We start from the raw sequence: 72,089 nt of genomic DNA on the forward strand, positions 1-72,089 counted from the left end.
CTCAGTTTATAGCATCTTGCTCAAAAGACAGCACCCCCAACAGTGCAGCTGTTGTACTGCACTGGAGTGTCAACCTTGGCATTTATGCTCAAGTTCTGAGAATTTTGAACCCACAACCTTCTGATTCAAAGGTAAGAATGCTACCACTGAACCACAGCTGACTTAACATTTTAAATTGCTGTCAGAAGAACCAGTGTATTATTGGTACCAAATCATTTAGACAACATCATTTACTATAAAATAAATTTGTTTGTCATGCAGATTTTTTTTCACATAACTGCAGTTGACATTGTACCAGTCACTGCACTGATACATTGAAGCACTCAGAGGCATTTAGAAGTGAAAGTGCAAGTCATATTATTAACAATGCTGCAGTATTCAGCAGTGTGACAGCAGCCCAACCTGTTCTGTTCTGTTCTCTGAATCGCTCTGAGAAGAACAATGTTTGTGTATACTTTCTGGAACATCCCACAGAGCTCCGATTGCTCAGAGCGGTTAAACATTCCTTCTTTGTACATGAGTCCTGTATTAAAGGGCTTCCAATTTGCAACCCGACAGAATACTTTTGGCTCCTTTTCTTTCTTTTTATATTTTTTGAATAAAATGGTCATCTTGAAATTTTGCTAACTAGTGTGTGTGCGTATTGTACCTGTCCCTAGTGATCAAAGTGAAAAGTGAATATAATTGTTCTGCCTTTTTTATATCAGTGGAACCAGACTAACGATGTCTAGGCCACAAGTACTTAAAACCGTCCAGTCTTCTCGTGCTTAGGGTAAGTTAGTGTGCAGAAAAAGGAATAAACAGCTTACAACAATCTAAGAAGCAGATATAAATGACATAAATAATCTTAGGCAAAGGCATGGCAGAGTAGATTGTGGACTGAACTACAGTATGTGGGAAGCTGTGAACAGCATGACTCTCCCATCTGCAGATGACATCTCCATCTCGAATCTCTCCGGCTCAGTTATTGAACTGGAGTGCAATTTGGACACACTCTGATATATAAAGGATGGTGATGGGAATCTGGACAGTTTGCTCCAGACCTTGGTCACACCCTGTAGAGAGGTGCAAGTTCAGAGAGGGATTGATGTGACCAGTAGTATGCAGAGTAAGGTGAAGCCAGATCAGATAGAAAATGACTATCAACAGAAACTGATTTTTATCCAACAGGTATCTAGCACTTGTTATCCGTGAGGATGAGAATAAAGACTGTCGAAAGAACAGTCACAATGTGGACCATGAAACCTTGAAGCCGGTGACTGTCCAAAACGGGGAGGAGGAAGAGGAGAATTGTAATGTGATATTTGCAGCGGATTCAATAATTAGGGAGATGGGCAATATCTTTTGTAAGCAGGATCACCAGTCCCACAGGGTATGTTGCCTACCTAATGCCAGGGTGTGAGGGACATCTCAAACCAACTTTGAAAGGATATTGGAGAGGTAAGGGGAGGATCCAGTCATTGTGATCTATATTGGGAGCAACAACACAGCGAAGAGTAGGCGAAAGGTTCTATTTGTAGGATACCAAAAACTAGGAGCTACATTAAAAAACAGGACCTTAAGACTTGTAATTTCTGGATTATTACCTAAACCACATGTAAACTGGTATAGCAATAAGCAGATCAGAGATGTGAACATGTGACTGAAGGAGCGGTAGGGAAAAGATATAGCACACTGGCACCCAGTACAGGGACAGGAAGGAACTGTACCTTTGAGACAGGCTGCACCTGAACCAGACTATGACTAGGGTCCTAGCGGAAATGACAAACAGGATGATCATGAGGACTTTAAGCTAGTGCAGGAGGGAGGGGGAGTACTCCGGTGGAAAAGGTGGTATAAATCATAGTTCAAAATAAACATAAGGGAAAAGAGTAGAATAACAATCAGAAAGTGTGCTTTAGGCACTACAGGTAAAGGGAAAACTAAAATATCTAAAATAATTACAAGAGGAGAGAGAAATAAGAAACCAGTGAGTAAATCATTACAGCAGAAGGACAGTTTATGGTGTGTGGCTCAGGTAAATACATTTTATGCAAATGCATGGTGTAGAAGGAATAAATTGAATGAATTCCAGGTGGAAATCCAGCTTGGAAGGTATAACATTACTGAGGCATGGCTGCAAGACGGCCGAGACTGGGAGGTAAATATACCATGTTATAAGGTCTAGAAGAAATATAAGGAAAATGGTCGAGGGAGTGAAGTGCCTTAGTGTTTAAGAATGAAACCACTTCAATGATAAATGAGAATGTAATGAGAAATGTGCAGGCAGTGGAGATTTTATGGGCAGAAATTAGAAATAGAAAAGGATTTAAGACTGTAGTAGGAATTTAGTATAGGCCCTTGATAGCAGATGCGATTGGATAAATGCAGAGATTAGACAAGCATGTGGCAAAGTCAGAGTGGCTTTCATGGGAGGTTTTAACTTCCCAATAGATTGGGTAAATAAAATAGCACATAGCAGAAAGGTAGGGCAGTATTTTCCCAGAATTGCACTAATAGCAGGCGGGTAAAATGGGGTCCTACCTGCTGACGAAAATGATGCGTTTTCACGTCTTATCACCCTGAGCCCACCTCATTATTTATTCACTCAGGCGAAACATGCCATTTCCATGGCGAGCATGCTCTCATTCGCCTGCCCGCCATCACCCCACAGGGCCCTCACTCACTGCCAGTACAAGGGACATCACCATTCACTCTTCCACACACACCGTTATTATCCTCATCCCGTCCATGGGACCACTCACCACCCATACAGGCCAGGCATACTTATCATCTGGCCCGGCAGGCATCCTGATACACTCTCCCCATCTCTATCCATGCAGGACAAACTGGCTAACAACAGGAGGGGAAGGTCACAGGCAGGTGGAGGGATGCTGGAGATCAAAGTTCTGACAGAATTCGAAAACAGAGCCATCCAGCTGGCCGGCAATCGCCGGGACTGGTCCTGTGCAGACGGTGAGGTCGGCACTGCTCTACCAAGTGAGGATTCAGCAGTGCAACATCTAACAGACAACCATGCTGTGAGTGATGTTTCCTCTTTCACAGACCACTGCCATGCACTAATTATCTCTCCTTGCTTTCGCAGGCACATCTGCCAAACAGCCGACAGAGTCCATGACCCAGGGCCTCCAATCAAGCTCCGAAGAAACCCCTGAAGAGGAATCTGAAGGTACCCTCCCTGAGGTCCCATCACAGCGCTCACCCACACTCTCCACCTGTGCAGAGACACACACCTCGGTGGGACGGAGCTTTAGAGTAGCCTCGGGATCACAATCTGGTGAGCACATCGCACTTTCTGATCCACAGCAGGCAGCAGCAGGGACTGCCCAGATCCCCAGCACTTGGAGGATTGCTGGAGGCCAGAATGTTGCTGAGTGCGAGTCAGATGATGAGTCTCTGACTCGGTCATGTCACAATTGCTGGAGCTGCAAAGGCAAGCTAGGGAACAACAGGAAGGGATGTCTGCCACAATCCTCAGATTGCGAGGCACGATGGAGGAGTCCGTCCATCTTCAGGCTGAGGTGATAGCGCCGGCATTGCAATGCACTGAGGTCAACACTGGCAGGGTGGCGGCCTCCATGGAGACCTTGGTCCAGGACGTCACTCCTGCAATGCTGCGCGAACTTAACTCCATCGCTGATGCCACAGTTGGCCTCCAACAGTGTGTACATGAGAGGGGGGTTGGGCAGCTCGATCTCACTCCAGCTACCCTTTCCACTCACGGAGTCAGCCAGGGGCCCTCGGGCACCCATAGGGAGTAGGATTAGCAGGTACACGCTCGGGGGCCATCCACCCAGGTGACTCTGGGAGTATCCGGCCCATCTGACTCCCCTCTTCCTGTGACCTCCGCAGCTCCAGCTTCACAGGCAAAGGAGGGGGCCACTGCCTCACAGCAGGACCCTAAAAGCAGGCCGGGGCCCTCCAAGTCTCGGCCATCCAGAGGACACCCGCCAAAGTATTCACAGACAGGGCGTCACAGTCAGCTGGCTGCCTCCACCTTCGCTGCGGAGTCTGGGGAGCAACAAGACGTGGTGGCAGGGTTAGGAAAGTTAGGGTAAAAGTAGTTGCATAGCCTGGCCATGGGTGTTAATCACTTGTACATACTGTTCACTATTGTCAATAAGCTCCTAAGAATGTCTCCCTGCCTGTGACTCCTTGTTCTGATGAGCAGTGTTCTTGTCACTCAGATGTGAAACCTTTCTGCACAAGAGAAAAGGCAAGTGTCTCAGTCCAGGGCCTCTTCCCTGTGCTCTGTGCAGCCTCCAGACCACGGTGATGGTCCAGCCTCACACTCTCCAGAAGCGTTACTGATGCCTGCACCTCGGTGGTGCTGGTCATTGCTGCCAGCATGTAGTGGGTAGACGCCACAGAGTTCTCTCATTCTCTCTGTGTGCTCTCAGCATCTTTAAGGTGGGGCTGGCCCCCATCACACCAGCATCTGTGACCAGTGATGCTGTGCACCAGCTCCTGAAGGGCTGAGGTGCTGAAGGTGGACACAGCATCAGATGCGTCTAAAGTTTCATGGCTGCGTCTCTGAGATGGTCCTGACCACGGAGTGCAAGTGAGCTGCCCTCAGCCAGACAGGAGTCAGACATTCTCAGAGGCCATGTGAAGATCTATGGAGTGTCCTCACTGCATGTTGTCACCATCCTCCTGCAATCGAGCAACTTTTAGGGCCTCCACTGCATCTCCATGACAGGAGCATTCTCACAGAGGGTATTTTTGCTGAGATAAGCCAGACTAGAGTCAAACATTCACAGCTGCGATGTGAGGATCTACGGGGACACCTCACTGCATGCCGTCATCATTCACCACAAATCTGGCAGCTATGAGGGCCTCCCAAGCACGCCTGCCTCATCTAGCCAGTGCGAGGGCCTCATCTCCGTCGTCGTCACCACCGAGGACCCCCTCACCCTCGTCCCTGTCAGCGTCCTCCTCATTGGAGGAGACATCAGCTCCTCCATCTCCTCCTCAGCCAGCTCCTCTCCCGGTTGCAGCGCCAGATTGTAAAGGGCGCAGCAGATGACGATGCGTGACTCTCTGTGGACTGTATTGCAGGGCTCCAACAGACCGGTCCAGGTACCGGAAGCGCATCTTCAGCATCCCAATGGTTTGCTCCACCAAGTTGGGAGCTGCAGCATGAGCCTCATTATACCATCGCTCTGCTGCAGTCTGAGGCCACCGCATGGGTGTCATCAGCCACGACCTCTGCGGGTAGCCCTTGTCCCCGAGGAGCCAACCCTGCAGCCTATGTGGACCCTGGAAGACTCCAGGGATCTGTGAGCGACTCAGGATGTAGGAGTTGTGCACACTCCCTGGAAACCATGTGTACACCTGCAGGATGTGTTTCTGGTGGTCACATACCAGCTGCAAGTTCAGTGAGTGGAAGCCCTTGTGGTTGATGAAGTCCACTGAGTGTAGCGATGGAGACCTGAGCGCCACATGAGTGCAGTAATCGCACCCTGCACCTGTAAGAATCCCGAGATCAGGGCGAGTCCAATGGCCTTTGCATCCTGGCTGTCCCGGTCCCTGGAGAAATGCACAAAGTTGTTGCCATGGAGAAGATGGTATCCGTGACCTCATGGATGCGTTTGTGGGTGGCGGATTGTGAAATCCCACAGAGGTCACCTGTGGAGCCCTGAAAGGAACCACTGGCATAGAAATTGAGCGCCACGGTCACTTTCACAGCCACTGGCAGTGGAGCCCTCCATGTCCCCTTGGTGCCAAGTCCTGCAGTAAGTGGCAGATGTGAGCCACCAGGTCCCTAAACATGAGCAGTCATTGGCGACACTGGTTCTCAGTCATCTGCAGGAAAGGCAGGCGGCGTCTATAGACTCTGGGTGTCGCTAGGCGCTGACCAGCCACACTCACTGTCACTCCTGGGCAGCGTGTTCCGGAGCCCTTCCTGCCACTTCTTCATGAGGTTGCTGCTCCTGCCTTTGCACAGCCAGGAGCCTCAGTCACTCTCTCCTCCATCTTCTGCAGTCTCTGTAAGCCATCAGGCATACAGCTAGGTCACCAGGAGCCATGATCCTGATGTGGTCCTCCTGCAGCATGAAAGAGAGAGCCGTGGTTATCATGGGAGTACTTAGCACCTTTCCTGGCCTGTGTGACCGCCCCTTAATGCTTCCTGGTGAGTGCTGGTCACCTCTCGGATGGCCAGAGATGAGTGCGCTGCATGGCTGCCCTGTCAACCTGTGACATGGGGGACACTGGTCCAAACCAGGATGCTGAGATTGCAAAGGGCTGTGAGCACCTCCAGCAGTGACTGCTACATGGCCAGCGTTGGCGAGGAGATTGTACAACGTGTGCAGTCCAACTGCTCCGCGGTCCAATAAAGTGGTTGTGGACTCGAAGTCTGTGGCGGGGAGAGTGGGACTGGTTGGGGGGGGTAAGATATGGAGCATTCGGTGGCTCTTTGGTGCCTCCACGATGCTTGCATGGATGGGCAGGCTAGGAGCCTGATCCCAATCATATCATTGTGACTGCACCTGATCTGTCTTAGTTGCAAAGGCATGGTTAGTTTATACAGGTGTCCCTAATGCGTAGCCATTTTCCTCACTTACCCTCACCCCCACCTCGATTGCCCTTGTGCGGGATGCAATGCCAGGGCAGCCCTTGACCCAACCCCTCCCCTCAGCAGTCACCACCGAGGCTGGCCACCACTTGCCCCCAGGCACCCGCCACACCTCAGCAGTCGCCTGCGGGGCCAGGCATCAGTTTTCCTGTCCCCCGGTGCTCCTGAGGCCTGTAAACAGTGGGTGAGCGGTGGAGAACACTGCTGCTCACTCACCTCAGCTCCCCCAAAGGCTGCTAAGTGCTTGTTGCTTGCGTGCTGCTCTGAAACACGTCGGCGTGCTTTCCTGCTGACATGGATGGATGATACAGCATGGTTCCAAGAGTCTGCCGGGATGGCCTTTTAATTATATGTTGATGTATTACAATTAGCTCCCTGCTGACCAATGGTGGTAATGTGACCCGCCATCGGCGGGCTGAGCGGAAGATAGCGACCTGCCTTCACCCATCGTTAAGTGGGTCCCATCATATTTTCCACGCACTCCACCTATCATTCCCACCGCCAGTGGGCTCGGAAGATTCTGCCCAGTGGATTGATGATCTTTCATCAGAACTGCCAATTGTGAGTTAACCCTCTGATGAGTGTGCTTCCTAGACTGTCCTATCCCCTCCCATTATTCCTTCACATTAGTGCTGGGAATATCTCCATGTCCAGGGCCTTCCAAATTACTCTCTGAACAGCAATCTCTGAGCAGCTATATGCAAGTTTTTATTTTATATTCCTTTGGGGGAATGTGGGCATTGCTGGAAAGGCCTGCGTCATTGCTCATCCCTGATGGCACATGAGGGCAGTTATGAATCAACCACTTTGCTGTGGGTCTGGAGTCACATGCTAGCCAGACCATGCAAGGATAGTAGATTTCCTTCCCTAAAGAACATTAGTGAACCAGATGGGATTTTACAATGAGCTATGGTAGTTTCATAGTCACCATTACTAATAATCACTTTCGATTCTGTTTTTTTTTAATGAGCGGCCTGTCCCCAGAGCATTAGCCTTGGCCTCTGGATTACTCCACTGACATTACCACTACACCGCCATATTACTGCAAAGAAACCTCACATCCAAGCGAGGAACCAAAAACAATTCACCTGCTCCTGGAATTCTTTCATTGCCAGGCTTTGAAATACAAAAAAAAAATCTGTTCTTTCAGCTTTAATAGTTAGATGCTGCAATGTAGGGTAGATGTGTTTTTAGCGCAGTGATTGTCCTGCAAAAGTAAATTGACCATTACATTCACCAGAATTGGGTAAGTGATAAGATGCATATTAGTGCTGTTCTAATTAGGAAATATGCCATTATACATTCACAATGGAAGAAAACACTGCTTGGCAACTCTAAGACCTTGATTTTCGCCAGGTCAGGATGACTTGGGTGCCCTTTTAAAATGGCGGGAATACCTAATTCTGGGATTCTTGTCCCATTCCTGTTTCCAGCAATTTTTACCAGCATGGGATAAGGGTGCAGGCAGTTTGTATGCATGCAGCCCTTCCACACTTGCCAACTCCATTGCGGGGGTGGCCAGTTTAAATTATCCCATGCAATTTTAGTGGAGCTTTTCTTCAAACCTGAAGAAAGCGCTGCTTGGGATCTATAGTATAACAATCTGAAGTGATTTCAATGCCCAGAGTCATTTTAAAATGAAAAATCCTTCAGCAGCTTTCACTTCGAAAAAAAAACCATGCACCTGGACTGATTTGATTGACAGGACATCTGATGTAGCTTAGAAAAATAGGTCACCATGCTAAATGGGATAGATTTCAAACAGATCAGGCAACTCAAAACTAGACAACCATGAGGCACTGTGGGCCATCAGCAGCAGCAGAATTGTAACCTGTAATCTGTAACCTCATGGCCTGGCATATCGCCCACTCTACAATTACCTCCAAGCCAGGGGATCAACCCTGGTTCAATGGAGAGTGCAGGAGGGCATGCCAGGAGCAGCACCAGGCACATCTAAAAATGAGGTGGCAATCTGGTGAACCAAAACACAGGGCTACTTGTGTGCCAAACAGCATAAGCAGCAAGTGATAGAGCTATGCGATTCCATGCAGCATTTGGACATGAACTGCTTCAAAACAGATTGACCACTTCAGGGAATTTAATTTTTTTTGAATGGAGTTATGAATGACAGTCTTTTCAGTATGAAGTGTATTTGAGTAAGAGATCTGTTGGATAGTTACACATTTATTTTTTTACTGCCCATTTCGAAGACTTAGCTCCTGAGATCTGCCCATCGTAGCTATTGGGTGAGTGTCTATGAAGGATACATTGATGCATGGGGGATATAAGGGGTCATGAAGAGGACTTGGGGAATATGAGGGGCATGTGGAATATGAGAATGCATGAAGCAGCCATGAATGATATAAGGGGAAATGCAGAGAATGTGGTGTGGGTGGGAGGTGTGGGTATGAAGGCCTGACATTCATCACTACAACTGGACCAATGACCCAGTAAATGGAGAGGTTGTTCTATCCTGCCAGCCTGGTGATCCACCCTGTCTCCGTAGCTGCCTCGGGTCTGCCTCCAAAGATGGCAAGCCCAACTCCATCACACCCCCCCCCCCCCCCCCCCCCCCCCCCCCACCCCCACCCCCACCTCCCAGGAGCGAAAATATGGTGGGTGGAGGCCTTTGTAAAGGAGGCAGGTCTGCCAGGTCAGGAAGATTCCAAACTTGACCTTCCCGCTGCCTCAACAAAAACCTGGAAAAGATATTGACCTTTGTGTGGAGATTAGTCTATGAATACATTTTTACACAAAACTCTTTGTTTGCTACAAAAATGTTAATTTTCCAATACAAAATAACAGGTATGAACTCAATAGCACCATTTGGGTTACTGACTAATTTATTAACATCATATTGTGTAATTTCAATGCCAAGCTGATTTCTTTTCAAAATTAATTTCCGTAAGTACCTGTGCATTGTGTCCAGCCTTACCTATCCCTTAATATATTTTGGCAGGTGCATGTAAAGGTTCAATTTTAGTGGAATGCAATATCTTCAAAATGCTTTGTGGTATTAGGTATAATTGGCATAGAAGCTGATGTGTGGATTATCTGCAGAAGGTTTTCAATGTTTCCTGCCACAATTCAGAGCTTCAGGAGAAACTCTGGAGAAACAACGGAATCAGCAGTAGAGTTGAAGGAGTCTTCAGAAACTCTTCTCCCAATGAACTAGAATGAGGAAAATGATTTAAGAGTAAAGTAATCCAAAATGATTTCCAAAAGAGCACAAGAAAGCCTGGGTCAGGAGAAGACTTCTTCTCTACCTGCCCAGCTTATCCCCAAATCACTTCTCTCCCCAAGAACATGTCTAGCTGGCTCTTGAACCCAACTAAATTAAATAGTTCTATTGCTTTTTGTGATACCAATAATTCTTTCTATGGAAAACATTCTAATTGACTTCCCTTCTTATTTGTAGCTTTCTTATTTTAATCTCTATCCCTGATATTTAAACATTTTGAGTGACAACACAGATTGAGTGCATAATATCATTTCAAGTGAACAAATCGAATATCAAAAAAAATTGTATTAATTTAGATAAAAACAAAAAGCTAAAAGCTACTGCGGATGCTGGAAATCCAAAACAAAAACAGAGTTACCTGGAAAAACTCAGCAGGTATGGCAGCATCGGTGGAGAAGAAATCAGTTAACGTTTCGAGTCTTCATGACCCTTCGGCAGAACTGAGTATAGTTAGGAGAAAAGTGAAATATAATTCACTTTTCTCCTAACTATACGCAGTTCTGCCGAAGGGCCATGAAGACTCGAAACGTTAACTGATTTCTTCTCCACCGATGCTGCCATACCTGCTGAGTTTTTCCAGGTAATTCTGTTTTTGTATTAATTTAGATGTTTTGCATCCATTAAACCTACCCATTGTTACATGTGTTTCACTGAAATAAAACACCTCTGCAGGGGAAGCTTTGCAAGTGAGGAGTTACATTTAACAACATTTTGTTGAGACTTCTGTAAAATAAGTGTGAGAATCAAAAATTGCCTATAATCTTTGGAAACTGGGGAGCTATTTGGGTCATTAGGAACCAGAGAAAAAGATAAATCCTATTGGTGTATGAATTATGCATCGGATGAGAGTTTATTAGCAAAGAACGAATGTGTTATATGTGGGAATTAAAGGCATAAACTATGGGCAGACCATACCAGATTTGCACTAAGCGTGGTAATGGGTGGGAAAAAGAACATTTTGCCCACCAGCCGCAATGGCAGCTTTTCACGCTGTATCATCCTGATTCTGCCTCATTAATCATGCATTCCCGGGAAACACGCCGTTTTGCTGGAGGTGGGCCTCGGATTCACCCGCCACGCCGTCATCTCTCCACTTCCTCACGCTGGATGCCATATTTAAACTGTAGCTGCGCACATACCTCCCAGTGCTTCCAGCCCAGGACGCTGCACAAAAGACAAGAAGACTGCAGCCCCCCAGTTCAGTGACACATCCCTGGGTCACCTTCTGGACACTGGTGGAACCCGCTTCGATGTCCTCTACCCCTGCTCTGGCTGCAGGAGGCCCATCAGCGTCACCACTCTGGCTTGAGAGGTGGTCAGTGCCAACGCTGTACAGAAGAAGCCGGCCATCCAATGCAGAAAGAGGATAAACGATCTCATCTGTGCTGCCAGGATAAGTGAACCATCTTATCACTTTGAACTCACACACTCACAAAGCCATTACATGTTCACTGGCATCTCACTCACTGCCAGCTCAAGGGACATCACCACTCACTCTCTCACACAAAGCCTCACATCTCCTTCTGGCCTCATCTCCTCTGGAGACTGCCTCCTCAGCCCTCACCATCTTGAGGCCACTTGCACAGATCAACATGTGTCCCCACACACACCCTGGGATACCCCTCCCCCCCCCTTCCCCAGTACAGCCCTCACCCTGCAGCCTCTTTCCTTTACTGAGGCCAATTCTCCCCCTTCCCCAAGCAAAGCCCTAGCCCTGCAGCCATTGAAAATCCACCCCCACCTTACGGCTGATCTGGTAGTTACAGATCTGCCCGTGAGCCCCCCCCTTAAAGTGATGTGGCGCTGCCTGCAAAGCCTGGTGCTGCTGACCACGAGTGCTGCCCGAAGCAAGATAGGCAAACAAACCTCAAAGTCCCGAGCAAAGTGCAGCTCGCCAGGTGCATTTAGCTTACGTACAGTTCTGAAACACAACGCTGTGCAATCACACTGACATGCTCGGATGTTCTAGTATGGGAGGGATGATTCCGGCGAGCTGGGTGTATAATGATATGCAGATGTATTGCAATGAAGTTCCCGATGCAGGGCGGCGGGAAACGCGGTCCGCCATTGACAGGCAGAGCGGACGATTGCAAACTAGTTTCACAATGTCGTGAAACCGATTTTTGGCCTTCTCGCCATATTGTCCGCTCAGCTGCCAAATATGCCCAATGTGAACAGACATGGAAAATTCTGCCCTATGTGTTTCTGTCGTGGGAGGTTACAGAAAAACAGCTAGTTAGGTAGCCCTTTGTGAAAAGGAGTTATTGCAAGAGCTCATATTCTCAGTGCAATCATCTCGACTCTCTTCTTCCTTCTACAGTGCAATGAAGAGTCCTGTTATGTGGAGCTCAATCCACACATGTTATTCTTTAGCCTTAGATTGCTCAAACCAATCAGCAATGTAATTTAAATCTATGTGGTTAGAAAGTAATATCTGCATTTAAGAATTGAGTAGATTATCTAAGGCTAAAATTGATCTATAAATTGAAAGCCATTGGGTAACCTGGAGGGGAATTCACCTTTAACTGACACTACCATGCATCAGTTATTACAGCTGGTAGCAATCACTAATGGAGTCTGGCTTTGAAGAAAGGGTTACTGTAGCTGAAGAATTGCATACCACAGTACTGTGGAGTCCGAACTACCAGCTGTGTGGAGATAACTTATTTAGAAGAGGAAATGCATTAATTGCCATGGTTTATAGCAGGATGCTTGGTGGGACGTAGCATGGCAATTTAATTCAAAGACTGCAAAGCTAACAGAGATAGGCTAATTGAAGGCATTTTGCTGCCAAATACTGATATTGAGGTTTAGAAGAGAGGGCTTCTTGAAAATCTTTTTGACAAAAATGACCTGTGTTTTAACTTCTTATGCAGTGGGGCACTTGGTATAAAAGGTAGCTTTTGCTTGCTATAGCCTAGCCTTATAGCACATGGCTGACATTTATTTCGCTCTCAGCAATTTATTTTCTGTGCAGAACTGTCCACACCGTCCACAATTTTTTTTCTGTGCAGAACCTGACCTGCTCTGGACAAACATAATTACTATGTGACATTTCATATAGCATTTGATTGACACACAAGCTATCCATTTTTATCAAATGTATTTCAATTTTGTTTCCACTGAGAGGATGGATTTAATTTTATTCAGTAGAGTATTTTCCAAACTGCACCCAGAGATAACATCATGCATTCAAGGAATAGACTGTAAAACATTTTATTTATTTAATTTGCAAATTATACAAAGCCTCCAAACTCATAGAGTTACTTGTTAGAGTTTCCCTTGGAGATTGACACAGGCTCTAGTACTGAGATGATGATGTTTAGCTAAATAAGAGGTGGAAGTACTGATCTCGTAGATAATATACTGGTAATTATGAAGTAGCAATCACTAAGGGTTAGTGAAGATTAGAGAGAGTGCACCACTTTACTCAGGTTTTATTGGTTAGGGTAAATTTTTACCTCAGAAATTATGGAGCTGAAAATGTATAGCATTGCATCATGGCTCCTGTGTGAAATCTCCAATGCTAATCCTGCAAAGCCCATGGAGTCAGGGAGAGATGCTTTCATTTAAATATCACTGTGGCACACTATGCTGATACTGAAGGGAGTGAATTCTCCCTCAGGAACATCTTTATTTTGCCTTCTTGACATTCTTTGTAAAGGCAGGAGGGAGGTGATATTTTGATAATATTACTTGATTTTCAGGGCTTCAGGAGGGACCTCAAGCTTTCATCTCCTAGTAGCCCATTTCAAGCAAAAAAGTGTAAGAAGTTCTTTGAATTATTATCAAAAGTAATTTCAAATTCTGGGGAAAATCTTCTCCTAAGTCTCACCTTAATGACAGGTCTAAAAGCTCTGAATTAATATACAGGGGTAAAAGTGAATTCAATATACATGCCACTTGTGATTCATGTTAACATAGAGTAGACAGTGGTTTTATACCATAGAGGGTTGAATAGAATCCCCAACGTAAGGACAAGATGCAGCGTGTCTGGATCCTGGTCTAATTTGCAATGACCCAGGCACAAACCAGCCTATGGAATTCTGACCAATGTCCGCTTTTCTGATCCTCAATTTATTCCTCCTGTTGTGAAGATGATGATATATGCTTGATGTGATTCTCCAAGCACCATTCGTGCAATCATCACTTTACCCAAGCAGCAATTATTCATACATGAGCCAGGCAATGTGTATTTGTTGAGAAAGAAAATAAGTAGTTGGTGAAGCACATTATCAGATTCTCAAGATATCCAAAAGTGCTGTTTAGCAAGATCCCATAAATAATAAAAATAAAAGTAATATTTTTTTTGAATGACCAGGTTATCTTGTTTTGATTGTGTTGTCTAGGGAATAATATTGACAAGAGTTCCCTGCTCATTGAATTTTGCCATGGACACTTTAATGTCCAAATGAGGTAGCAGCAGGACCCCAGTTTAGCATCACAACCAAAAGATGGAAGCTTCAACCAAACAGCACTCCCTCAGAAGGGTCCTAGGTTATGTGCTCAAGTTTATAGTGGGGATGAACCCACATTTTTTCTGATTCTGGTTTTTAGATTAATGGCAGTTTTCACACCACTGCCACTTAAAATTAAAACTAATGGTGCTGGTGTCCTGAGAGTAGCATGGTTTATTGACTTAAAATGTATTCTCTGCTTGCACTTAGATGAGGTGCTAATGTGTTTGCTGATTGCGACTTGTTGCAAAAAATCAATTGCATTGTCATTTTGTTAAAAACTTACTATTAAAATTTTTATTTTGACTATGGGCGGAATCGTTCCAGATTTGCGATAATGAGGGTGAAAAAAGAGGTTTTACCCATCAGCCACAAAGGTGGGTTTTCACACCATAAAGTCCCCTTCCCAGCGTGTCCCACCTCATTAATAATGTATTCACGGGAAACATGCCGGTTCGCTGGCAGACAGGATCCGACCTGCCTGCCACACGCAGCTACCTCAGTGCTTCTTCACTCCAAGCACCATATTTAAAGTGCACCAGAGAGCAGCCTACTTCATATCTATAGACCAGGACTGCTCCAGGTGTCAGGTCGCCCTGAAAGCAAAGAAGAAGGCAGGCCCAAATTTTCGTGACGCATCTCCAGGGTGCCTGCTGGACGGGGTGGAAGGCTGCCGCGATGTCCTCTAGCCCCCGCTCTGGCCAAAGGAGCTCCACAAGATTCACCAATCCGGCCTGGGAGGTGGTGACAGCGGTAGTCAGCACCATCGGAGCACAGAGGAGGTCAGCCAGAAGAGGATGAATGCTCTCATCCGTTCTGCCAGGGTAAGTCAACTATCTCATCGCTCTCAACTCACACACTCACAAACCCATCACACATCCACAGGGATCTCACACCTCAAGGGACAACACCACTAACTCTCACACACACCCTCACATCTCCATCAGGCTCATATGCTCTGGAGATCACGTCCCCATCCCATTCATGGCTCTGCTCAAAATACAAACATTCCATGCAGTGCCATGTGTCCTGCTCACACTCTCTCCATCTGTTTTCATGCAGGAGAAGCTGGCTCACAACAGCAGGAAACGATCCCAGACACTTGATGGAGTGGCCCACATTAGGCCCCTCACTCACTTTGAGGAGCATGCCATCGCGCTGACTGGTGAGGACATGGACCAAGCCTGTGCCGACGAGGTCCGCGTGAAGACCCGTGTGAAGATCCTGCACCATCAACCCTCTCTCAACGCAACTGTGAGCGCTCTCCTGCTTTTGACTCTGCTGCCATGCCGTAATTATCTCTACTTTAGTTCACAGGGAGCTCTGCCAAGCGACCGATGCTCCCAGCCATCCAGTCCCTCAGCTCCATCCAAGTCCTCACCTCCAGCAAAGAGGACACCATCTCCATTGAAGAACTGGAAATAAGCAGCCTGGAAGACCCATCACGGTGCTTACCCACACCCTACACCAGTGCAGAGATGTACACCTTGGTGGGACCTAGATCTAGAGCAGGCTCAGGTTCACAATCTGGTGGTCACTGTGTGGACAGGTATCCGCAGCAGGAGGAGCAGGTTCAGAGGACTGCTGGGGGAGAGGCATCTGTAAGGTCCGAGTAAAATGATGAGCCTCTGGATTCGGCCTTCTAACTCATCATGGAGAATCAGCAGAAGGCAGAGGACATCATGCAGAGCCATTGGAAGCCCTCAACAGAGTGGCTCACGAGTCTGAGGAGTGCGTCCACCTGCTTTCTACTGAAGTGGTGCCCACATGTGCACATTTTTTTTTATATATTCGCTCATGGAATGTGGGCATCATTGGCTAGGCAAGCATTTATTGCCCACCCCTAATTTCCCTTGTTCAGGGAATGATGGCGGATGCCATAGAGACCCTGAGATGGTGATAGTGGGGAGGTGGAAAGTGATGCCGGGGGGTCGACAGTGATGGGGGAAAGGGCATGGGTGACTGGGGGAGGGGAAAGGAAGGGGGAGCTGACAAGATATTTGACCACGATCATGGATGAGCAAAGGTGCTGCCTGGGAGTGTGATCAGTGGGTGGGTGGAGATGCAGATCAGCTCAGATGGACAGCTGAAAGAGAACCCAGCAGGCAGCATTGAAAATCCCCGGGACATTGAGATGAGCGTGATGGAGAAGGCGCTGCGTGGTGGGAGAGTGCTTGCTGAGGCTCCATCGGATGATTCTGCTGTGATTGCACGTCAGTACGAAAACAATTTTTGCCTCTCACACCAAATAGTTGCCCCCCACCCACCCCCACAATGATGCCCGCTGCCAATGGGACCAGACAATTCTGCCCCTATTCCTGTTTAAGTATTGATTGTGGCTATTGAGAGAATCATTAATTGTTTTGAAAGAGTGGCATAAACGCCAGCAAAGATAAACTGGACTGGAGGCTGCAGCAAAAGTGTTACAAAGAATATTCATCTCTAAGGTCACAAAGTTGAAGGACTCTTAGAAGTGTTCCAGCTCTTCCCATAAAATTTAGATTTAAGTATTCTTAATGGACCTGAGAGACTCCTGCTGCTATTTCAAGCAGTTAATCCCTGCACCCTATAAAGGTGAAATGCTTTGCATTATAGTATTTGCTGAATCGCTGGGCAAAAATGGCCTCCAAACTCACTGCAACACAGTCTAGTTAAAAATGCAAGAAATTAAGGAGGAGGCTAATGTCAGTGAGATCACCAGGAAGCAGCTAAACTTACAGTGTAAATCACCAATCTCGCCTTTGCAGCAAAAACTGGGCCGCCACAGTTATCTTATTTGACATTTAGGCCTGCTGTATGTTTCATGCTGCCAGTATGTCATGGATTTTGAAGTTGACTGAATAGCCTCAATGTTCTTTAGTGCAAATTTAAGGGAATAGTGAAAGATACAAGGATTGTCAATGCAGAGGCACATTGTGCGAATTTATTGTGGCAGGGGAATGAGCTGGTCACCAAGTTGCTGAGTACCCTTTTTATAGGTGGCAGTCAGTTCAAAATCCTGGGGCCGAATTTTGCCCTTGCCGGGCTGGTGCGGCAGGCTGGCCCGGGAGCGGCCGCCACCCACAGTCGGGCCCCGACATGGATTTCACATTGGCTGGCCAACTAACGGCCAGCCAGCATGAAACGCGCACCGCAGTGCTGAGCGCTGTCGGGCTGGGGGCGGGAGTGCGCAAGCGCGGAAGTGTATGCATGGTATGCGCAGTAAAAGCTCCCTGAGGCACAGAGCTACCTCAGGGAGCTGAAGAATTTTGAAAATGAAAACATAAAGAATTTTACAATGTTAAATAACATGTCCCCTGACTCTGACATGTCCCCTGTGACTCGGTCACATGAGCAGGGACATGTTAGAAATCAGTTTGAAATGTTTAAATTTTTTTTAAATCGCTGAACAAAACCTCATCCCGCCCGTGGATGAGGTTTTGCAAAAAATCCAAAGGCCGCTTGCATGCCAACCGTAAGGTTGGAGGGGCAGCGAAAATTTCATTTAATTAGAACTTTAATGGCCTTATTACGCCCGTTAATTGTCGGCGGGCGCGCTGCCGAGCCCCGTGCATGTGCACTGACCGAAATATTGCACAAGTGCGTGATGACGTTGGGACGCTCGCCCGACGTCATCGTGCGTCATTTTGCGCTCGTTCAGGTCGGATGTGCGCCTGCCTGAAGATCACAATATTCTGCTCCTGATGTGTAATACAGAGATTCTAATACTTTAGCTAAATAAGTGGGATAGAAGTGAAAACCATCGAATGAAAAAAAATTGGAAAATATTTTAAAGGTCGGATTGTGTTTCCGTAGTTCTACTGATTCCAACAAAATTAGCTCAGAGATATCAGTTTTAATAGTTAAAAGTAAAATAAAATAGCAAGTTAGAGAAACATATGAAGGTCAGACCAAGAGATACATCATTCTCTAAAATAATTTTCCTTTACTCATTCGAAGGACGTGGGCTTTGCTGGCTGGGCCAGCATTTATTGCCCATCCCTAATTGCCCTTGAGAAGGTGGTGGATGAGCTGCCTTCTTGAACCACTGCAGTCCCTTGGTGTAGGTACACCCACAATGCTGTTAGGGAGGGTAGTGTGAAAGGAATAATATTAAAAATAAAAGAACCAAGTTTCAGTTTGATTCCGTTTAAAATACAGATTTTGTTATTCAAACTCAGGCACCAAACACCAAGGCCTGGATTTTCATCACTGAGGCTGGTAGTGGGAGTTGGAATAATTCCCAGCTCGGCCCACCCACTTCAGGAGAATGTGCCCGCAAAGGCAGGATCTTCATTGCAGTGAGGGCTGGGTGTGGACTATAGCCGGACTAGACGACCTGGAAAGGAGGTCAGAGGCAGCCCTCTGGGGCTGTCGGGTGTGGAGGCGGGCTGTTTAGAAGGCTCATCTTGGTATTGTGGGACTTCATCTCAGTTAAAATACACATTGTGAAATGGACAGCAGAGTTCAGAGAGCCAGAGCTGTCAATCCTTTGGAGATCACATCCTCATCCCGTCCATGGCTCCCTTCACCACCCACACATGCTAGACATACTTATCATCTGCCCTGGCATGCATTTTGCTTACATTCTCTCCATTTGTCTCTATGCAGGACAAGATTAGACACAATCGCAGGGAGGTCCTAGACCAGGGATGGAGTGCCAGAACTTACGGTCCTCCCTCAGTTCGAAAACCGAGCCATTAAGCTGGCCAAAGAGGACATGGACCATGCCTGCGGCAATAGTGAGGTTGGTGGCAAACACCCACATGAGGATCCTGTACTAGCTCATCCCTCAAACAGGTCATCGCCACTTGGAGGATAGCTGGAGGCCAGGAATCTGCTGAATCCAAGTCAGCTGATGAGCCTCTGGACTGGATCCAAATCAGCTGGTGCCACTGCAGCGACAATCACGGGAACATCAGGAAGGGATGTCAGCTGCATTCCTCAGATTGCAACGGACAATGGAGAAATCCATCTGCCTTCAGCCTGAGGTGATAGTGCCAGCATGCCAATGCACCGTCAACACTGGCAGGTTGGCAGCCGCCATGGAGACCTTGATTCAGGAAATCAGTCCTGCACTAGCGCAGGAGCTGCACTCCATCACTGTAGCCCTTGGTGGCATCCATCAGTGGCCGTGTGAGGGGGCGCAGGGCACCTCAATCTTACTCCAGCTGTGCCTTCTCCTCAAGGAGTCAGCCAGGGACCCTCGGACACCCATTAGAAGGAGGATCAGCAGATGGACTCCCTGGGCCCATCCACCCAGGTGAGTCCAGGAGTGTCCAGCTGATGCCTATCCTCTCTTCCTGTGACCCCATCACCTCTAGCAACACAGGCCAAGGAGGGTCCACCTGCCCCACAGCAGGACTCCCAAAGCAGACCTCGAGGTTTCAGCCCTCCAGAGGACACCCGCCAAAGTCATCACAGACAACAATAGAAGTCAGCAGGCTGCCTCCACCTCTGCTGTAAATATCGGGGATGCGCCCAGACGTAGCGATAGAGTTAGGAGAGTTAGAAAAATTTAGGAGCACAATGATGGCGCAGGCGTTCACAACAATATATATACTGTTCACAAATGCAAATAGAATTGCACCCATTTCACATCTCCTCTTGTGTGTGCCTCCTTTTTATGATGAGCTATGTTGCTGTCAATCTGGTGTGGTACCATGGTGCCTCCCCCCACTTATCGCAGATGTTGTGAACATCGGCCTTTCATCTATGTAGTGTGCTTCCGTATCACCACAGTGTGTGGCCCTTTTCCAGATCATTCTTGACATCAGTGATGCCTCAACCTTAGTGTTAAGTGTGCTTGTGGAATGAACCTCGTTCGCATGCTTTGCAGGGTCATGTCATGTTTATCCTTGGCTGCGATAGGTTGATGCAGAGGTCGTCTCCTGTCTCGTCTGCATTCTTGAAAGGTGAAGGTGTAGTGTCAAAGTTAAAGGGTGAGGTGGTGGTGTAGTGGTATTGTCACTGGACTGGTAATCCAGAGACCCAGGGTAATGCTCTGGGGACCTGGGTTTGAATCCCACCATGGCAGAGGGTGGAATTTGAATTCAATAACAATCTGGGGTTAAAAGTCTGATGAGGAGCATTATTGTTGTAAATGCCCATCTGGCTCATTAAATCTGCTCTCCTTACCTGGAGACTCCAGACCCACAGCAATGTGGTTGACTCTTAAATGCCCTCTGAACAAGGGCAATTAGGGATGGGCAGTGACGCCCACATGAATGAATAATAAAAAAGAAAGTAGAAATGTGTTCATGCATGAAGAAGGGTACAAAAACCAAGTAACTCCATGTGCCTTTCATGCTATGAGCCCACGGTTAGCCAACCATCTTGCCAAGTGTACATCTGCTAAGCCGACCAATAAGCGGGAGCACCTTGCCACCTCAAGGTGCTGAAGCTCTGCCCCTCTCAACCACCTTATTGCCCTGGTTGAATGCCATCATCTTCGGGTGGTCACATGCATTGTAAGGTAAGAATGAAAGCTGGACAGCATCCCTAACTGAGAGTGTCGATGTTAATGTGATAGAGAAGAAGGTGACACAGAGAATTGAGTCATCTCTGATTAGATGCGCACCTACAGAACATCCTTGGCTGCTTTGGCCAAGAGTCACCTGTCAGTTTCACCATCAATGTTACACAGAATGCATTATCCCATTGCTGGAGATGGATCTCCTTGAAGAGCTTTGTCAGATTAAAGGCTGACAGCTACGAGCCAGCTGAGGATAGTGGAATAGCTCCTGGCTCTTGTAGGGTGCCGCTGCAACTGGGATGCTGGAGAAACGCTTGAAGAGGCAGCACCTTCTGACGCCTGATGCTGGGACTCCCTCCTCCAGTTAGCATCTCATCTCAGCAAGGACACATGCTCCCAAGGCTTCATCATCCTTCAAAGGATCAGGACATTGTAAGCCTGATGTGTAACTATTCACTCTCATATTAAGTGCATGGTTGAAATGAGAGGAATAGCAACACTGGTGTTCATGGTGGCCCATGATGGAGGGCACTTGTCCAAGAGGGTACTTACTGCAACTCATCATCCTCCTCGTGGAATCTGGTGACAATGAGACCCTCATGCGCACACCTGCTTTGTCTGGCCCATATTATGGCCTCTTCCCCTGCAGCCTCGGCTTCCTCAAACTCAATGCTCTCATCCCCTTCGATGTCCTCTGCATTGGAGGAGATGTGCAGCTTCTCCATGTCGGCATTTGACTAAAGTCCTCCCACTTTACAGCGACAGGTTGTGCAGCACGCAGCAATGATGATCCATGAGACCCTCTGGGGACTGTACTGCAGTGCTCTGTCAGATCTGTCCAGGCATTGGAATTGCATCCTTAAGATGCCTATGGTGTGCTCTACCAATGCTCGGGTAGCAGCATGATCCTCTTTGCTCCTTCTCTCTGCAGGATTCTGTGACTGCCACACGGGCGTTATCAGCCATGTCTTTTGTGGGTGCCCCTTGTCACTGAGGAGCCAGCCCTGGATCCTGTGTAACCCCTCAAAGATGTCCGGGATCTGCTCGATGTATGAGTCATGGACACTTCCTGAGTATCTGGCGCAAACCTGCATGATAAGTTTCTTATGGTTGCTGTATATTGAGTGAGGGGTAGCCTTTCCTGTTAATATATTGGAGTGCCAGCTGCCAAGGAGCTTTTATAGCTACATGAGGACAGACAATGGTACCCTGCACCTGTGGAAATCTGCAAATCGCTGCAAAACCCGCTGCTCTGGCATCCTGGCTTGCTCGATCTCTGTCAAAGTTGATGCAACTATGGGCCTTGGCAAAAAGGGCATCTGTGACCTCATGTATGCATTTGTGCGTGGACACATGAGAGATCCCACAGAGGTGTAGAAGTTCAGAGTAGCGGTTACTTTCACAGCCACTGGCAATGGATGCCCTCCCAGTCCATATGGCGCCAATTCCTGGAGAATATGGCAAAGTTGAGTCACCAGATCTCTGGACATGCGGAGGCAATGGCAAAACTGTCTCTCGCCCATCTGCAGATAAGACATGTGAGTTCTATACATCCTTGGTCTTTCAAGGCACCCACGGAGGGGGCCCTGCTGCCCATTGGTCTTGAGGAATATAGCCCCTCCCTTTGGCCTACCTGAATGCGATTATGCAGGCAGCAATAAATCCAGGCTCCATCTTTCTGATGGTCTCCTCTCTTCAGCATCAATGAGAAAAAGATATGAGTCAACAGTAGCTTGCAAATGTTCTATTTCTGTCAATGACTCGTCAGTGGATGTGGGTTCAAGGGCTTTGTGCCAGTGTCGGAAACTAATCGCCCCAAAAGTCAAGGCTGGCGCAGGATTCACTTTAAGGCGCGCCTTCCCCCATCACCCCCCACCTTTACATGACCGACTGCTATGAGATTGCTTTGGCCATGTGCTTGGATGTGATGCTTTCAGCCCAGGCACTTGGATCCTCATTCACTGCACTCTCACACTGTTTGGAATATGCATGAGGGAAAGTGTTTAGTCAGGAACGGAGATTATTTGTGGGGGGCCTGAGGTTTCTTCTGTGAAGCTGCTAGCACCACGATTCTAACACGCATCTGAATCTGGTCCAGTTGCCCAATTGCTCTGGAGTGTGTTACTGCTTTGGGGAATCTCCACACTGTGCACAAGGGGTTAATACGAGGAGATTGATTTGTTCCACTTTGTGGGATTAGTCTCGCATGAAAGCACATCTTAGCTTCACTTCCCTGATTCCCTGCATTGTCATTGAAAAGCTCCTAACATTACTCAGCTGCACTTCTCCTTATTTGGTAATGCACAGTTCAGTTGGGTGCCCCTTTAATCACACCTCCCGCTCCCCCGCCCCCCCAACCATGTGCATGCACCCGCCCTCCAATCCGCCCACAGAGCTCCTCCTCATTTAAATTTTGTACTGCCCCATCGCTGCAGGTTGGAAGATGGTGGTGCTGAGGTCTCACTACCAGACCAGCTTGGACCCTCAAATAAAAGCAAAATACTGCAGATGCTGGAAACCTGAAATAAAAGACCTGCTGAGTTTTTCCAGCATTTTCTATTTTTATTTCAGCTTGGACCCTCCTTGTGTGAGTGTGGAAATCCATCCCATCGTCCTGCAGGAGCTTAATGTTCAGGTTTCCCTCCCTCCAAGAACCTCTCAATCCTCCGCCTATATTCCTTGATCCCATCGTGATTGTGGTGAATAGCCCTTTGTTACCCCTGGGACATGGTGAGGTAGGTGTGCCTAATACTTTTGTGGACCTCACCCTTCCCCATTTGAGGACACTTGCACAGTCTGACATATACCCCCCACTTTTGACACCTTCAAATGCCCCCACAATACCTTGTCCTCGTCTAAAGGCTATAGATGCCTCCCCTGACTGAATGTGCCATCTGCAGCCCAGAGTGATGCCGGAAACCCTCTGGGCCAACAAGCGTGATGTTATGGCAGCGCCCTGTGCACAACATCCTGTACACAACATCCTGAGCACAACATCCTGAGCACAACATCCTGAGCACAACATCCTGTGCACAACATCCTGAGCACAACATCCTGTGCACAACATCCTGTGCACAACATCCTGAGCACAACTGAGAATGACTGACATGCCCTCCCGCTGCCTGGACTGGGACAAGGACAGTCTTTGCAAGCTCAACATTGAAGGGCTTCTTCATTCAGCAATCCTCCCATTCTGGCCCCAAGTGGCTTATGTCATTCTGTAACCAACTCTCTCCCCATCCTGACCCTAAGGACACACCCCCATTCCCAGTCATGTGTCTGAGTGCAAACTTTCTGCTCTTACCCCCCAGTGGAGCCTTCACCCTGCAGCCCACTCCCTTGCCTCAGGCCAGTTTCCCCCCCTTCCCCAGTGGAGGCCTTGCTCTGCAGCACATTAAAAGCCACCCTCGCCTTACCGCTGGTCTGGTAGGTAGATACTTGCCTCTGACACCCACCCCCCGAAAGCGATGTGGTGCTGCCTGTGAAGCCTGGCACTGAGTTTGAGTTGCCTCGAGCGCTGCACAATGCAAGATAGGCAAACGAATCTCAAAGTCACAAGCAAAATGCAGGTTGCCAGGTGCACGTTGCTTATACAGCGCTGTGAAACACGTTGGCCTAATTGGATGCCGACGAGCCATCTAGGTCCAACGGGGGGGATGATTCCAGCGAGCAGCCCTAATAATGAGATGCAAATGTATTAAAATGACATTCCCGATGTGCCACAGCGGGAAACACGGCCTGCCATTGATGGCTGGAGCGGACGATCCTGTACTGCTCTTACAACGGCGGTAAACTGATTTTTCCAATCTCGTGATTCTTCCTGCTCCCGCCCGCCATGACACCTGCTGTGGGCGGGGCTGGAAAATCCCGCCAGAGTGACTATATTTTAACCTTCTTCCCTTCATTCAAATTGAATAAGGCAGAAGACCTGATTAAATGTTTGGCAAAGTTTCCCTTATGGCTCAGCTGGCAAAGCTACGACCCAATATAGGACAGGAGTCATTCAGACCAGGTGATCGTCACTGGTGTCATTCCCCAGTCTGTGCTGTTTTCTGATTTCAGATCATGATCAAGACTCTTATTTATGTCACTGCCCAAAACCAAAAATATTTGGTGGGGTGGGTTTGGTGGGGGTGGGGGGCGGCGGTGGGGGGGGGGGGGGGGGGGGGGTGTTGCGGGTATGGTGGCGGGTGTGGGAGGGAAAAGTCAGCCAGAGCTCCTGCTTCTCGTTGCAAATCAGTAACAAGTCTATTTACAGGGATGTCAGATAAAGACAGTTGCCAGATCATGCTCACTATGCTTGAATGACCTGTAAATATTCAATTGTTAAATTCACATATAAGAAGAAATGGCCACTTGGGTAAAGTACTGGTGGGCAACCTGTGAAACCATCCTCCAGTTTGACTTCACACCTTGAGGGGACAAGGGTAGAAAAATTAGAGTGAAAGTTAATTGTTGGCATAATGGTTAATCCATGCTTGATTGAGGACTGATTATACAAAGTTTGGGGCATGGACCTCACACTCAAATATTGATTTAAATTCTGTGGCTTAATGTCACTAAGAACTGATATTCCCAGGCAGTAGTTACACAATAGAAACAGAATAACTAACAAGTTTTCTGAAGTGAAAGCAGAATTAATATATTATGTAATTAAGATTAGCCTTACTAACCCTGTGGAAGACATCAGACAGATAGAAATTTTGAAACCATTTCTTACAATCTGTAAATATTCCAGTGAGTGATGTGGTTTCAGAGCTCAAAACAGAAAAAAAATACTTGAAGCTAAAAAGTTAGCAATTTCAATTTAGCATTTATTCTTTTCAAGTATGACTGATAGATGAAGCATAACCCTTTCTTCTTCACTGTTCTTTATCTGATTATGTTAAGGAAATGAATGGATGGATGTGACCTAAATATTTGGTCAACAGTCTTATAACATAACTACTGAATTCAGGCCAGTTCTGTATTCAATACTTAAGCTTCCTTCAATTGAAATTGAACATTGATATCACATTTTAGTTCGAGGCAGTTATTCATGGAGCTGAATTTGTCTCAATTCTATCAGTTGAATTCAATGCAAAGTCTCAAGAAGGGAAGTAACAACAAAATGTCGTTAATTGTTGTGTGAATCTCTTTTATTTTCATTTGTTTTGCATGTTTGGAACAGTATTACATTTACCTTCCTACATTTGTCTTCATTTTATTAATGCTACAAATCCTTCCATAATGAAATGCTATTAGCCACGTAAAAATACCTTAATAAACAAGATTTCACTATATTGAAAGGCGCTGAGCTCTGTACCGTATGCTGGTCCAGGGTTTCCAAGCAACACGGCAATGCACATGCAGCACACAAACTGATAAAGGCAGCACAGATAACGAAAAACAAACACAAATTTACAAATTTTTTTTGTATTTAAATTTGTAATATGTTGAAAGTTTTGGTGACAAAGAGCAATTTGTTACAAATAAACAGGGGAGGATGTGATTGGACTAGTGATGGGTAACTGAACACGTTAAGCATTGGATTACTGAGTCATATTTGGTTCATTTAAGCAGAAAAATGTGAAGCTTGACTTAGGGCCGATCTGAAGAATCAGGTTAGGCACTAGGCCTGCTCTGCTGACATTTTGGCCAGATGGGCCACCATCAAGAAGGTAAGCACACTTTTCTTAACTTTAAGATAAAAGCAAAACACTGTGGATGCTGGAAATCTGAAATGAAAACAGAAAATGCTGGAAAAACTCATCAGGCCTGACAGTATCTGAGGAGAGAGGAACAGAGTTAGCGTTTCGAGTCTGTATGACCCTGAAGAAGGGCCATACGAACTCGAAACATTAACTCTGTTTCTCTCTCCACATATGTTGTCAGGCCTGCTGAGTTTTCCAGCATTTTCTGTTTTCCCTTCTTAACTTTGTTGAGTATTCCTTCCAGGTTCACAACACTTCCAAGTGCCACTTCAGGCTAATGATTGCTTCCCCTCCCATGGTCCTGTGCCACCTTACCATTGGGACTTACCTGAGGAATGCTACCGGTGAGATCTGGCTGTATTTGAATTCAGGTTACCCAGATGAAAGCGCATAGTTGTGCATATTCATGATCATCCATTTCCCCTTAACCCCATCCATCCTTTATTTGCTTTCTTCTTAGGGGAGCCTTTCTGTGTTTACATAATTGATAATTTAGGCATGCTAGTGACAGTATTAAGAAATGTGTTCATGTGACTATAACAATGACGGATCTTTAAATCTATCAGCTAAATGATGGGTGTGAACCCTTTTAGGTTGGGGAAATTTTATCCCAAAAAAGAAAAAGGGAGTCTTGAAAATAGCCAACGTGAGACGCAGTGAGAGAATATTCTTTATTTCCTGAAACAAAAGAAGAATTGGCATTTTTAAAATCTGTTCATGGTAAATGATAAAAAAAAGGAACACTACATACACTTGGAAGGTTAACAAGATAATTAGCAGCTCATGTACAATTTTTAGCATGCTTAGTAATGCATAATGAACAGGTCATGGCTGTAAATATGTCAAGATAAAAAGAGAAAGGGGAAAAGTATGTTTTGAAAAATTAAATAGGTTTTCTAACTTGCTGCAAATAATAGGCCAAGCAGTATCAGAAAGCCGTGATGCGCATTATAAAATCATATTCTCTCCTATCAGGCAATCAGGAAACAGCTCTTTCATGTAATTTTAAATATCAAGAACATACACTTCATTCTGTTAAAAGAACAGCATGTAAAACAATTTAATGCTTTGATTAACTGACACAATGTAATCTCTGCAGGGTTTTCCACATAAAGAGAAAAATGTAGGAAATTGTTTGATTTATTATCATCCGGAATTTCAATTTCTCGGGAAATTCCACTCCCTAAGGATCAAGTGTCACCTCCATGACAGGACTAAAAGCTCTGAATTAATATACAAGGGGAAAAGTGAATTCAATATACATTGCCACTAGTGATTAATGTTAAGCATGTCGGTCTTCGTCAGTATGCTGCAAGCTAATTAGAACGAACAGCCACCAGTCAAATATTTTGTATACCAACGTCTATAAAGATACAGTTTTGTATGCTATGGAGGATATGTTGCAACATAAAATTTTAATTTGCGATTTACTGTTATTATAAAATTGATCTTTCTTAGACCACCACTAAGCTCGATTAGATTTTTGAACAAGTAGTATACTAAATGTTGATCTTAAATTGCAGGTTCATAACTAGTGTTTATGTTCTGCTAGTTGCTGAATAGGAAAGCATCATGCTTCTGCCATATTTGTGATAGGTCTAGCAGTACGTAATTTCTCTCAGAAGACAGTTCTTACATCACATATAGATAAGGATATGAACAGAATAATCTGGAGGTTATCTGGCCAAATCCAAAAACTGATACTTCTCAATTGACAATTCCCTCAAATATCAACCCCATTCTCTCCTAAAAGTTTCTGCACTATCTACCTTCTTGGGCAATAAATTAGACACATTCCCCAGCTTTCTGAGTGAAGTAGCAGTAACTGTCTGTGCACCTTACTTATTCTAAGACTTCATGCGTGTGCCTGGGTTTCCCAGTGTGTAGCAATCTCATACATTTTATTGGGATTCAATGGCTGGAATCTTGTGCTGCTACCAGCAGTGGGAAATGAGGTGTGTGGGTGCACTTAACTGTGTGGGAGCCAAAATGTCAGCTTCCTGATGGCGGGATGAAAGTCGGGAATTAAGGCTGCGGCAGATTGAAGGCGGATCAAGCTTCCCGACAGCAAACTGTGGGAGCCTATTTTTAATACATTAGCTTGTCATGCACACTCATTAAAACGCCATTTCACCAAATTAAACGGTATCTTTGCAATGAACTCTGCAGCAAATGAGGGACACATGCCTTCAGATTCACAGCTGGTTAAAGCTGGTGTGCAGCCAACGAAGGTAGTCTTCCTGGTGAATTTGGGCTGAGTAGAAGCTGCCTTTCTTTCATGGGGATTTTTTGGACCAGGGAAGTGTAGGTTTCGATGCAGTGAGATTGTGTGCTGGCAGTGCAAGGGGATCAGGACATGGCTGACCGCAGGAGGGAGGGTAGGAGACAGGGGCTGTGCAAGGGGGATCGAGGCATGGCTGAATGAGGGCAATGGGCTGTGGCAGACCTACAAGAGATTGTAGGAGACACGAGTAGGAAGCTAGATTGCACAGTCAAGGTCAATATCTACAGACAGGAGGTAAAGCATGATTGTGGAGAGATCCAGAGTTATAGAGGGAGGGTCAATGGTGAGGTCCTGAGAGTCAGGGGTAACAGAGGGCAGGTCAAGGGTGATGGAGGGCGGTTCGATGATAACAGATGGCAGGTCAAGGGTGACATGGAGCAGTTCCAAGGTTCCAGGGGACAGAACAATGGTGATGTAGGGCAGTCCTAGGGTGAATGAAAGTTGAGCAAGAGTGATGGTGGGCAGCTTGAGAGTCAACAAAGGAAGAGCAAGGGTGATGGAGTGAGGATCGAGGCTAATGGAAGGAAGGTGACTGATAGACTGTGCAGGGTGATGGTTTCAAGCTCCAGGGTCAATATGGGAGTGTCCAGTGACAAAGTTGTGACAACACAAAGAGGTCTCTGAAGTAAAGGTCGAGGATGGAGACAGTGCTGTGGGTGGAGACCAGGGTGTAGCCGATGCAAAGTGTGGGCTCTCCATTGGTCAAAGGTTCCCAGATTAGCGGGAGAGCCTCCTGCTGCCATCATTAGGAAACAGGACCTCCAGAAATTGCATTCGGTTTAAAGCCAGAAGTCAGTGGGTTGCTATCAGCTTCCTGGCACAACAGCTATTTCAGCACTTTTAACCTGTTGCCTATCAAAAACCCATGTACATTGTCAGGTTAAAATTCTACAGTTTTCAGAAAGTACTTCCCAATTTAAAATCCATATCCCATATTACAATATCATGATTTTCAAACAGAAATTATAAGAATTCATAAATGAGAAATTAGAAATGGCAATTAAAATCATAATGCTCCCATTTACACTTCCATGTGATTTACTGACAACTTTTTAAATTTGCCAGAATTTCACAAAACATTTGCATCTAGCAAGTTCAAAATGGTTAAATACTTCTAATGATGCCATGTTCTCCTATTCTTTTTCCTAATATTCTTGCTCCTTACATCCCTCAACAGCACAGAGGGTGGGTAAATGGATTATGTCCTCAAACCCAATGCAGTTCTATTAATCAGTCAACAAGACGTTGCTATCCATGGGATAAGACAGGCAGACTATCTAGAGTTCTTCATGATGGGAAGACCCACTGAGAATTGAAAAAGCTCTTCAGATGAAGTGAGCTGATTGAGGTTCAATCTCTGCTGGTAGTCAAGACATACGATGAGCATCTAACTGCGGTATCGCCAGGAGCTGGCATTACATGCTTAATCAGATAACATCTACATAATCTCTTATACATTCTGCTGAGGTTTCCAGTGGTTCAAGTAAAATATAATGACAACTCAGCTGTACTATTTTTAGTACTTTGTGGAAAAGTGTAACAAAATCATTCTTTAAAAAGCAATATGGTGTTTATTAGAAGAAAGGTTTTCCTGAAAAAAAGTGATAATACTATTGATGGATTGCTAAATAGTGGATAGATTATTTCTTTACATGGAATCTGCTTGTCAACGATTTTTCCGTGTTCTCCACTCTGCCACCAAGAAGGATAGTGCACCTATAGGGCACAGATTCGTAACTCATCCTAGCTCCGACAAACTGCAAATTGTCAAATGGAAGATATCTATCCATCTGAAAGTAAATACTATGAGGATGACCGGGATTCCCCTTAGTTTTGGTCCAGGGTTTTTTTTTGGCAAAATATACTTTAATCATAAAGTATCTGAAGGAACATTACAAAACATTTCAAAATGTCCATCAAAAAAGTGCAATCATATTCAAATTTTCCACATAGATCATGAGACGCTTCAATACAATCAGCGAACATTAGAGACATTTCAACATGGTCCAGATCAAATATAACCTGTTGTGAGGAAACCCGTATATTGGAAATAATTATGGGGCGGAATTTTCCCAGAGTTGCACTAAGTGCAGTAGTGGGCGGGTAAAATGGAGTCCTACCCGATGAAAATGTTGGGTTTTCACGCCTTATCTTCCCGAGCCCGCCTCATTATATATTCACTCCTGCGAAACACGCCATTTCCATGGCAGGTGGGCTCTCATTCGCCCACTCGCCATCACCCGCTGTTGCATCACGCTGGCCCCCATCTTTAAAAGGCAGCCGCCAGCAAAGCGCTCATCGCCACCAGCTCACCACCGCTGCCTGGGAGACATGGCCAGCAAAGGCAAAATGACTGCAGTCCCCCACTTCAACGATGGGTCCCTTGAGCGACTGCTGGATGCCGTGGAGGCCCGTCGGGATTTGCTCTACCCCCCGCTCTGGCCGCAGGATGGGTAGCAATGTCACCAACCCAGCTTGGGAGGTGATGGCAGCAGTGGTCAGTGCAAACGCCCTGCAGAGGAGGACAGCCACCCAGTACCACAAAAGGATGAATGATCTCCTCTGTTCCACCAGGGTAAGTCACTCTTTTCATCACTCCCAACTCACACACTCACAAAGTCATTACACATCCACAGGGCCCTCACTCACTGCCAGTGCAAGGGACATCACCATTCACTCTTTCACACACACTATCATTGTTATCATCCCATCCATGGGACCACTCACCACCCACACAGGCCAGGCATACTTATCATCTGGCCCGGCAGGCATCCTGATACGCTCTCCCCATCTCTATCCATGCAGGACAAACTGGCTCACAACAGGAGGGTAAGGTTGCAGACAGGTGGGGGGATGCCGGAGATCAAAGTTCTGACAGAATTCGAAAACAGAGCCATCCAGCTAGCCATTGATGACCGGGACCTGTCCTGTGGTGACGGTGAGGTTGGCACTGCTCTACCAAGTGAGGATCCAGCAGTGCAACATCCATCAAACAATGATGCCGTGAATGATGTGTTCTCTTTCACAGGCCACTGCCAAGCACTAATTATCTCCCCTTGCTTTCACAGCACATCTTCCAAACAGCCGACAGAGTCCATCACCCAGGGCCTCCAATCAAGCTCCGAAGAAACCTATGAAGAGGAATCTGAAGGCACCCTCCCTGAGCTCACCCACACCCTCCACCAGTGCAGAGACACACACCTTGGTGGGACCTAGCTTTAGAGTAGCCTCGGGATCACAATCTGGTGAGCACAGAGCACTTTCTGATCCACAGCAGGCGGAGGAAGGGACTTCCCAGATCCCCAGCACTCGGAGGATTGCTGGAGGCTAGAACGTTGCTGAGTCCGAGTCAGATGATGAGCCTCTGGACTCTGTCACATCACAATTGCTGGAGCTGCAAAGGCAAGCTAGGGAACAACAGGGAGGGATGTCCGCTGCACTCCTCAGATTGCGAGGCACGTTGGAGAAGTCCGTCTGTCTTCAGGCTGAGGTGATAGCGCCAGCATTGCAACGCACCGAGGTCAATACTGGCAGGAGGGCAGCCTCCATGGATACCTTGGTCCAGGACGTCACTCCTGCACTGCTGCGCGGGCTTAACTCCATCGCTGATGCCATAGTTGGCCTCCAACAGTGTGTACGTGCGAGGGGTGCTGGGCAGCTCGATCTCACTCCAGCTACCCGTTCCGCTCATGGAGTTAGCCAGGGGCCTTGGGCACCCATAGGGAGGAAGATTAGCAGGTTCACGCTCCAGGTGATCCAGGTGACTCTGGGAACGACCGGCCTATCTGACTCCCCTCTTCCAGTGACCTCTGCAGCTCCAGCTTCACAGGCCGAGGAGGGTACCACTGCCTCACAGCAGGACCCCGAAAGCAGGCCAGGGCCCTCCAAGTCTCGGCCCTCCAGAGGACGCCCGCCAAAGTCATCACAGACAGGGCGTCACAGTGAAGCACAGGGGAGCACCAAGACGTAGCAGCAGGGTTAGGAAAGTTAGGTAAAAGTAGTTGCACAGCCTAGGCATGGGTGTTAATTACTTGTACTGTTCCCTATTGTCAATAAACTCTTAAGAATGTCTCCCTGCCTATGGCTCCTTGTTCTGAGGAGCAGTGTTCTTGTCACTCAGATGTGAAACCTTTCTGCACAAGATAAAAGGCAGGTGTCTCAGTCCAGGCCTCTTCCCTGTGCTCTGTGCAGCCTTCAGACCGCAGTTTTGGTCCAGCCTCACACTCCCTGGAAACATTACTGATGCCTGCACCTCGGCGGTGCTGGTCATTGCTGCCAGAATGTAGTGGGCAGGCGCCACAGAATTCTCTCATACTCTCTGTGTGCTCTCAGCATCTTTAAGGTGGGGCTGGCCCCCATCACACCAGCATCTGTAACCAGTGATGCTGTGCACCAGCTCCTGAAGGCCTGGGGTGCTGAAGGCGGACATAATGTCAGATGCGTCTAAAGTTTCATGGCTGTGTCTCTGAGATGGCCCTGATCATGGAGCACAAGCGAGCTGCCCTCAGCCAGACAGGAGTCAGACATTCTCAGAGGCCATGTGAAGATCTATGGAGTGTCCTCACTGTATGTCGTCATCATCCTCCACATATTTGGCAGCTATGAGGGCTCCCAAGTGCGCCTGCCTCGTCTAGTCAGTCCGAGAGCCTCATCTCCGTCGTCGTCACCACCAAGGACCCCCTCACCCTCATGCCTGTCAGTGTCCTCCTCATTGGAGGAGATGTGCAGCCACTCCATCTCCTCCTCAGCCAGCTCCTCTCCCCGTTTCAGTGCCAGGTTGTAAAGGGTGCAGCAGACGACGATGATGCATGACACCCTTTGCGGACTGTATTGCAGGGCTCCACCAGACCGGCCCAGGCACCGGAACTGCACCTCCAGCATCCCGATGGTCTGCTCCACCAAGTTGTGAGCTGCTGCATGAGCCTCATTATAGAGTCTCTCTGCTGCAGTCTGAGGCCACCGCATGGGTGTCACCAGCCGTGGCCTTGTCCCCAAGGAGACAACCCTACAGCCTCTTGGACCCTGGAAGACTGCAGGGATCTGTGAGTGACTCAGGATGTAGGTATCGTGCACAGTCCCTGGAAACCCTGCACACACCTGCAGGATGCGTTTCTGGTGGTCGCGTACCAGCTGCACATTCAGTGAGTGGAAGCCCTTGCAGTTGATGAAGTCCAGTGAGTGTAGCGATGGGGACCTGAGCGCCACATGAGTGCAGTAATCGCACCCTGCACCTGTAAGAATCCCGAGATCAGGTCAAATCCAATGGCTCTTACACCCCGACTATCCCGGTCCCAAATGAAATACACAAAGTTGTTGCCATGGAGAAGATGGTATCCGTAACCCCAGGGATGCATTTGTGAGGTGGATTGTGAAATCCCACAGAGGTCACCTGTGGAGCCCTGAAAGGAGCCACTGACGTAGAAATTGAGCATCATGGTCACTTTCACAGTCACTGGCACTGGATGCCCTCCATGTTCCCTCTGTGCCAAGTCCTGCAGTAAGTGACAGATGTGAGCCACCAGGTCCCTAGACATGCGCAGTTGACAGCGACACTGGTTCCCTGTCATCTGCAGGAATGGCCGGTTGCGTCTATAGACTCTGGGTGTCGCTAGGCGCTGACCAGCCACACTCACTGTCACTCCTGGGCAGCGTGTGCAGGACCCTCCTGCCCCTTCTTCATGAGGGTGCTGCTCCTGCCTTTGCACGGACAGGTGCCTCAGTCACTCTCTCCTCCGTCTCTGTAGGCCATCAGGCATACAGCTAGATCACCAGGATCCATGATCCTGACGTGGTCCTCCTGCAGCATGAAAGTGAGAGAGACGTGGTTATCATGGGTGTACTTAGCACCTTTCCTGGCCTGTGCGACTGCCACTTAATGCTTCCCGGAGTGTGCTGGTTACCCCTCGATGGCCAGAGATGAGTGTGCTGCATGGCTGCCCTGTCAGCCTGCGACATGGGGACACTGGTCCAAACCAGGATGCTGAGATTGCAAGGGGCTGTGAGCACCTCCAGCAGTGACTGCTACATGGCCAGCGTTGGCGAGGAGATTGTACAACGTGTGCAGTCCAACTTCTCCGTGGTCCAATAAAGTGGTGGCAGACACGCAGTCTGTGCCGGGGTGGGGTGGGGTGGGGGGGGGGGAGGTGGGGTAAGGTATGGAGCACTTGGTGGCCCTTTGGTGCCTCTGCGATGCTTGCATGGGTGGGCAGGCTAGGAGCCCAACCCCAAACATATCACTGTGGCTGCGCCTGATCTGTCTCAGTTGCAGAGGCATTGTCAGTTTATACAGGTGTCCCTAATGCGTGGCCACTTCCCTCGCTTACCCTGCCCCCCACCTCGATTGCCTGTGCGCGGGATGCAGTGTCAGGGCAGCACTTGACCCCACCCCCCCGCCTCCTTCCTCAGCTGTTGCCTCTGAGGCTGGCCAGCACTTGCCCCCAGATACCACCCCCACCCCTCAGCAGTCGTCTGCGGGGCCAGGCATCAGTTTTCCTGTCCTCCAGTGCCCCCCAGGCCTGTAAACAGTGGGCAAGCTGAGGAGAACACTGCCGCTCGCTCACCTCAGTCCCCCCAAAGTGAAGGCTGCCAAGTGCACGTTGCCTGTGTGCTGTTGTGAAACACGTCAGTGTACTTTCCCGTCAACATGGACGGACGATATGGCAGGGCTCCAAGAGCCTGGCGGATGGCCTTTTAATTATATGCTGATGTATTACAATTGGCTCCCCACCGACCGATGGAGGGAAACACAGCCCCGCCGTTGGCTGGCCGAACGGAAGGTCAAGACCTGCCTTCACACAGTCGTGAAGTGGGACCCGCCATAATTTCCACACACACCACCTATCACACTTGCTGCTAGTGGGCTCGGAAAATTCCACCCTATACTGTTTAAGCAGAGTTCATCTTAGCAACACCTTTTAAGATGAAAGTATGTTATAATAAATATAAAAAATGAATAAAATCTATTAATTGTAAACTAAAAAATTAGTACTGTAACGAGCTGGTACTGTAAATGGTGTAGAGCACAAAAGACAAGTTATCAAAATAATGCAGTAGCAACTCTGAGGAGCAATGAGGCTCATTGTTTATCATTCAACCAACCAGGTTGCAGTTAAGTATGTGAATGCCTGCAACTCTTTCGAGTTATCAACAGTCACAGATTGCAACTCTTTTCGAGTACAATCACAGTTCTTGGTTTCTGGGAGTGGGACATGAACCCACAACCCTCTGATTCAAAGGCGAGGGTGCTATGAACTGAGCCACAGCTGACACCTCAAAGTGGACAAATAATACTAATTACAAGATTGATACAGTTAAGGATGTTCATCTTTGTTCACTCATGGAGAACTCTACGCATCACAGCATGCAATTGCTTCTTAAATAGTTCTAATTTTTACATCTTGACAGAAGGAGAACCACTTAACTTGGAGCAATGGAATCTTCTATATGGCGAGATGTAGGAGGGCTCTGGAATTTCCTGCATATTGGCACCCAGAGACGTATAATCAAATAAATACCCCATAAAGGATTGAGGAAATGACATATGTTACACATGTAATGATACTCCACCCAAATTTCCTCTCTCTTTTATGTTTATTAATTAATCTGAGTCCAGGACAACCTTCAGGCTCAAATAGCAACTTGGGCATTTGGTGTATCTATTTTACATGAAGCATTTTGCCAGAGGCAAGGTGCTGTTTTATTCCAAGTGATTACTTCATTCCAAGAGACTGTTCTAATTGTTGAAGAAGCTCTGGTGAGAGCTCTGATTGGGCTGTCTGTAGTCATGTACCCATTTAAAATACAGATAATATATTTTATGAATGCGTCAGATTTCTACCCTTTCACTGCCTCTGAGTGTAAAATCCAGCCCAAAAAGATGCCTTTTCTGCACCTTAAGTAAATATACAGTAGGCTGGATTGTGCAGCCAGCAGCTGACCTCATAGTAAATTGCCCACAAATGTCTAACCATCACTGTGGTATGGATTTCCCCTTTCCCAGCATTAATTTGAAGCTGGCAGCAAGTCAAGGGGTTCTCCCAGCATCCAGCAGCAGTGATATCATCAAGCAGGGTAAGCAGCCAATCAATCGAAGTATTCTCACAGACAGCGAACCAAGAAGTAAAAAGCAATGAAACATTTCACTTTTCATTTTAGTTTTCACAGTGGGCAAAATAACTGATTGGCACATACATATGGGATGAAAGTAGAAACTAAAATGTAAAGAAATGACACAACAAAATACGTGGAATGTTTTTGTCATAAAGGAGAAATTTAACATTCATCAAATACAACATTACTCCTTCAGGGCCAGAGAGGCTGTTAGCAGTAATTTTAAATTATTATGCTGGTAAAATCCCAGCTACACTTCATTCAACATGATGTAACTTTTTCAAAGGATTTTACAGTTCAGGGATTTGAAATTGATAGCTTTTAGTGGGGACTTTTACACTGTACCCTCTAGAAAAGTGTAGAGTCACTGATGGCAGATCTAACCATGCATATGTAGACTTCAAAAATTGCTGTCAGTTTCAGAGGAATAATGATGGCCAAGCTGACAGTTTAACTATCATTACTGTCACAAAATCAGGGCCATAGTATCAGCTGCTTTACTCTGTATAAACAGTAGATATCCCCTATGATATTTTCCAGTATTCCATGGACTTAAGACTTTGACAGTCGATCCATGTCTCTTCAGCTCTTTGGTGGTAAACTGTTGGGACAGATTCCTTGTCCTTCATAGAAACTATTGGAATTTTCTTCCATTAATTTCAATGGAATGAAAATTAGGAAGATTCGGCAAAGGGCAGGTTATCCACCTTGCCAGTTCACTGAGACTACAGTTCTTTTTGCTATATATTAATGACCTCAGGTCAGATACACAGGACATAATTCTAACATTTGCAGATGGCACAAAACTCAGAAATGTAGTAAACTGGAAGGAGGATGTAGTTAACAGAATTCAGGAGGACATAGACTAGTGAAATGGGCAGCTGCATGTCGGATGAAATTTAATGTAGACAAATATTAAATGATTCATTTTGGTAAGCTGAATGAGGTGAGACAATATAAACTAGTGCAATTTTTAAAGATGCAGGAGCAGAGAGATCTGTGGTTGCATTGTTGAAGGTGGTAGGACAAGTTAACAAGGCTGTTAAAAAATTATATGTGTCCCTTGGTTTCATAAATGGAGACATAAATTGTGTAATAAAAAAGCAAGGGAGTTATGTCAGTTTTTTAGAAAACACTGGTTAGACCCTGCTGGAGTATTGTTATCAATTCCAGGCTCTAGACTTAAAGAAGGATGTCAAGGTCTTGGAGACAGTGCAGAGGAGATTTACTAGAATGGTGCCAGGAAAACAGGTTTTCAGTTATGTGGAGAGACTAAAGAAGCTGGGATTGTTCTCTTAAAGCAGAGATGGTTAAGGGGAGATTTGATAGAGGTGTTCCAAATTATGAAAAGTTTTGATAAAGTAGATAGAGTGGCAGAAAGATCAGTAAGCAGGGAACACTGATTTAATGTAATTAGAATCAGAGACAACATTAGGAAAAAAAATACACGGCAAGTTGTTTTGATGTGGTATGCACTACCTGTAAGTATTGTACAGACAATTCCAATAGAAGTTTTCAAAAGTTTTCACTTGGAAGCGGTTCAAGAAGGCAGTTCACCACCACCTTCTCAAGGGCAACTAGGGATGGGCAATAAATGCTGGCCCAGCCAGCGAAGCCCACATCCCCTGAATGAATAATAAATAAATATTTGTGGGGGAAAAGTTTGCAGGCTATCATGAAAAGTCAGGCAAGTAGGACCAATTGCATAGCTCTTTTGAAGATTCAGCACAGACACAATGGGGTGAATGGTCTCCTGTGCTGTATCATTTTATCAGTCTATGGGCCGTATTTTTAGGTCGGTGTGCGGGTGCGATTGGTGGGTCCAGGAGCGGCTGGGGAACAGACAACTACCCCCAGACCATCGTCCCCCAACCGCAATTTCACGCTGGCTGACCAATTAACAGCTAGCCAGCGTGAAACGCGCGCTGAAATGCTCAGCGCTGCCGGATTGGGGGGCAGGAGGAGGGTGGGTGCTGACGTAAGCCCCGGCGTAGGGGAGCGTGGAATGAAAGTTCCCTGAAGGTAGAGAGCTGCCTCAGGGAGCTAAAGAATTTAAAACCAATAAAGATTTTAAAATGAGGAGAAAAGTGTCCATGCATCAGAATCAGTCAACTGAACATAAACATGATAAAAGTTCTGTCCGTAGATTTATTTTTAAAAATTTAATACTGGAAACCTCATCCCGCCCTTGGATGAGGTTTCTTCAAATATGCAAAGTCCGCCTGGCAGATTCGCCCGTCCGCCAGCCGTAAGGTTGGACGGATCACGAAAAATCGGGGACAATTGGAAATTTAATGGCCTTAATTGCCCTCTTAATTGTCGGCGAGTGTGCTTCCGACTTCTGCACGTGCCCGCCAACTGAAATATCACACGAGCGCAGAATGGCGTCAGGACGCTTGCTGATGTCATCATGCGCTATTTTACACTCGAGCGGGTCGCAAGTGCGCCCACACGCTGAGCTAAAATTTCTGCCCTATGAGTATCACCCAGGTGATGGGAACAAAAATCTACCCTATGGTGTGTTCACATTCCACAAGTTTAGTATTAGCAAGAAACCTACTTTGCACTAATGCTAAACTTAGAGTGTAAATCAGGGCCTAGGGCTGGAAAGCAATGTGAACTATGACTCTCACCTCCCAAGGGGCAGGATTTTGCCCTTGTCGGGGGTGCTCGGTGGGGGTGGGCGGGGGAGGTCAGGAAGCCGACTGCCGCCCGTGATCAGCTCCGCACCGTGATTTCACACCGGCGGGCCAATTAAGGCCCGCCCAGCGTGGATCGCAAGCGGCAGCTGTTGATTCAAACACATGAGCTGGGGTACATTTTTAATTCAAAAATAATTTTTTTATTTAATGTTTATTTACTTTAGGAAACCTCATTCCACTCGTGAATGAGGTTTCCTAAAAAACCTAAAGGCTGCTTGGCCTTTTCGCCTGCCCGCCAACCGTAAAGTTCGACAGGCAGTGCGAATTTGAATTTAATTAGCTTGTTAATGGCCTTAATAGGCCGTTTAATTATCGATGGGCGCGCAACCTTTTCTGGTGTACGCCCACCAAATGAAATATCGCGAGACTGTGCGATGACATCAGGAAGCACGCCCGACATCATCGCATGTCATTTTATGCTCAGGCATGTCAGGCGCGCACCCGCACACTGAGTGTAATATTCTACCCAATGAGTTTCATTTTGCTCCAAGCCCTAGTCAGATCCTGACTCCAGATTCAGCCCCTACTAATGCTATCATTGTGGTGGCTGCTTTGCATGGACGCAACACTACAGTTGTACTATAAAGGGGGAGGTGGTGGCGGTGTAGTAGTATTGTCACTGGGCTCATATTCCAGTGATCTAGGGTAATGCTCTGGGGACCTGGGTTCGAATCCCACCATGATAGATGGTGAAATTTGAATTCAGTAAAAAAAATCTGGAAATAAAAGTCTAATGATGACTACGAAACTATTGACGAAACCATTGTTGAATGTGGTAAAAACCCATCTGGTTCACTACTGTCCTGTAGAGAAGGGAATCTGCAGTCCTCATGGCCTATGTGTGATTCCAGACCCACAGCAACGTGGTTGACTCTCAAATGTCCTCTGAGCAAGGGCAATTAGGGATTGGTAATTAATGCTGGCCTAGCCAATGACACCCATATTGCATGAATGAATAAAAATAAATAAATAAATCATGAAAATTTACTTACTGCCCTGATTTTAACAACACCCCATTCCTGCCTCCATTGCTAGGTTAAAATTGGGGCTGCGGATTTCAGATAATAAAGAGGACAGTCTGCTAATGGAAATTAGCGTCTACTGCATTTGCTGCTCCCAATGCGGTTTCCTCTATATTGGAGAGACCAAACGCAGACTGGGTGACCGCTTTGAGGAACACCTTCGGTCTGTCCGCAAGCATGACCCAGACCTCCCTGTCGCTTGCCATTTCAACACACCACCCTGCTCTCATGCCCACATGTCTATCCTTGACCTGCTGCAATGTTCCAGTGAAGCTCAACGCAAGCTGGAGGAACAGCACCTCATCTTCCGACCAGGCACTTTATAGCCTTCCGGTCTTAATATTGAGTTCAACAATTTCAGATCATGAACTTTCTCCTCCATCCCCACCCCCTTTCCGATCCCCCTTTTTCCAATAATTTATAATTTTAAAAAATATATATTTTTCTTTTCCCACCTATTTTAAAAGTTATTTCGATCTATTGTTTTATATCCACCTTTTAGCCCATTTCCATCCCTTCCCCCCACCCCACCCCCACTAGGGCCATCTGCCACTAGCTTGTCCTGCTTGCTACCCTTAATGTCCCCATTAGCACATTCCTTAGATAATATCACCACCGTCAACACCCCTTTGTCCTTTTGTCTATGACCTCTTTGGCAGTCTCTTCTTTGCCTCTACCTATCACTGGCCCCCTATCCAGCTCTACCTGTTCCACCCCCCTCAACCAGCTTATATTTCACCTCGTTTCTCTATTTCCTTAGTTCTGATGAAGAGTCATATGGACTCGAAACGTCAACTGTATTCTTCTCCGCAGATGCTGGCAGACCTGCTGAGTTTTTCCAGGTTTTTTTGTTTTTGTTTCAGATTTCCAGCATCCGCAGTACTTTGCTTTCATCTGCTAACGGAAATGTTTGTTTGGCTATCTGAATGGGAAAACAGAAGCTTAATAGCCTGATTTGTAGCAAGAAAAAGCTGCAGGGTTAACGCTAATGCTTCATTTTGATCATTGATAAGCGCTGAGGATGCACCAATGAGGGGAGAAATTGATAACAATGGTAGACTAGACTGTTCTCAAAATGGGGTCACTGATTGAACAGAATACATTGCAGACATGCCAAGTAAACTAAAGCTTCCTTTCCTAAAAACATTTAATTTATAACCAAAGCTCATTAAGCTTCTGAACTGTTTAGACAAGAAGAAAATGAAGTTAAGTAGGCCAAATAAAAGTAGACTGTCTCTTAAAACACTAAAATATGGTAATTTGGCAGTGACCTGACTCTTTAGCAGAATTTATAACAAGAATCATTTATTACCTTACAGAATTTTGATAAGGATGGTGAACTTTCACATGCGTTTGTGACAGTTCATTTAAAATATAATAGGAAAACAGTCAATCATTTCACACATTCAATCTAAATGCAGTGGTATAATGTCTAGGGAGCTAAGATTTTAAATGATGCGTATCATTAATTTATACAAGAGGCCTGATTGTAACTCTCTAAAGACATGGCTGTGTTTCTAGGCCAGAGTTTGATAATTAACTCAGTTTGCTGCAAGCCTTATTAAAAAATGTGATCTAATAATTAAAAATATTTTCTGGGGCAGGTTACATAAAGTTCCTAATTTCTGGTTCAGACTCTGTGCTCTCTTACATATAGCTAAGGCCCACCAGAAACATAACTCAAAGCCTTTCATTTTAATTGGCTCAGACAAAGAGGTGGGAAAACCATTGTATCTGGAATGCTCTGCATTACCTCAAGCCTGGAAAGCCAACTCTACTATCCAATTCTTTAAAAATCAGTCTGTGTTGAAATAAATATCTTGTGACCAACTATTTGCTATCCTTTTTATGACTTATTACCATTAAAATGATCATCTGCATCCATTCATGGAAATATGCATTAAATTATCAACACTGAGCAAAACGCATGTTTTGAAAGGAGGTAATCGATGAGAATTAAAAATGTTGCCCTACCATACGGCAGATACAATCAGCGGTTTGAAAAGAAAATCGGCATATGCTGGAAATCTGTGATAAGAGCAGAAAATATTGAAAATATACTGTGGCTCCATGACAGTCAGACCCGAGATCCGGAAGTCCCAAAATTCTCCACAAGCCATTTTCACCAGTGTGAGTCGGGGGTGGGTGGGGGGAACTGTTGCAGGTGGGAGGGTCAGGGGCTGGACATGACTCCCACACGTGGGAAACCTGAACTCAGCAGGGCCATTTGAAATCAATGCTGAATTCAAACAAACTCCACTTTCACTGGAGCAAGGGCTGATTGCAGGGTGTGACTTACTAATTTTTTGAGTAAACATAGATGCCCTTGAAGGTTGTATAAGGTATGTAAAACTGTCAAACTGCTGAGGTATTTAAATCCCTTGCCCTTTGAAAATTGAATTAAAAACTGTCTGCGTGTGCCTGAGAGTTGAAAGAAAACATGTTCTAGCAGTCTCAATAGCTGTTTGTTGACATAATCCTGAGTTCTATAATTATAGCATTATTAATACTTGACTGCTTTCCGCAATCTATCATTATCACAGTGGAGAGCTGTAAATTCACAGTTTGATTAACAGTTCAAAGATGTTATTAAAGGATTAGCTGGTTTTGGGATTATGAATACAAATATTTGTTTTTATAAGGGATTAAGTACTTGGAATTTAAATATATTGAATGAGCTATCATAACTAAGAGGGTTTTTAATATAGTGAAGTCTGTAATAGATATTTAGAAAAAAATAAAAGCAAAAAACTGCTGATGCTGGAAATCCAAAACAAAAACAAAAATACCTGGAAAAACTCAGCAAGTCTCAGCAAGCAAGGGGGTGGGACAAACTTGTCCCACGCCCCTTAAACCAGCTTATATTTCACTTCTCTTCTATTTTTATTTAGTTCTGTTGAAGGGTCATTCGGACTCGAAATGTTAACTGTGTTCCTCTCCGCAGATGCTGCCAGACTTGCTGAGTTTTTCCAGGTATTTTTGTTTTTGTTATAGATATTTAGAACTTTAGTTTATTTAATCTCAGTATGGCTCCTGAGGTATGCACATGCTGGGTGAGATGGCATGGAGGGTGCAAGGGCAAAGGTTGATGGATGGGGGTCATGAGTTGCCATTAAGATGGCATAGGAACCAGTCCTCCTTGGCACTTGGCAGCCCCTGTGGATGCCTCTGAACTGCATCTGGGACAACAGGCCAAACTCCAACCTACACACGCACACACCACCCTCCCCCCTGGATTGAAGATTCCACCATTCGGGCACTTTTTCTGAGCACCCGCCTCGGGAGTGTAAGTCCAGGCCAAGGAGTTAGCATTTGACCAAATCCCCAGGGCGTCCCAGAGTACTTAACAACAAGTTAATTACTTTTCAGCAAGGGTCAATGTTTCATAGGCAGACCTGGCAGTCAATTTGCATACAAGTTTCCTCAACAACAAATAAGATGAATGATCCATCAAACTGTTTTCTTTTGGATTAAGGATCAATATTGGCCAGAACATTGGAAAGACTTTGTGCTCTGTCTCAGATTTTATGATTGGATCTTTTACATTCGCCTGAATAGGCAGGCAGGCCCTTGGTTTAATGGTTCATGTGAAATATGACACCTCCATAATACAGCATCTGAAAAAATTAGTTTGACCTGCTCACTACAAATCCTTAATTGATTTAATAGTAACCTAGTTTTCAGAAGCTGTTACCTGTAAACTAAGTATCTGTTTGGTATTTACAATAATGTTTATTTGTATTTCCTATTAAGTAGTACCCGAAATATCAGTAGTACAGGTGAATTGGTGTGGACTGATATCCCTGGACAAAGACTTGTTACTGCCTGTGTACTGCAATTTTACAGTAAAGGTTCCTCAAGGTATTAAAATTCAGACTTCTAAATAGATTTTAAAAGCAACAAATCACTGGATGTGCCAAAGCACTTGTCCTACTTATAAGCTTGGATACATAGTCATGATGTATGTAGACTGTTCATGTTTTGCACTGTCAGCAAAGGAAAAATGACAAAGTACACCTAAACTGCCAGCAGCAGCAGCTGAGTGCTATTTTCAGTTCCAAAAGGATCTCATTGATACATCACAACATGTTGCTCAAACATCCTGTTGGGCCCCAAAATTGAATGCCTTTATTGTATGCAGAAGTTGAATGAAATCACATTATAGTCACTGTGGCTTGAATGTTAGCAGATGCAATAAACTTCATTGTCCTGAAAGTAATATATATATATCCCTGAGTACATATTTAATGATAATGCAAAGTTGACATTTTAACTGAGTTTTGTGCTAATCATAGAATGATTACTGCACAGAAAGAATTCATTTGGCCCTCATCAACTCAGGCCTCTCTTGTGAAAACCTTAACCTAACTGATGGCCTTAATATTAATGTTTAACACATGCCCCAGACTCCCATAGTGGGGGTGGGGGTGGGGGTGGGGGCGGAGGCGGAGGGGGACATTTTCAACACGAACTGCAGTTTCCATCGGGACAGCCCAGATTTTAGTTTTGTACTTTGCTGTTTTATGCATTTATCTCATCTTTACTGTTTCACATGCTGCTTTTGTCTGCTTCAGGTTCTAACGGATATAAGAACATAAGAAATAGGAGCAGGAGTAGGCCATTCGGCCCCTCGAGCCTGCTCTGCCATTCAATTAAATCATGGCTGATCTGACTGTGGCCTTAGCTCCACTTTCTTGCCTGCCCCCCTCCACCCCATAACCCTTTACTCCCTTGTCAAACAAAAAATCTGTCTAACTCAGCCTTGAATACATCCAATGACCCAGCCTCCTCTGCTCACTAGGGCAGAGAATTCCAAACACCACTGACCCTCTAAGAGAAGAAATTTCTCCTCATCTCCGTCTTAAATAGGAGACCTCTTATTTTGAAGTTGTGCCCGAGTTCTGGATTCTCCACGAGAGGAAACATCCTGTCAGCGTTCTGTCCACTACTGTAACACCAGCTCCAAATGGACATCAATAATGCTTTTCCAATAATAGTCAGTATAGGGAGAAGCCTTCTTACTGCTTCCTAATGAGTGCTTAACAAACACATGGGCCAGGATTTTCCATTTGTGGGGGGGGGGGAGCAGGAGCGGGCGCGGACCCAATCACCGGGTCCGCGCCCCCCATTTTGTGGATAGCGAGACTGTGCGGGCGGCGGCGGGTGTGCACAGACCACCAGGTCCAATGGCGACCCGGCAGTCTGTTTAAAGGAAGGCCTAGCAGCCTCCTGTAGGCTTCTCACAATGGCCAGTTCTAGGCTGCACCAGAGGGGTTCGGGTGTGCAGGCCAGGCTGCAGGGTAGGCCAGAGGAGCAGGCCAGGCTGCAGGGTAGGCCAGAGGAGCAGGTCAGGCTGCAGGGTAGGCCAGAGGAGCAGGTCAGGCTGCAGGGTAGGCCAGAGGAGCAGGCCAGGCTGCAGGGTAGTCCAGAGGAGCAGGCCAGGCTGCAGGGTAGGCCAGAGGAGCAGGCCAGGCTGCAGGGAGGGTAGTCCAGAGGAGCAGGCCAGGCTGCAGGGTAGGCCAGAGGAGCAGGCCAGGCTGCAGGGTAGGCCAGAGGAGCAGGCCAGGCAGCAGGGTAGGCCAGAGGAGCAGGCCAGGCTGCAGGGTAGTCCAGAGGAGCAGGCCAGGCAGCAGGGTAGGCCAGAGGAGCAGGCCAGGCTGCAGGGTAGGCCAGAGGAGCAGGCCAGGCTGCAGGGTAGGCCAGAGGAGCAGGTCAGGCTGCAGGGTAGGCCAGAGGAGCAGGCCAGGCTGCAGGGTAGTCCAGAGGAGCAGGCCAGGCTGCAGGGTAGGCCAGAGGAGCAGGCCAGGCTGCAGGGAGGGTAGTCCAGAGGAGCAGGCCAGGCTGCAGGGTAGGCCAGAAGAGCAGGCCAGGCTGCAGGGTAGTCCAGAGGAGCAGGCCAGGCTGCAGGGTAGGCCAGAGGAGCAGGCCAGGCTGCAGGGTAGGCCAGAGGAGCAGGCCAGGCTGCAGGGTAGGCCAGAGGAGCAGGCCAGGCTGCAGGGTAGGCCAGAGGAGCAGGCCAGGCTGCAGGGTAGGCCAGAGGAGCAGGCCAGGCTGCAGAGTAGGCCAGAGGAGCAGGCCAGGCTGCAGGGTAGGCCAAAGCGCCCCTCGTTTTTCTGATAAATGCCTTGCTGCCCTTCTTGAGGAGGTGACAGCACAGCAGGAGGTGTTGTTCCCCCAGGATGGGAGAAGGAGGCCCCCCCACATGATGAAGCATGCCTGGGAGGAGGTGGCGGAGGTGGAGAGCTCCCGCGACGTGGTGCAGCGCACCTGGATCTAGTGCCGCAAGCACTTCAACGATTTGATGCGCTCTGGCAGGGTGAGTACCATGTTGGCATTGGGAATTTAGCCCAGCAGGTAGCCTTAGCCTTTGAGGCCTAGCCTTTAAGCAGGCCGAGCATCTTTGTCTGAGTGATCAGCAGCAGCAGTGAGAGGAGGCACTGGAGGTCTGACATGCCCCACTCTGGTTGGGGTGTGCTATGCGCAAGCAGAGTCCATGTGCAATTTGCCCTAAGGAATGGTCTTCTCTCTTTTTCAGGAGAAGAATGCTCATAATGCGGCCGAGCGTGTGAGGAATGGAGGCAGCCAGCCACAGCTCTCCATATTAAGCCATTTTGAGCAGGAGGCCCTTGAGCTGGAGAGGCGCCATGCACCCAGGTCTACTGGTGTCGGTGAGGCTGGGGTGCCACAGCCAGGTATTTAAGGCCAACAGTTAGGTCAACATTGTCCTCCCAACAGACATAGCACTGATGATTGTTAAATTAGTTATTGTTGCAACATTGCTGGACCATTGGCTCTGGAAAGTTGAGTGCATAATGAGCCGGGGGGGACAGGCATGAAGTTTGCCAGTGTGTGCACGCTAACTGATCCACTGTCCTTGTTCTTCCTTTCAGCATCAGCGGAGCAGGGCCGGGAGGAGGAGCAGCAGAGGCCCCCACTCACACTTGAGGGTCCTGAAGTCTCACCAGCGTCACACCATTTCTGCCAGGCAGGCACCAGCGCAGATACTAGCACCTCGGTGGGAGTTAGAACATCGGCTAGTGTCGCGGGGCACAGTGGTGAGGGCACTTCACAGTCGTTGGAGGAGCTGGCAGAGACAGAGAGTGCCCATGGCACCAGCAGTCGGAGGACTGCAGGGGACCAGGCACAGGCTCAGTCAGTGCCTGAGGATTTGCCTCTAGAGTTGTCCGCGACGCAGCAGGTACAGAAAATGCGGCCAAGTGTGCGGGAGCATCTGGGGGTGATACACGAGGCTATGCTTGGCTTGGTCTCCGTGGTGGAGGAATCTACGCGGACACTCGCCGAAGCAATGAGCTACATGTCCGAGCGCCAAGCGTCCTCCATGGAGAGAGTAGCGACTCTCATGGAGAGGCTCCTTCAGGAGACCCGCCAGGGCTTCCTGGGGATGCGCTCTGACCTGCAAGCACTCACATCAGCAATGAGCTCAGCCAGTGTGGGAGATGGTGTGGGCATCAAGCATTCCAGCTTGTTGCACATCTATCCACGGGGAGCAGGGAGGTCCGAGGTGACCTCACATTGGCGCAGCAGCTGCCTGGCGTCTCTGCGAGCTCCTCTCAGGGCGCTCCAGATGAGGGCACCAGCCCCTCTCCCAGTGACTGTATCATCCGGTGAGGCTGCGACGCCCTGGGAGATGCCAGCTGCGGAACTGACCACTCCCTCCCAGGCAGGGCCAGCACAGGCTCCACGGGCCAGAGGACGGCCACCAAGGTCATCAAGGCCAACAGAACAGCAGAGTCAGCAAGCTGGCTCAGATGCCACTCAGGTGGGGCAGCACCAAGACGTAACACCCGTAAATGAAAGCATAAGGCACATTAGGTACACCACGGGTTTCTTATTGGTGCTTTCTGTTGGCGTGAGATTAGGTCCTTATGATTTATTTTGGAATGTTTACACTATTGTTTAATAATTGTGAGAACTTCTGATTCACACATTAAATGCCAGATGTGTGACCATGGCTGAGGGTGGCTCATTTCTTCTGCATGTGTATGTTTAAGAAAAGTGTCATGAGTGTTTATTTGGAGATTCATCTTTATGTACAAAGGCCTTAGTTACTGCTGACGACCTGGCAGATTTTACACTTAGGTGTCGAGTATCGAGGCGGGAGCCCAGGCTTGTTCTGGTGATCCATCAGTGTTGTGCTAGCTGAAGGTTCATTGGATTAAAGCATCTTGGGTATCCCTGCCTCCCTGAAGTATGCCCAGGTCAGCGTCTACCCCCTCAGCATTCCCCTGTGTCCTGCTCATCCTCCGAATCACTGCTGGACTCATCGTGTGCAGCCGCAGCCACTGCGTTGACATCTCCATCATTCACTGCGTCCCCCCTTTCCAGCACAAGATTGTGGAGAGCGCAGCATGCAACCACTATCACCGACACACGATCTGGGGGGTACTGGAGTGCACCCCCTGAGCGGTCCCAGCATTGGAAATGCATCTTGAGAAGACCGATAGCTCTCTCCACCACAGCCCTTGTGGAGCCGTGGCTCCTATTGTACCGCTGCTCAGCTTCTGTTCTTTGATGGCGGGGAGGCATCATAAGCCACCTTCTGAGGGGATAGCCCTTATCACCCAGCAGCCATCCATCCAGCCGGGCCGGAGCACTGAAGAGCCCCGGCACCTGGGAGTGTCTGAGGATGTAGGCGTCGTGGAAGCTGCCTGGGTACCTTGCACAGACTTGTAGAATCTCCATCCTGTGATCACACACTATCTGCACGTTGATGGAGTGGAAGCCCTTCCTGTTGACGAAGGCACCGAGCTCACCTGCTGGCGCCTTGATGGCCACGTGTGTACAGTTTATTGCACCCTGCACGCGGGGGAAGCCAGCAATGGCCGCGAAGCCTCTGGCTCACTGTGTCTGGCTTGCCTGGTCCCCATGGCAGTAGATGAAGGTCAATGCACGCCTGAACAGAGCGTCTGTAACCTGCTTGACACAAGTGTGGACAGCTGATTGGGAGACACCACAAAGATCACCCATCGAGCCCTAGAAGGAGCCTGAGGCATAGAAGTTGAGGGCAGCTGTGACCTTCAGAGCCACTGGCATGGGGTGTCCACCTGTCCACCCACAAAGTTAGGGGAGACTTCAGGTCCAATCATCTGACAGATATAGCTGACTGTCTCCCTTGACAGTTGGAGCTTCCTTTGGCACTGCACCTCAGTCATATTGAGGTAGCTGCTTCGCCGCCTGTATACCCTGGCAGCAGGATAGTGGTGTCTTCTACAGCCCCTTCCAGCTTAGACTACCTCTTGGCCCTGCGCCCCTTGTGCCTGTGCCTGGCCTCCCAAAGGTGGCTCCCCTGGAGGCTGAATGTGCACTCCTGGGTCTCCTCCTCCTTCTAGCCCTCCCTCCCTCCTCAGAGGAGCTGCCTCCAGTGGACAGATCAGATCCCATACCCAGGCCAAGGTAAGGCTTCCTGAAATCTACAGGCCTGAAAAAGATTCCTCACTGCAGAGTGCTGACCTAACGGTTAAGAGTCCAGAAAAAGCACCGGGATATGTTCTGAGGTGCTGCAGATCACACAGGCGAGTTTAAAGAACTTTCTCCAATAAATACTCCACAGAGCAGATTCATGACCCCACTGAGCCCTCTTATCCAGCTCGTGGATGAGGTTAATAAAAATGTCTCCTCCCCACCTGCCCGTTGTGCCAACCCGAAGATCGCACGGGTGCCGAAAAATCGCTGTTGATTAAAGACTAAAGGGCCTTAAGTGGCCCGTTAATTAATGGTGGGTGCGCATCGGACTTCATCGCACGTCCCCCCAGCGAAACATCGCAATGGCGTGCGGTGACATTGGGACGCTCGCACAATGTCACTGTGCGTCATTTTACGCGCAGACGTGCGGGGCCTGACCCCGCACATCAAACAAAAAATTTTGCCCATGGGCTGTGCATTCAAATATATTGCACTCATTTACTCCCAGGAGCAACCTCAGTAACAAGGGCAAAAGCTCATGTCCACTTCAATAATATTAACAGATGAATTGACTATACTGCACACTTAGAGGATGCACAATAACTTAACTCTTTCAGTTATTTATAATATTAATGTAAATTTATCTTTATTGATGTTGATAGATTACAGATAATTGTGAATGGTCTCTTCACAAGTAATTAACAATATATAAACCATGTACAGAAAATATCATCCAGTTAGTTAAACTCATTCCTTCCATGTATAACTTACCCAGCTAACCTGCGCTGCATTCCACTGTTTTAATCTGAAGGAACATTCTGCAAAAAATATTCTTTGACCCTAAGGCTAATCAAACAATGCTTAATATTTATTATTCCCTTCATCTCAACAATTCAACTTCGGCTAGTTGACCTCCACAGATAAGTTCATGTTGGTCTAGCGAGAGAATGGGTTTTATTATAATTAGCTGCCCTCCACTCCCAGATTTTTGGATTTCTATCCCATGGGAGGGCAGAGTTCTAGGCTTAATAGTTTTTGCTAGAAATCTTTAGCAAATACAATGGGGGTAATTTTGATTTTGTATGACAGCCTAGAGCAGATAATAGTGAATCGGCAGCTTGTTTTATCTCTCTCTTGAATTTTATTTCCTTTGACTTCAATGATCCGCCATGTCACTAACCAGGATCTCTTAAAATTGAACACTGTATCTCACTACCACCCTGCTGTGATCCCAAAGGTGATGAATTTCCCAGCTCTGCTGTAAAGGGCATTCCTGACCTGATGAATGCATGCCTGTGCGACAGCTGGTATTACAGAGATTGTCCTTGCCTGCCTGCAATGAACTGGTGCTATAAAAGGTGACTGCAGTCATCACCTTCATAGCCACAAAATGAGCAGCCTGGGTACTCGTCCGTGGCTGCAGATCCATATGCAGTAGATGACAGAGCTTCCCTACTGCTTAAATTGGTGAAGTCTATTGTTCATGTACACATCTTTCTCTCGGATCCACATGATCAGTGTTGCCTGTACATTCCATGGCAGGGTCATTTCTGGTAAGATGCATCTTCTTTAAATGCAGTGTGACTCACCTTTGATCAATTTGTGCTTCTCTTTCCTCATAATAATCTGCCCTTGAAGAACGTGAAGAAGCTCACACTGCAGGTGGGGGAGGGGAATGAATATCTCCATCGTGTCACACTGTCAGGAGAAGTGAGAAGTAAGTGAAGGTTTATGTCGGCAGGGTGCCAAAAAAAAAAGCACTGTGAAAAGTCATTCCTAGCTGCAGAATTCACTACTGAAATTCTCTACACACTTCACAGGCTCAGAACGTCCTCACTTCTGCCTGTCTCAGTAATCCCGATAATAGCTGTGCCTTATAACCTCAGTCTCAATTGCAGTGCTTTGTGAGTGCAAAAGCAGGAAACATTGGAATTGGAAAGTCACTATCCACTTATTATAAACTTTTTAAACAAAGTTACTTGGAACTCAGCAGGCTGATCATGGGAAGGATCAGAAGGAATGATTTAGGAGTGGAAAATCAGCATAAATGTGTTTCAGTTTTACTGCATCTGCTATATTTTATTTTTGCAAGTAGCTTCCCTTTCTGTCAAAAAAGTTATTTACTCTGATTATACGCAGAAACTATGTTGAAAGTAATATGGAAAAAGCCTTGCAAAGGTGTCTTAAACCAAACATAGTATCCCCATTGTGGGTTATTTGATTTATGCTAATAGATAAATATAACTGTGGTGCATTGGGAAATATTGAAACTATGACTTGATGATGTACTATACATTTACTAAGCTATATTTTGTTTCCTGATGCAAGTATAAGGTTAGGAAACCAAAACAAATACCCATGGCCAAATTATGACAGATAGATATTGATATTGGCCCGGATGTTGCTGCCACCAATGAAGGAGCTATAGACCTCATTCATCTCTCCTACAGCTACCCGTAATGTTTCCATGGATTTCAGAGTAGTGTTATGATCCCCATATAAACTGATAACTTTTAAAAAGAGACATGAATTTCCCAATGACCCACGGAAAGCATTGCACGACTAGGTTTCATGTTTTAAGACAAAAACAAAAATAAAAATACCTGGAAAAACTCAGCAAGTCTGACAGCATTCTTGAAAGAAGATCCTGTGGAGAGGAACCTTTGAAGAGTCATACGGACTCGAAGCATTGGCCGTGTTCCTCTCCGCAGATGCTGTCAGACCTGCTGAGTTTTTCCAGGTATTTTTATTTTTGTTTTTGTTTTGGATTTCCAGCATCTGCAGTTTTTTGTTTTTAACTTCATATTTTAAGAATTTTTACTGTAACAAATGCACTGAAATCAACACAGACTGAACATACACCAAACTACAGTAAAGGTACCACCCCATTAACTAATTAACACAATCAAGATACTTTATGACCTGTTTATATGTTACACCACACTCTCAGCAGATGTAGCCTTATAGATTCAAGTCCAAACCTGTCCCGGATTTTCAGAAGGCTTCCTTCTCCATGCCATGCAGGGCAAGTCTTCCAGTGACTTTTGAAAGCCCTTTTACTCAGCAGCCTGAGTATCCTAAACTGACCTCCAGCGACAAGGCATTCTCTGGCATCTCTTTGACCCTTAAATCTCCATAAGTCCTGTCTCTTAACAGAGGACCATTTCTCATCAGCATTCTGCTTGTAGGCTGACACAACAATGGTCTCTTCCTCTGTCTCTCAAAGCAGCAGCTGCTTCTATGTCCCTCTCTGGGTCTCTCTGGCTCTGTCTGTGTCTAGAAAGATCAGCTGCCCCTTTTGTCTCATGGCTTGAAACCTATTACTTGACTTTTAATAGATTTCAGCCTGGGCTTCTTACCCCATGACAACCAAATCACATGGGCCTGTCTCCAGGCTGAATTAGTATGATCTCCATCCCCAATCAAAACATTCTGTTTCATCTTAAATGAAAGGAAAAACATTAAAACATGACTGTCTTATAGAGTCTTACATTAGTAACAACAGTTATGCTTAAATTAAGCATCTAACCCACAGCAGCATCCTCTAAGGGGATCTGTGGCATCTATGGGTAGCACAAGAAACAGCTAGGCTCTTTGACCAATTACATTGAAGAACCCTCACTGAGATACACAAGTGGATAAAGCACATATTTGGCTCAAGGACCGTGATACACAGTTAACTGTGCCTGCTCATTGTGAAGGAGCAGCACGCACACTTTGTACTGCCTGCTAATTTAACTTGTACTAATGTGTAGTCCAGTGCTAGATGCATTACTGAGTGGCTGCAAATCTCCAGAGGGGGCACAGGTTCTTGTGAGGCTAGCACCACTTAAAGCCAGCCTACATTACCTAAAGGGGAGGTGCATTCTGGCTGAAGCAAGTGCTGGTGCAACAGGACAGACAGCAGGCAGTAAGGTTTTCTGACACAACATTAGAGGCCTTTGTACATGAGGTGGACAGGAGGAGTAGTGTCCTCCGCCCATAGAAGCCAGGAGGCTCTCCAGACAGACACTGAGAAGGCAAAGGAAGCAGATAGCCATTGCTGTCAATGTGAGCAATGTCGCCTCAAGGATCTGGATGCAGTGCAGGAAGGAGTTTAATGACCTCACACAAGTAGTCAAGGTCAGGAAATGCATCTTCAAATTCCATAATCTTACCAATTGACCACCCCTGCTTCACCTACCAACATTCTCTATGAACCACAACTCATACCTAACATTCTTAGTATTACAATCCCCATAGAGACTCATAAATTTAAACAAGAAATTTGAACTCCCAATGACCAATTTAAAGGAATTGCACAATAAGATTTCAAGTTCAAGGCTTTTACTGTAACAAACCAATTAAAAGGCACATCAACTGAACTTTACCCAATAAGCACTTAATACACCAAACTAGAGAAAATATATCTCCCCTTTAACTTTTAACATAACTTAAACCCCACACCATAGTTGGCTGCAGAAAAACAGTTTTCACAAGTACCAGTCCAACATCACCCTAGTTTCCAAAGGGCTTTAATCTCCCCGTTTCGCTGCATCATAATGTCGATTAATCTTCAGAAGGTGCTTTCTTCAGTTTTCGAAGAAGATCCAAATTGATTACCAGCAGTAAGACCCTCTCGGCCATTTTCCTCCTGGCCACTCCAGGGCAACTCTTCCAGAGTCTTCAGATGGCCATGGGTTGCATCCCTTCGACTAAAGTCAGTCCTTCCTCCCACATTCTATTCCGGGAGCCCACAGAGAACTTGCAACTTCTTCTTTCTACTGACCACACTAGATGTAGACATAGTTAATCGTGTATTGTAATCCCTGCACCATTTTTGGGCTTTATCCACTTGCATGTCTCTCTCTCTGTGAAGTTTCTCTCTCTCTCTCTCTTCTGCTGAAAAACAAGGAGACTGAAAGTGTACCTACAGTTAGCTCAGCTGCTTTTGCCTTTGTTTTCAGGTGCGAACATTTTACACTTTGCTCCCAGTATGTCATACCCTGGGCCTCCCTGCCCCCACAGTAACCAAGCCAATTTGTTGTTGGGCAGAATTCAAAGCAGATCAAATGACTGCCTTTGCAACTTCATTTTATCTGGAATTAAAGAGACAGTTTCAAAACATAATCGTCTTATAAAATCTTGCATTCATAACAATAGCTTCATCTCAGCCATTTCTGCCTTTCTCCTTCCAGAATTCCAAGACTGCCACCTGGCTAGGCAGAGACATGAGTCATTGCCTAGAGCTGAAAAAGACTTACGGGCTTGAACTTTTCAGATGGTGGGTTCCTGCCACCTGAAGAGTCAGCGGGGAACACATCCTCGCCAACTCCGACTGCCCCGCAGCCATTTCAGGCTCCAATGAATGTTGATTGGCTGCAGGCAGGACTTCACTCGGGAGGAAACTCCGTGTTAGAGAGCTGCCAGCCAATCAGATTATCTGGCAGCTCCCCAGTCCCCGCAGTGATGAGAGCTGCAGTGGACTGAGGAGGAACTTCAGGAAGTTGCCTGAGCCTAAGTCCCGGGACCAGGCATGTTAAAGGGGTCACAGGGTGGGATCGGTAGGGAAGGCCTGGGCAGGTACAAAGTTAGCGGTCGGGGTGTCAGGGGAGAGGCTGGGTGGGGGAGGGAGGTCCAACAGCCACTGGACCTTAAGCCCAAAGTCAAAAGGGAGCTTCTGATGGAGGGCCCCCCCTTCCCGCCCGAGACCTAAGTCCATTCATTATCGAGCTTCCCCCATGTCAGGTATATTCTCCCGTCAGCCTCAAAATTGAGGTTGGGTGGGAAGCTACTCTTAAGTGGCCAATAATTGGTCAATTAGTGGCCTCATTTAGGGCAAGGGTGGCCATCCCGCTTGAAGCCTTGCCTGCCCAAGCGTAAAATCGCTGCAAGGCTGGGGCGGGATGGAATCCCGAGGGAATTCCATTCCTTCAATTTCACACTCCCTCACCTAAAAACCCACCAGTGGGGGAAGGAGCATGAAATTCAGGCCATGATGATGAAACACCATCAATCTCATAAGTACAGTCACCAACTCAGTTACTGACACTGTACATTATTTAGAGGGTAGCATAGAGGCAGGACCTGTACATGTTGAGTCACCGAACATTGGAGGTCTGCAGTCTGGGAGGGCAGGTGACAGCTACCTGGAAGGTGAAATCGCACACAAGTTCCGCTGGACTTGGATGAAGGCCTTGTTAGGGCAGCTACAAAAAAGGGTTGATGGTCATGCACACAGAAACGCTTGGTGCAATAGGCCTGCTGTTACCCTCATGGAGCATGGAGAAAGCCAGCATCACTCGGCAAAGAACTTTGTGCAGAACTTGAAGCCCATGCTTTCCTACATGGAAGTTATGGCCAACTGCATGAGAACATATGCAACGTGTGATGGCCAACGCCTCAGCTTTCATTGCAGCACAGACTGAAGCCACCCAATGTCGGAAAGCTGCAGTGAAAGCTTAGACTGAGGTCATGTAATCTTAGCTTGCTGCTTTCATGGTGCAGATATCAGTACTCAACAAACCTGGCGGGGTCTCACAACAATCCAACTACCAGTGCTCCAGCAGATAACTATGAGTGCTGAGACACTACTCCACCCCAATGGGAGATGCAATGATTCAGTGGAGCATAAATCTGCCATCCTCCAGTCCATGTTGAGTTGGTGCAGCCCAAAACCTAGAGGACTAGAACTGCTCGAGGGCATCATGCAAGATCATTTGCAGTCTGCCCCATTGAAAGTTAGCAGCCTTATACCAACCATATTATAGTCACTGGGGTGGTACTGCATAGGAGTGCTAGGACAGGCAAAGGCACTCGGAATACAGGAACTAAGGGAATACACAAGAATAATTAGCTGGCTTTTACATAGAATATTGGATTGAATGCTTGATAAAGTTGGTTTGAATGGTTTTTATTTCAGCATTGTGGCCAAAAAAAATGCTGTGTGATTGTTGCAGAATAGGGATTTAGGATTGTGTTTATGGGAACCATAGCTGAATGAAACAATGATGGACAGCCTGACTGGAAAGGGGATGTGTTGGTTGCCTCATACCTCCCTCCTGCTCCTCCTCTTCTTCCTCCTCCTCAGTTGCTCGCTCTATCCCTGGTGGCACAGACTGTGCCCTCAATATAGTGAGATAATGCAGGATGCAGCAGACCACGATGAATTGTGACACATGCTCCGACAAGTATTGCAGGGCTCCTCCAGAGTGATCCAGGCAGCAGAACCATTGCTTCCCCACGCTAGTAGTTTGTTCAATGGTGCTTTTTCTGGTAGTATGGCTCTTATTATATAAAGAAAAAAAAGATTTGCATTTTATAGCGCGTTTCACAACCACCAGACAACTCAAAGTGCTTTTTAGCCAATTATGTAGTTTGAAGCGTAGGGCTGAATAATACAAGGGTTGGAAGGCTCGCCACCACCCCCAAACATCCAACCCACCCCCCACCTCCCCCCACCCCATGAAGCAAAGTTAACATGGGGCTGATATGCTCTATGCCAACCCGCCTAGCAGCCATAAATTGCTGCGGTGCGGCTAAATGAGGGCCAGATGGGACTTCTGCCCCTCACAAGGGAGGAAAACCCACCCTCTGGCGTTGCCAACTAATTGGATTGGCCAGCAGCTCCATCAGTCCCAGCAGCACAAAAAGTGCATTAGTGGCAGCTGCTGGGACTACAGGAGCAGAAGGAAGAAGGCCCATGGATCCCCAGAGCAGGTTAGTCCAGGTTAGTTGAGCAGAGAGGGTTTGGGTAGGTCAGGGAGGGGTACAGGGTGGGTTTAAGGCTGCAGGAGAGTGGGAAGGACTGGCAAAGGGCAGTCCCCGAACAGCAAACCCCCCTTCCTTCCTGCCCTTTGAAGAAATTGTTTAAAGGATCAGGCTGCCCGCTCCTACCCAGTTGCCCATGCCAAATGTTTGATGGTGTGGGCAACATATTATCAGGAACAATTGGCTTGATAACAAGCTTAATTGACTCTTGATTACTTATTTGAATATGGCAGGCGGGCTGACCATTTTGAGGGCTATTATGGGGGTGAGCCCAGGGGTTAGCAGGAAAGTGGTGCCATTTCCTCCATTCAAGGAGCATCTTGAGACTGTAGTACATCTCTGCAGTGCCAATAGGCATATGTCTGCATTCAGTGGTACCCTGGGCCATGTGGAAGCTTGTTATCCTGGCAAAGCCATGTGCATGTTCCGCCTGCTTCTCTCTGATCAGAGAGAACACAACAGACTCTCCTTTACTGGCATAAACAGTGTCAGTCACCTCCCTGATGCATCAGTGGTCAGCAAACTGGAGATGTTAGAGATGACACCTGCTCCAACCTGATGGGATCCCAATGTGAAAACGTTTGTGGTCACAGTCCCTTCACAGCCGCTGGCAGCACCATGCATGCCCTTCTCTGGGGCCAGTAAGAGGTGGAAAATTTCAATGAGTACATTCTTCATAAAACAGAGAAAATGCACACACTGATCTGGCTTAAGGTGAGGTAAGTGAAATAGTCCCTGAAGATGGTGGATAAAGCCTCCTGCTAACAGAACCTTCTCCCACTCATCCTCCTCCCTCTGTGAGCAACTAGTCCTGCTCTGTGATACCCCTGCTCAATCTCCCTGTTACGCTGATGGCCAAGAATGATGATGGCTGCAGCACCCATGACTGGGAATACGTGTTCTGACCAGACCCCTTGAAGTCAGGAGCAATGCCTTCTCCACATGTCGCACTTCTTGTCAACTTCACCAACTTTAAACCGCAGTAGAAAACTCACAGTACCTCTACTAACTCAGACAGAGCTAGTAGAAATCAATCAGCCATTAAACAGATGATCCCTTCAAATAGCACTTACGCAGCGTTCTTCCTGCTGCTGAACACATGTTCAGCTCTGCAGGGAATTGGAATGTTGAGGTAGAAAATGGCAGCACCAGCATCAAAGCATCATTACACGCAGACTGACATCACGATCTGCCTAATCTAAATGCTTGCAGTGCACGCTCTTAACTCTCCTGTTAACGCTCTCGCCAAAATAGTGTCTGGCATGGGCCACACCAGGAGTGTTCATGTGCAGGCCATGTGCCATTTTGATACCAAAACAGCAGCAGGGTGCTTTAAACTATGGGCACAATGGAGCTGAATTTTGTGGCCACAGAATTTAAACCAGGAATTATAAAGCAGCAAGTATAAATTTGATTTAAATCAAGTACAGGAAGTGAAATATAGATTGGGAAAGACACATGGAACAGAATTTTACGCCAACGGGATTTTACAGTCTTTGAAACAGCTTGCCACATTTTACAGCCCTGCCCCCGCCGAAAAGACGGATTGCCGCCCGCGATCGGGCTCCGACCGCAATTTCACGCTGGCTGGCCAATTAACGGCCAGCTAGCGTGAAACTTGCGCTAAGAACCTCAGCGCTGCCAGGGTGGGGGGCGGGAGGAGCACGAACGCTGAAGTCTGCGCATGCGCAGGGGAGCGAGCACAGAAAGCTCCCTGAAGGCACAGAGCTGCCTCAGGGAGCTGAAGAACTTTAAATAAAAAAATAAACATTTTACAAATGATATAAGCACGTCTCCACATGTGACTCAGTCACATGAAGAGGGACATGTAAAGAATGATGTTAAAACGTGTTTATTTTTTTTTAGTAACTGTTGGAAACCTCATCCCCACCCATGGATGAGGTTTTGTAAAAAATGCAAAGGCCTATTTGCCCGCCCACCAACCGAACTATTGAGCGGGCAGCGAAAAATACAAATTAATTAATAGCTTAAGGGCTTTAATATACCTCTTCATTGCCAGCGGATGTGCTGCCACCTCTCGCGCGTGCCCGCCGACCGAAAGATCACAAGAGTGCGCAATGATGTCGGGACACTCACCCAATGTCATCGCGCACTATTTCACTCCTGTTTGGGTTGGGTGCGCACCCGCCCATGGGACTAAAGGTTCTGCCCTATATTTTCAAGGCTAGGGAAGTTGTTGGTCAGTAATTCTCCCTTTTCACTCCATTAAAAATTCACTTATACCTGAATGCCCCAGCCCTAATATTTTATGGCATGTTTAGTGGGTTACTAGTGGGTAAGCACTGCAACTTACATAGACTCAACATTGAAATCAATGTAAATCAATAGGTGAGCTGCTGTTATAGTACAGCCTCTAGAGGAGCTGGCTAACTCAGATCGTAGCCTCTGGGCTTCTGCATTTATCTGTGTGTATGCACAATCCAATAGTTGCTGTCTCATTACTCCATAAAAATGGTTAGTGCTGTTCACTTCACTGTTATTCTCAATGCAAAATTCAGGCCATTATGTTGTGTCATTACCTTTTCATTCTTCCTTGTGTTGGTAACTGATATGAATATCATAAAAAAAAAGACTGATAATTTTGTCATTTTCAACGCGTCATTAGCCAAACATCTACATTTTCTAATTATATTAAAAAAGTACATCTACAAACAACAGGGTCAGGATTTTACTTATGGCGGGCGGGCTGGGCGGGAGCGGGTACAAGGCCCACGATCAGCTGCGCGCCGCCATTTTAGGCAGGTGGGCCGATTAAGGCCCGCCAAGTGTAACGCGCAGCCGGTACCTGTGCAGGCGGGGGGAGGAGGGAGAGTCGGCGGCCTGTGCTCTTTCGTGTGCATGTGCAAAAGAGCACAGCAATCTCCCTGAAGCACAGAGCTGCCTCGGGGAGATTGAATAGATTATAAAACATTTTAATAAATTAAGTAAAAATTTACTTAAACATGTCCTTTCATGTGACAGCGTCACATAAGTTGGGACATGTTTGTGAAGTTAGGAAAATGTATTTATTTATTTTATAAAAGCTTCAGGAAACCTCATCCAGCCCGTGGATTAGGTTTTCTAAAAAACACAAAGGCTGCTTGGGCCTTTTCTTCGCTTCGCCTCTTCTTAAGGTTGGATGGGCAGCGTTCTAAAGTATTTTAATTAATCCCTTAATGGCCTTAATAGGCCCTTAACATTTCGATGGGCGCACAGACAACTCCGGCATGGGCCCGCCGAACAAATTATCACGATGACACGCAATGACATTGGGACGTACCCTCAACGTCATCGCGCAGCATTTTACACGTCAGCATGTCGGGCCCACCTCCGCAAGCCAACCGGAAGATTCAGCCCCAGGTTAGGTTAAAGGATGAACTAATCTCACATCTTCCCTGCACTCGAAGCACACCAGTTCTAAATTCAGGACACAGTGCAGCTTTCCTGATATTAGAGGAGAAAAATGATACTGAGATTTCACTGGAGGCAACAGTGTCATAACAAACGCCTCCTTCAGGGTTAAAGAAGGCAGGAAGGATTATAAAAGATGATTTTACATACTAACAGGAGCAGACTTTATAACCTTTACAGAATTTTGCAAGTGCTGTACATGAATACACGGCACAAGACAAAAACCTGACAGGACTCTGAATCTACAAGTGATTTTGACAGAAGTTTCAGCTTCTTCACCTCAGGCTATTACACTAATCAGGCAAGCAACAGACTGTTCAGCCACAGGCAGCATTCACTTTATAGGCACTGGCTATTTTGACCTTTGCTCAGAAAAGGAAAATATAAAAGTCTTGTTTCTGTAGTTTTCCAAAAGAAACCAATTGCTGAATTCTGCTGGTTCAGTAATGTTTAATATTATGTAATAAAAACAGAAAATCCTGGAAATACTCAGCAGGCCAGTGGCATCTTTTGAGAGGGAAACAGAGTGCAGGAAATAGGATGGAAATGATCAAAGCTTTGCAGAACACCTCTGTTCGGTCTGCAAGCATGGCCCTGAGCTTCTGATCACCTGTCATTATAATTTTCCAACACAAACAGAAAACGCTGGAAAAACTCAGCAGGTCTGGCAGCGTCTGTGGAGAGAGAAACAGAGTTAACGTTTCTTCAGAGCAGGGTCATACAGACATGAAACGTTAACTCTGTTTTTCTCTCCACAGATGCTGCTAGACCTGCTGCGATTTTCCAGCATTTTCTGTTTTTCTTTCAGATTTCCAGCATCTGCACTAGTTTTATTATAATTTTCCACTTTGTTGTCATGCTGACCTTTCTGACCTCGGCCTACAACAATGAGGCTTAACATAAGCTCGAGGAACAGCACTTTATCTCATCGCCTTCTGGTCTCAACATTGAGTTCAACAACTTCAGACCATAATCTCTGCCCCCATTTTGAGTGTTTTGGTTTTACTTTCGTTTTTCTCTTGTTTTTGCTTTCATAACAGCAGCTGTTCATCATTCAGACATATTTTTTGTTTCTTTACTTGTCTCATTATCACTCCTGTTGGTCCTGCGCCGCCAACTCTTTTGTCATTTAATCACTCCTGTCTTCCAACCTATCACACACCTTCCGTTCTGATCTTTTCACACCCTCCCCATTTCACTTGCTTAAAACCCATTACATTTCGAACTCTCTAATGAAAGGTCACAGACCTTAAACATTAACCCTTTTCTTTTTCAACAGACGCTGTCAGACCTGTTGAGTATTTCCACCATTTTCTGTTTTAATTTCAGGTTTCCAGCATCTGCAATATTTTGCTCTTGCCTAATGTTTTGTGCTGTTTAGTGTATTTTCAGACAACTGAATCTAGGTACTACAATACCAGTTCTATCATACCATATGCCATCAGGCTGTATATCACAGCCATTTTTGATACTTCCTCATTTATGTCCAGCTGCTTTGACAATGTTCACAACTCCCTACTTCCTTAAGAAATACAATGTAAGCTTAAAGATCACCCGTTACTTTGATAAATGCTATTCATCCAGGTTTCATCCACATTTTTTGTGGCAAGAAGAGAACCAATTTGGAACAGCAGCAGTCATCAATAGATAGACCAGAAGACAAATCTGTGAGAAAGCATATAAATCTTTGAGAGGGATCCAGCATCTGATTGGTGGAGGTACATCTAGTCGGAGAGTATATGTGTCAACCCACTAAAAGTTGTGTGGACTCTTTGGGGATCCAGGCCAGGGGAAAAAATGAAACATTTTAAAAAAAAATTAAGAGTAGAACTCCTGAAAAGAGGGCCAAGGCAGTACCAACTCATTATTTCTGTAGGCCCTGTCACCCCTCTCCCCATTAACTGACCAACAAACCACTTCTGTCAAGCTCTCCAATCCAATACCAATGACATGTTTCCTTGATGGGACCATAGTGGCACAAGTGCCCACTGTTGCCACACAGATAAAGGACCTAGCAATAGAATAGGGAAGCTCACAGATGGGGGCGTCGCAACACTTTCTCCAGGACGCACCATTCATTGGATTTCTGGAGCCCATCTTTTTGGTGTAATTTTGAAATGTAGCATTCTAAAGGAGGTCTAATTATTTTCAACAAGAAATAACAAATGATAATAATCAAATTCATTTTGAAGTGCTATTCTTAATTTGGACCTTCTTACCTTTAAACACTAATGAGCAGTGCTTTATGAAATAAAATCCAGTCATCCAAGTAATTCAGATTTAGTTTTAACTTTATAGGACACTGTGAGACATTTAGATAATATGCAACATGGCCAATGACACTATAATTATAAAATTATAGGAATAATATTCAGAATGTTTTGTGCCCATGAGTAAACCTGAAGTTACGCAATTTGACCATATAAGGTTTACTGTTTGGCTCAGTGTTCACACCTGTGGTTTCCTGTGTTGCATATGCCTCCTTGAAGTGAATGCAACCTTCAGCAGCATTGGAATGACCTTGTGTGCATATTGGTACTTAATTCTTAATTAGCATTGTCATATTTTATATTTATAGGCTTACAAAGCATTCAAAATAATAACCATCAAAAACAATTTCAAAATAATTAAGCGCATTTTTTATTCTTTCACTTAGCAAGGTGGGGAATGGAACTCTTCCCATTTCAGGCATTCAGTGACTCACTCCATATTTGGGTATTGCAGAGGCAGATGTGGGGTAAGCTGCTACTCTAATCAGTATGTGGGTACTAAACCTGCAGGTGTCTTTGCTTTAACATCTCCAGGCAAGTTCAAATTATGATAAGTAGCTATTAGGACCAAGGTTGTAGGCTAAAACCAGACTGTCAAACAGGCCCGTCTTATGAGCACAGCACCTGTTTATTGGCTGTTTTCATCCTTTGGCTAAAATATCCAGGGGAGAATTTTCCCCCTGTCGGGTGGGTTGTGCGGGGGCAGGTGGGGGCGGGTGTGGACCCGATTGGCGTCCCCGATTGGGACCGCGCTACCATTTTACGTGGGCAGGCCAATTAAGGCCCGCCCAACATGACGCGCTCCCGGAAGCGCTGAGTGCTCCCTGTGCAGGCTGGGGGTGGGGGTTCCCTGAGTCGGAGCCTGCGCTCTTCCGCGCATGCGCATGAAAGAGTGCAGAAATCTCCCTGAGGAACGGAGTCACATGAGCTGGGACATGTCAATGAATTTTTATAAAAATTTTTATTCAATTTATAAACACTTCATGAAACCTCACCCCGCCCGTGGTTGAGGTTCCATGAAAAATGCGAAGGCCGCCTGGGCTCTTCAGCTGCCCCGTCAACCTTAAGGTTGGGCGGGCAGCTCAGTTTATTGGTTTAATTAGTTTTTAAATGGCCTTAATGGCCTATTTGTCAGCTGCGCGCCCGCTGAACTGAAAATCTAAATGACGCGCGATGACGCACACCCGACGTCATTTTACGCCTTGGCAAGCGGGCCCCGCTCCCGCTCGCTGAGCCAAAAATTCTGGCCCCAGAGTTCACAGCTGCAAGCAGACGTAAGTCTCCTTTCATCACTGTCTGGAGGTGGAACAAAGGCCACAGGCGTTCCAGCTAGTAATGTAATCTCAGATGATATGTAAACCACCTAAACGTATCTCTTATAGCTTATCACTGTCAAAACCCTTACATTGTATTACAGCCCAGTGTGTTATCCCCCGTGTACATAGAATTGCGATCATGATGTATTTTATCTTTTAAGCTTAACAAAGAGTCATTTTGGAAAATATAATATGTCAAACATGAAAGCCTGGTTTCAGATTATAGAGCCTGTATTTATGAGCCACATTATGTAAGCATTCACTGCCATGCAGCATTTATCAGCCAGGCTAGTCAGCTCAGACTGAAACATTCAGTCTATAGATCAGGAACAGAATATGCTTTATGTTTTCCATGCAAAAAAAAAATCCTGATTTTATATTTACATCCTGCAGTTGTCTATTGACATGTTACATTATACAGAAAACACTTTTGGGGGCAGAATACTCCTTCATACTGCTTCTTTCAACATCACCATTACCTCAGCAAATATACAGCTTCGAGACACCATCTATTCATCATTGCTGCAAAAAATGGCATCTAAAGTGCAGATAAAATCAGGGGACACATCTTCCTGGTATCTTATCTTTTTAGGACTTGTAAGAAAAATCCTCTTTACTTTTGCCCTCTCATATTTTTATTCTTTCAAGGAAATCATTTTATGGAAAGGGATGAAAATCGGCAGAGGCTAGCACCAGTTAACCCTAGCATCATTGCTTATAGCCAGCCTGTTCATCTTAAAGAGGAGATGCAATGTGGCAGGAGCAGGTGGTGTAAGCATTCTGCAACTGATTCTGACCTTGGAAGCACTTAACAATGGCACAACATCAGAGAGAACGGGCTCCAAGATTTTACCAAAATACCCTGGCATTCTTGGTCAAGGAGGTGTAGAGGAAGAGAGACCTACTCTATCCACAGAGGCCCTCAAGATGAACTCTGAGAAGGCAATGGGATCAGATAGCCGTAGCATGCAATAGAATGTAATGGTATATCTATTGTCTCTTAATTCTAATCAAGTAGATTCTGTCCTTGATCCCTTCAGGACATCCTCTCTCTCCAGCACTGATATTCTCCTTAAACAATACTGCCACCCTCCTGTTTTCTTTTCTGCCTTTCTGGAACTCTAATACTACATCCTGGTTCCCATGCCCCTGACAAATTAGTTTAAGCCCTCTCCCACAGCACTAGCCCCATGAGAAAATTGTTCCCAGCCCTGCTGTGGAGCAATCTGTCCAGTCTGCTCAGGTCCCACTCCCCCAAGTCTCAATGTCCTAGGTATCTAAAGCCTTCGACCAAGGCCTCCCAGGGTAGTTTTGGAAAATCTTGGAGCCCACTCTCTCTGATGCTGTGCCTTGATTGAATGCTTCCCAGGTCAGAATCAGTTGTAGAATACTTTCACCACCTGCTCCAGCCACAATGCATCTCCCATTGCCTTCACTCCACCACCCTGCGACCCCAACCCCATTGCCATGCATTTGTCTGTGTGCATTATCCTCTTATTTTTATACTCACTAGCACATAACACCAGGAGTAAGCTGAAGATTATTACCTTTGAAGTCCAGCTCTTCCTAGCTCTCTAAAATTTGCTAGCAGGACCTCATCCTCTTTCCATCATTGATACCAATATGGATCACACCTCTTGCAGTTTATCTTTCCCCATCAGGAAGCTGCTCAATGGCATCATGGATGCTGGCACCAAGGAGGCAACATGCCATCATTCATTCACATCTGCAGCTGCAGAAACATCTCTCTTTCCCCTAACTATAGAATCCCCTATCACAGTTGCTATCCCAATCTTCCTCCTTCCCCACACCCTCCACTGCAACATGTCCCCTCCCGCTCTGCACAGCTGAGCCATCCATGATGCTGTTGACTTGGCTCTGGCTGCTTTCCCCGGAGGAAATATTACCCTCACCAGTATAAGTCTATCTATTAAAGAAAGAATGCAAGTGATAATTTTCCAAGTACGCTCTAGAGAGAGGCAATGCATTTGGAAATCAGAGACAAGTGCACAATTTTATAGTGTGGTGTCGATGGGTACAGACTCTCATCGCCAACACACACACAGAAAAGTATTCCTACAGAGCACTAAAAAGAGTGAAAGAAGTTAACCCTTATTAGGGGAAATTGCCCCATTTACTGTCACCTAAAAGCAAATTACAACTTTTACAGTTTATGCTTATTGTAAACATTTAATACACAAGCAGAAATTATTATTCTCTGTGAAAAGCCACAATTGTCCATTCTGCTCTATTGAACAGACAGAGCCATTACTGCTAATGTCAGGCAATTTGAAAAACATTTGAAGCTCATTGGGTAGCTGAGTGAAAGGTCTACTGTCTGCTAATCTCAATGTTATCCTCATAAAAGCTTTTGAGTTGACCCTGAATGAGGCCTTGGACAAAGCACTTTCTCAGGAAATGCATGGGATGTTCCCAGCATGGTTGCACTCAGCTGTAATGAAGATGCACACAAATCATGCCAAAAGAAAAGCCATTGCAACCTTCAGCACTGAGCAGACCAAAGATGCTCCCTGTTGATGAGTATTTAAGTACACATTTCTGAAAATAACTGCTTTGTGATGGGCTGGGGCATGCAGTTATTCATAGTTACATAATTAGTTCACTGTCGATAAAGCTCAGCAGGGGAGAATCAACTCAACCTCAATTTTTTAAAATAACAGTCAAATTAGACAACACTAACACAATGGAGAACAGCTAGTTTACACTAAAAGCAAGGAAACTCCTGCAATTTTACCGCCTGCTGTTTTCATTGTGTTGGCATCCATTTATGACTAAAGAATAGTTTTTTTTTTGTTAAACTGCTTCACCACATGCTGTTGCTACTCCAACAGACTATTTTGAACTTCTCTTTCGATCACTTGCAGTTTGCTCAGGCATGGTAAAAAAAATCTAACAGTGTATTTCTGGGCGACAGGATTAGTCCACAGTCCCCTCAAGTAGACCATGCAACAGGAAGCTATGAACTCTGGGAATTCCTGTGATGCATCGCCACCCATCAAACACTGTGGGATCATCTGGCTGATGTGATAGACTAAAGCACTATCACACAAAATTTATAATAATTTAATTTAAATACGGGAATCAGTGGCAACTGCATGGCAATGAGTGTTAAAGTGATTCCCTGCTTTTCCCTTCAGGAGTACGCTTCGTTTGCCCCATATAAAATGAGTTCTTGGAAACAATATATCACTAAACCAAGCTATTGAAGCATGCATTGACATTTCCTGGACTGAACTTTGTTAAGTAAAGAATTATTGACAAGATTGTCCATTAAACCATGAATTTAATCAATGGCTTAATGGAGGATTATTGATTTGTTCTGCTGAACAGGGGTCGATAGTTTGTGATCAAGACACGGTTTCCTTGATTTTTTTTTTTATAAACGTTAAGCCATGAAACCTGAGATCCAGGGTTAATGTTGAGGTCACACACCTGACTTGGTCCCCATTTCTGGTGGGGTGAATTTTGTCTGCACGGCTACAGTCTCAACATCGGGCCAGAAAGCCAGTGGAGGGGCAACCCCACTTCAACTGTTTGAGGTATCCCTGGCCACAATTTTCAGCATTCAGGCAATTAACTGCCTGACAAAGGGCTCCCATCCTTTTAAAAGATGGGAATCCTGCCCCCAAGAGCTGTCAGGCAACCAGAGGGCTGGCACTTCTTCAGTCTCAGCAGTGCCACCAGGAGCAATGGTCACTGCTGGGACTGCAGCTATCAAAAATGGATGCTGACCTCCCCACAAGGGATGGGGGAGGGTTGTTGAGGGCAGTGGAGGAGTGTTTCTAAGGGACATCCCTTGCTGCTGAGGTGCCTCACTGTGGGCTACAGAGTTCCAAATCAGGAGGTCACCCTTGCCCTACCTGCTCACTCATGCTCAGTTTGGGTTCCATCAGGGCCACTCAGCTCCAGACCTCATTACAGTTTTGATCCAAACACGAACAGAGGAGCTGAATTCCATAGGCGAGGTGAGAGTGACTAATCTTGACAACAGACATCATTTGACCAACTGAGGCATCAAGGACGCCTAGCAAAATTGAAGTCAATGGGAATCAGAAGGGAAACTCTCCACTGGTGGGAGTCATACCTAGCACAAAGGAAGATAGTTGAGGTTATTAGAGGCCAATCATCTCAATCCCAGGACATCACTGCAGGAGTCCCTCAAGATAGTGTCTTAGGCACAACCATATTCAGCTGCTTCATCAATGATCATCCTTCCAAAGTAAGTTCAGAAGTAGGGATGTTGAATGATGATTGCACAGTGTTCAGTATCGTCCGCAGATACTGAAGTAGTTTGTGTCTGTATGCAACAAGGCTTGGACAGCATTCAGGCTTGGGCTGATAAGTGGCAAGTAACATTCAGGCCACACAAATGCCAGGCAATAACCATCTCCAATAAAAGAGAATCTAACCATTTCCCCATGACAGTCAATGGAATTATCATCATTCAATTTCCCACCATCATCATTCTGGGGTCACTATTGACCAGAAACTGAACTGGACTAGCCATATAAATACTGTGGCTACAAGAGCAGGTCAGAGGCTAGGAATCCTGTGGCAAGTAACTCATCTCCTGACTTTCCAAAGCCTGTCCATCATCTACAAGGCATACATCAGGAGTGTGATGGAATACTCCCCACTTGCTTGAATGAGTGCAGCTCCATCAGCACTCAAGAAGTTCAAACCCCTCCAGGACAAATCAGCTTGCTTGATCAGCCCCCATCCAGCACCAGCATACAGTGGCACCCGTGTGTACCATATGCTGCAGCAACTTGCAAATACTCCTTTGACAGCACCTTCTAAACCCACAACCATCTAGAAGAACAAGGGCAGCAGACGCATTGGAACACTATCACCTGCAAGTTCCACTCTAAGTCACGCACCATCCTGACATGCAATTATATTGCCATTCCTTCACTGTCTTTGGGGCAAAATCCAGAACTCCCTTCTTAACACCACATGGACTGCAGCAGTTCAAGAAGGTGGCTCACCTCCACCTTCTCAAAGGTAACTAAGGTTTGGCAATAAATCCTGGCCTTGCCAGTGGCACTCACATCCCACAAGTGAATATATAAATTATTTTCCTAGCACCGGTCAGCAGGTCTTTGTTTCCTGAATTTATTCTATCTCCCTGTTTAAATTTGGAATATCATGACCCGTCCATCAGTACTCTAGTACTATTCCCTTTTCGAATGGTTTTTTCTCTATAGGTAATAGTGCCTCTTTCCTTTTGCTCCTTTGAATGTGCACAAATATAATCCATCATAACCAGGAATCTTCTAAATCCTCTCTAAATTTCATTCGTTCAGGGGTTCTCAACCCAAGGTCCGCAGCCCCTAGGTGACCATAAGAAAGATTCAAGGCATCCACCTAGCGATGCCACCTCATCGGGAGGACAAAAATTACCACCAATTAAAAAGAAACAAACGAGCAAGTTCTTGCCAAGCGTGAACCGCTTTCAACTGAAATAATCTCCATAAATCATGCCTTCCAGCAGTATCGATTGGTTAGTTTCTGGGCTATTACAGGCTGGAGTGCATCTCACTCCCAGTGGTGGAGGCAGGTTTCCAATAAAAAGTTGCTGGGGCGGTGAACTGACCAGAGCTCCTCTCACTGAGAGTAATCGACGCAGATTTCTATTGAGGAGCACTGGAGGAAGTGGATTGGCTGGGGTGCCTGTCGTTCAGAATGACAGGGGTGGGTTTCTGTTAAAGCACTCCTGGGGAATCAGATTGCTTGTGATTCAGATTTACCACATTCTTGCCCAGAAAGAGCGGTTTATAATCAGGGAGCTCAGGAAACAAGAGGGAAAATTCTAAAACAGTGGAGGGAAATTTTTTTGAGTAATTCAAGAGAATTTAAATTCTTGTGACAACCTTTACTGGGATGCATCGCAGTATGGAAAATTTATCATTTATTTAAAATGTCTGGAGAAACTGTAATTGTTTTTAAGAATGTTTGAAAAGGACTTTTAAGAGTTTCCATCAATTGTAAAGGGATCAATTGTAATTTTATTGGATATTGAGAAATACTGGTCCATGTGACCTGGCAACCTTTGATCTGGTAGGAGTACCAACAGGAAGGAAGTTGAAGCTGTGTCGTCAGCAGACACAAAGAAGTTCTGCAACAGGGACACAGAGAAGACAGACAAAGAAACTACAGCTGTAAAGAACAATTGAGAGCTGGACGCAGAAGGTGATCAGCACTTAGATGCAGAAACAAAGAGAAAACAGACAGAGACAGAAAGAAGAACACACCAAATTATTGTGAGGAGAAGTAGCAAATCTCTCTCATGAAGAGGTTAGTTTTTCTGTTTTGCAGAAAGGGAGACAGGAGCTGATGGAGGCACTGTGTGAGCTGGCTAAAAAGTTCTAAAGCCTGGAAGATTGTGTAGCTCGGAGACGCAAAAGAGCTGGGTGTTTTACCAGGAGTGATAGCCAAAGTGTGAACTGGGCAGTTATTGGTTGGTCAGTTGAAAAGGAACTCTAGAAAGCTACATCATCATGATTGTTGTGACCTAAGGGAGAGAGGGTTCATAAATGTATCTGGAGATTTCAGATGAAATACAGTCGCTGGTGAATGCAACTCGAGGACCAATTCGATTGAGTTGGAAAGAATGTGAGATTGCATGTTGTGCCACATTTATGTGGGCAGTGGCATGAAAGCTTGTGGTTGCATAAGATATAAGTTTGTTGTATCGACTATTTAAAGTGAAATTTATCTTTTAATTTGAAATATCATTTGAATGTTAATTCATGTTTAATTGATGTTGGTTCTGATTCATGTTAAAGTAAAAGCTACAAAAAATGGAAACTTATTGGTAATTTCTTCATTTGGGGGCCATTCCGTAAATCTGGTTAATTTGCTTTATGGTTTCCTCACTGGGATTGTAACATTCTATTGGGGAATAGGTTTCAAAGTTGCAGAAACAGATGGAGCAAAAAGTGTTCTGAAAGTGAGGATTATATGACGGGTCAGTTCAGTGGAACTTCAAACCATCACAAGGTCGCTGAAGATACCTGCTAATAACTTGTAACTGATTTAAACCAAATTTTTTGACTATTCTGGGTTGACTCTGCTATTGTCACCAAACTAACTTTCCATATATGTCTGCAGAATCATGGGAATGCCCACAGTGTCAATAAAAACCATTTGCACTTTAATAGCACTTTTAACATAGTAAAATATCCAAAGGTTCTTCACAAAAGTATTGTCAACCAAATTTTGACATTGAGCCACAAAAGGAAGTGTCATTATTATAAGTAACCAAAAGATTAATCTAAAGGGTAGTTTATAAAGAGCATTTTAAAGGAGGAGAGGAAGATAGAAAATTGAAAAGGTTTAGGAAAGGAATTGCAGAACT

Source organism: Cetorhinus maximus, chromosome 22 (assembly GCF_964194155.1).
Source record: "Cetorhinus maximus chromosome 22, sCetMax3.hap1.1, whole genome shotgun sequence".
Classification (NCBI taxonomy): domain Eukaryota; kingdom Metazoa; phylum Chordata; class Chondrichthyes; order Lamniformes; family Cetorhinidae; genus Cetorhinus; species Cetorhinus maximus.